The following is a 70,688-nucleotide window of genomic DNA, read 5'->3' as shown; positions in this document are numbered from 1 at the left end:
AGAAAAGATAAATAAATAAGATGGCAAATATATAATAAAAAGAAATCAATAAATAAACAAATAAAAATTAAAGCACTTAAGTAAATAATAATAATGAGCATGTAAATAAATAAATGAATTAACATCAAATGTATATATAAAAATGAAAACGTATATATAGGACATATATAATATAAGGTATAAAATATAATATATATATTAGGGAAGTATATAAATACATAAATATGTACATAAATAATAATGAAGGGATAAATGTATGCCTATATATATATATCCTAAAATATGTATGTATATATTAAGATAATAAAAATGCATGCATATATACATAGATTATAAAATATAGATATGTATATATATATATATATATGTATATGTTTTAAAATATGTATGTAATAACAAAATACATTAATACGTATATAGGATACAACATATAGAATATAAGTATATAATGTACAAATATTTGATTATAATATCAATAATAATATAATAATATTGTATGATGATATTAATAATATTAAAACAAGTAATTTTAAATAAAATAACCTAAACAGCAAAAAAATGGGATTAAATTGAAAACGAAATTAAACTTTGGGCTCGAAATAAAAATAAAAAAGGATTAAATGGTAAGACGCGCAAGAGAGAAGGGACCAATAGTGAAATATTCCCACATCACTGAAACGGTTCGTTCTAGGGGAATACAAGCGCATGGTCTAAGGACCAAATCGAAACAGAAGCAAAATTACGTGGCCAAAATCAAAGATAAGAAGGAGATCTCATTGAACACGCAACAAAGGAGGGGGGACCTATGGCACAAATATCCCCCTAAGGTAAAACGCGCGGACCCTCCGGGTCGGGTCGGGTCGGGTCAAAGCGCGAATCCCCTCACCAAAACGGTGTCGTTTCGCTAATGATATTTAAGCCAAAAAAAAACTAAAACAAACCATTCCTGTAACACCCCTTACCCGAGACCATGGCCGGAGTCGAGCATGAGGCGTTACTTGACTTAACTTAAAAGTTCGGGGCATAAAAATTTACTTTCAAATTTAATTTCATCATTCATAATAAAGCTGTCCTCCTGTACAGCAGTCACTAAAATAATTATAATTCAAGCTACAAAACTCGAAATTTAGATCCGTAAATTTTCCATAAAACTAGACTCATATATCTATTCATCATAAATTTTTCAGAATTTTTTTCTTTAGCCAATTAGTACAGTTTATTAGTTGAAGTCTCCCCTGTTTCACTAATTGACTATCCTAACCACTCATCACTAAAATTTAATTATCTCTTATTAAAGGCTTCATATGGTGATTAAACTTATTTCTACTGAAAATAGACTCATTAAGAAGTCTATACATATAAATTATAACTCAAAATTCCTTCTGTACAATTTTTAATGAATTTCTAAAGTCAGAACAGGGGACTTCAAAAACATTCTTGCCCTGTTTCACTAAAATTCAAATATCTAAAGGTATATAATTCTTTTGCTTACTCCACTTCTTTTATATGAAAGTAGACTCTTTCAGCTTTAATTTCATATCTCACTCAACTTCTAATTCTATTTCCACTATTTTTGGTGATTTTTAAAAGTTACATCAATGCTGCTGTCCAAGAACTGCTCCTATTGCAATTTTAAAAAAAAATTCAATATAACCCCTTTATAATTGTCTAACCTTCCCTGCAAATTTCAAATCACAACCAATTCCAGTATTTCATCTACTTCATTTAAATACTAATGAAGTTCAACCAATCAACCATTTCAAACTAAAAACATGTATATATTTCGATATCTAACGCAACCATAACATTCAAATTTACTTTTCACTTCAATTCCCTATACATGCCATATAAATCCAAAAAGTTGCTTAACATAAACTACCGGAGTATATCTGGATAGTGTGATTCTTGATGTAGATCCGATCCTCCGAATGTATAAATACGTTAATCTACAAAAACAATAAACACACACATGTAAGCTTATAGAAAAGCTTAGTAAGTTCATAGGCATAAAACATAAATCTTACCAAACACTTGTACACTTATACAATATACACCATTACTAAATTTACCTGTCAACCACAATCTTTGGTGAGTTCCTTGGTATAAACTCACTACTACTTATTCTTTTACCATAATTCCTTTGGGCCCATTTGTCACTTACCATCCTTGATCAAAATTAAGGAACGGTTACGGAAAATTGAGTACTTCACTTTCACTTTGACATATGACCTCTTATCACTTGTCCTTGATCAGATAAGTGTAGCTAGGCTACCACTTATCACTTTGTTTCTTGATCAGAAGTACTCAAATCCGGTGTTCCACTTAATTTGATCATTTATTCGATTTTCACATTTTTATTTTATTCTCATTTCAACAATAAATACATTTCATCATACATTGTATAATTCATGAAATTAACATTTAATCATTAAATTTCAGCCATATGAACTTACCTGGATCGATTTGCAGAATTTGTAAAAGTTCAGGGACTAATCGGCTACTTTTTCTTTTCCTCGACTTGTTTCAGGTTCTCGATATGATTCAAAAATATGAAAAACCAGCTTATTCCAGACCTCCTATGGCGTTTTTGCTGATAAATTGTGAAGAGATCTCTAGATTTTTCACTTTTGTCTTTGTTTTAAATGTTTAATTTGTTAAGTTTCCAATTTTGCCCCTGTTTCTCCTTACATTCTGCTGATTTTTCTTACCCAACCGTCCAGCCCATATAATTTGGGTCTAATAGCCTTTTAAATCCCTCCACTTTAGTCACTTAAGCTATTTAATCACAATTTAACAAATTTTACACTATTCCCAATTTAGTCCTTTTTAGTTAATTAACTATCCAAACGTTAAAATTTTCTAACGAAACTTTAATACCAACTCAATGACACTCTATAAATATTTCTAAAAATATTTATGGCTCGGTTTAAAATCTTCGAGGTCTCGATACCTCGTTTTTTTTATTTTAATTATTTTAATATTTATTCCTAGTACACTATTCACTATTTCAAAAATTTTCCTAACTTCACATTTAACTTATACTTACTAAATTTATAATATTTTCTACTCGTTTGTCAGATTTAGTGATCTCGAATCACCATTCCGACACCACTAAAAATTCAGGCTATTACAATTCCAATCCTCATTTTTTTTAAAAACAAAACCCTTCACCCCTTTTTTCTCTCAAAACCTTTCCCCTCCTCCGGTAGAAACCCAGAATCCGGCGAAGGAGATCGCCGTGCCTCCGTCGCTCCGGCGCCATGCCGACCACCGCACGCAGTGGCCGGAAAATTCAAAAAAGGTAAAAGTTTTATTCTTTTTTTTTATTTTGCGCAAATATAAACTATTCTTTATATAAATATATGTATATATATGTATAAATGTAAAAAGAACAGATCTAAAAAAAGGAAAAGATGCGAAAAGAAAAAAGAAAAAGAATCACCTTAAGATTTTTTTGTTATTTATTTATTTATTTTTTGATCTGGTCTCTATTACAAAAGGAAAAATCAAAAGAAAGAAAAGAGCCCCCTGTTACAATTCATATTCGGCTTATATAGTCGATTCTCCCTTCCTATTTTTCATTTGCATTTTTTTATTATTTTGTCTTGGCTGTTGCGTGTTTGGTTTGCTATTTTGCAGGTGTCAGTGGAGCCGGTGGTGATGTGACCGTGACGGTGCAAGTGGCCGACTAGGTAGAGCGGCGGTGACAGAGGGACAGACCTAGGTGCGGTGCACCTAGGGTTTTTTTCTTTCTTTTTTTGTTTAGGCTTTGTGGGCTAGGTTTTCTGATTGGGTTTGGATTGTAATTGGGCAGTTGTTTTTGGTAGGTCTTGGGTTAAGGATTTGTTGGGCCCGGGCATGAAAAAATTGGGCTTGTACAGCTGCCCCTCTTTGCTCGTTGTCGTGTAACGATAACAGAACAAAGACTAAGAAAGACAAATTTTTTCCCGGTCTCGCCGATTCTTGACTTCTCTTGACGCTTCTCTTCAAGTAGCTTTATTTCAATCCACTGTGTCTTGTTGCGTCGATCCACTCCACTGCACTTCAGAAAGATACGACTTGTAGCTTCAATCCACTCTGTTGCAACTTCTGTGGGATGAGATTCGCAGTAAGATTCGTTATTGTTGATCTGCTCCACTACTGCTTAGGGGGACAGAATCTATAGTCTTTGACCTACCCCACTACTGCTTAGGGTGATAGGACTAATGGCTTAAATCTGCTTCTCCACTATATTGGGAAGATAAGATTCACCATCTTCGATCTGCTCCACTACTGCTTAGGGTGACAGAATCTGCAATCTTCAACCTACTCCACTACTGTTTAGGGTGATAGGACTAATGGCTTAAATCTGCTTCTCCACTGTATTGGGAAGATAAGATTCACCATCTTCGATCTGCTCCACTACTGCTTAGGGTGACAGAATCTGCAACCTTCAACCTACTCCACTACTGCTTAAGGTGATAAGACTAATGGCTTAAATCCGCTTCTCCACTGTAATGGGAAGATAAGATTTACCATCTTCGATCTACTCCGCTGCCAAATACAGAAAGATAAGATCTACTATCTTCAATCTCCTCCGTTGCCAAATACAGGAAGACAAGATTTACTATCTTCGATCTCCTCTGCTGCCAAATACAGGAAGACAAGATCTGCTATCTTTAGTCTGCTCCACTATCAGTACAAGAAGGCAAGGTTTGTGTTTTCGACCTACTTCACTGTCAATGCAGGAAGGCAAGATCTATTGTCTTCAACCAGCTCCATCACAACCGAGAGAAGCAAGGTTTGTGTCTTCGACCTGCTTTGCTGACAATGTAGGAAGGCAAGATCTTTTATCTTCAACCAGCTCTATCACAACCGAGAGAGGCAAGGTTTGTGTCTTTGACTTGCTTCGCTGTCAATGCAGGAAGGCAAGATCACTTATCTTCAACCAGCTCCATCACAACTGAGAGAGGCAAGGTTTGTGTCTTCGACCTGCTTTGCTGTCAATGCAGGAAGGCAAGATCTTTTGTCTTCAACTAGCTCCATCACAACCGAGAGAGGCAAGGTTTGTGTCTTCAACCTGCTCCGCTGTCAATACAGGAAGGCAAGATCTTTTGTCTTCAACCAGCTTCATCACAACCGAGAGAGGCAAGGTTTGTGTCTTCGACCTGTTTCGCTGTCAATACAGGAAGGCAAGATCTTTCGTTTTCAACCAGCTCCATCACAACCGAGAGAGGCAAGGTTTGTGTTTTCGACCTACTTCGCTGTCAATACAGGAAGGCAAGATCTTTTGTCTTCAACCAGCTCCATCACAACCGAGAGAGGCAAGGTTTGTGTCTTCGATCTGCTTCGCTATCAATACAGGAAGGCAAGATCTTTTGTCTTCAACCAGCTTCATCACAACCGAGAGAGGCAAGGTCTATGTCTTCGACCTGCTTCGCTGTCAATACAGGAAGGCAAGATCTTTTGTCTTCAACCAGCTCCATCACAACCGAGAGAGGCAAGGTTTGTGTCTTCGATCTGCTTCGCTGTCAATACAGGAAGGTAAGATCTTTTGTCTTCAACCAGCTCCATCACAACCGAGAGAGGCAAGGTTTGTGTCTTCGATCTGCTTCGCTGTCAATACAGGAAGGCAAGATCTTTTGTCTTCAACCAGCTCCATCACAACCGAGAGAGGCAAGGTTTGTGTCTTCGATCTGCTTCGCTATCAATACAGGAAGGCAAGATCTTTTATCTTCAACCAGCTCCATCACAACCGAGAGAGGCAAGGTTTGTGTCTTCGATCTGCTTCGCTATCAATACAGGAAGGTAAGATCTTTTGTCTTCAACCAGCTTCATCACAACCGAGAGAGGCAAGGTCTATGTCTTCGACCTGCTTCGCTGTCAATGCAGGAAGACAAGATCTTCTGTCTTCAACCAGCTCCATCACAATCGAGAGAGGCAAGGTTTTTTTCTTCGACCTGCTTCGCTGTCAATGTAAGAAGGCAAGATCTGTTGTCTTCACTGATCTGTTCTCCGGGGAACATGACCTGTATGTTCTATTTTATGAACCTAATTGTGCCTAGTGATTAGGATGGCATGATCAGAATGAATCAACTGCTCCTAACTAGATGCGTACGAATGACATTTGAATGAATGCATGATGTCATGAAGATGATTCCTTAATGTTTGAGTTGTTATTGCCGATTTTTTTATCACTGATGTATTACAACGCCTTCTTGCTAGGCTGGCATATCCAAAGAAACACTTAATCAGATTGCCCCCATTGTAAACCTCTAAGTTCAATCCACTGTATGCAAAATTTGAACCATCTTTCTCCCGCTGTAACCTAAGGGTAGAAAGATATAGCTTTTCTCAATCTTCTCCTATTGTAATTCAAGGATACAAAACGTGAAACTCTTGGGTCTCCTACACTATTCCCAATGTGTCATACCAAATGTCTATGCACTATGAAGAATTTTCTTCTCCCAGAAGACCTTTTCTTATTGCTTGGTGAACATCACTTGTTGGTTCATTGAAGCTCTGTCACCAACACGACATCTTGTCATATTGTTCAATCAATGTTTTGACGACAAAATCCAAAAGGATGGTCTTAATTTAGACTCTTCCTTCTTAGATATTTCAACCTTTAAACTTGGTGTGTTCTAAACAATAGTCCTGTTTCAGGTTCCTGTGTTATTTAGAAACTTCTAGAGTAATATGCAAAACTTCCATTGTGAAAGTATTATTAGTCCATTAATCATTATTCTAATGCAACTTGCTTGCAAAAATAACATAACGATAGATAAAATAGAATTGATTTGAGAGCATAGCTCGAAATGAATGAATTATCAAGGGTAGCAAGAATAAAAGAGGAATTGATTGGAACACATATCTTGAAAAAGAATGAAGTATTCCAAGAACAATAACAAATTCAACATATAAATAGTATGAAGGTTAGGTGCCCTAGATATCGCAGCTTGAACTTCTCTGTAAAACTTTCTGAAGACTTTCATGAGTTTGACATGTGCTTAGGAGATCTACATGACTCTGTCGATGCCCCAAGACGTCGCCTTACCCTTTCAGGTATAGCAAGATCACCACATGCCCCAATCTAATCACTTCATGCCCCATTCTGATCAATATTTGAGTCGTCCTTCGGGTTTTCAACTCAAATCCCCTTTGGCCTAAGGTGCCCTTTGCGGGTTTTCCCCTTAGCCTCTCCATTTTTACTTTTTCATTTTTTTTCATTTTTCATTTTTTCATTCATTTTTTTAAGTTTTTTTTTGTTTGACTCAAAGTGCCCTTTGTAGGTTCTCACCTTGGTCTTTCCTTCTTATTTAAACGAAGTGTTTCTTAACTGGACCCGAGTTTATAGGATTGACAATCTCACTCAGAATCAGTGCTCCTCTGAAAATGGTCTTCTTTACAACATAGAGACATTCCTGGTTTGGCATTCATTTCCCTTCAGAATCCTTTCATTAAGGAAGAATCTTTTTCAACATCCAGCCCTCTCGTGGAATTCTCTGAGACGAGCCTGTTTATTATGGGCTTATATTATTTATTTATGGTACATCCAACCCTGACGAATAGCTTTTAATCCCTTTTCCTAGGGCCAACTGATCACATCGCGATTGGATCCCTCCAACAAGCAATGAGGGGATTTTAATAGGTAAAACTACCTTAATCCTGTAAACCAAAAAGAGAGTTGTTGCCCTAGTATAGATATTCGACAAACAATGAGGGCAAATGGTAATTTCTCATGCCAATCCTTGTTTACCTCTAGGTAATTTGGTGACAAAACGTGGTGTCTGCTTCTGAATTGATTTTAGACCTCAGTTATCGTGCTATCATTTAAGTTCAATGCATTTTCCAATACCATCCTCTCTGAAATTCTGTATCAGTATAGGATGACCTTGATCCATGAAGTAGCCTCTCAAAATGAAGCAATGCCCATTAGAAGTCATCGATAATGGTGATGTCCATGCCCTATTTTGCTCAAAATTTGAGTATCCCTTTTTCGGGTTTTCAACTCAGATCCACCTTTGGTCAAAGCGCCCTTTGCGGGTTTTCGCCTTGACCTCTCTTTTTTCTTTTTCTCTTCTTTTTTTTTCTTTTTCTCCTATTTTTTACTTTGATTTTTTTTTATTTTTGTCTTTTTTTTTTATTTTTTGATTTTTTTGATTTTTTTTTGATTTTTTTGATTTTTTTTAGTCTAAACTCATGAGACCAGGCCAGTCCTGGTCATGTTTTTCGATCAGAATCAATGTTATTCTAAAGTCTTTCACTTTCATCTTGTATGTGAAAAATCTTCTTTGGTACCAAATTTCTTTCATAGAGCCCTTTTGGGACGCAACTACGACAGAAAACTTTGGATCTTCCACTTTAATCCGGACAAAATCCAACAACATCTTGAAGGGATGGAAACTCGACTTCAAATGGGCAAAGCTATGCTGACTCAATGAGAGAGGCATTGCCCCGGCAAAGAATTACATCGTTTGCACTGTAAATTTCTGACATCGTGCTGTTGTGCAGGCTTTATTATAAGAATCGAGGCATACCCTAGTATGATCATACAAAGACATCTTTGAACTCTAGAGGTAACTCAACAAGGTCTTGCTTCGTTTCTGTGGTCAGGTCAATTCTAGTCTTCACCAAGCTCACAATTTCTAATGATTCCTTAAGAGGTAGGATCTATTTATCCTCTTGTTCTACCATCCTCAACAAGTCCGAGGATAGGCTATAATCTATGTCATCTTCAAAGTCATGAGATCCCTCTAAACACATGTCTCGCTCAAAAGGAGATTCAAAATCTGTAGCAGTGTCATTCATGTCGTTGATATCCATGGACCTATTGTAGGTACAAAAGAATATACAAAGAATATATGAAGTTATGTACAATATGATTATGAATGAATGAATGAATGATTTAGATGAAAGAATAAAAGAATAAAAATAATCATTCAAGAAATGAAATAATATTGGTTCAAAAGATCGCAAAGATGTATTCCATTAAAATAATGACGTTCAGACATGAGCCTATTTCACAAAAGACTTCTTGTTGCCTCTAGGCTGAAAGCAACAAGTGTGTTATGAATATTACTCTAGGTAAGTTCTAAATACTACAAAGATTTTTTATGCAGTCCGATTATTTAGAACACTCCTAAGTTTATAAGGGCGAATATCTAATAAGGTCCATTTTCAGTTGTCTTCATGTATGACATTGATATGAACATTTTTTAACCCCTTCACAAAACTCTATCTTGCTAGACCTTAGCTTACCGCTCTTGTATTTGCAGTTGTAGTTGGTCTTGCCTCCCCCTTTGGAATCGTTCAAGTTTTTTAATCTTTGGTCCATGTTTTTCTTCGAGTACCACAAGAATGTTGATTTTCCAGATTAGCTGAAGTAATTTTACTCAATTAGGGTCTTGTAATGGTTGTTAATGCATATGATGTCATGTAATGCAAATGCATGAATGCAAAAAGAGACGTCGATTCTTGGTTCAATTCTTATTAGAACAACTTTACTAGAAAACAAATCTCTTTACATAAAGTGGATATATATACGTCCTTGCCCTTATATTCCAAGACAACGATCCTTTTCTTCATTCGTGCGTTAAGATGAATTTCACGAACTCTTCAAATGGGATGTCTCTTTTATCTCCTTTTTGCTTGATCCGGGCCACGACTCGTTGCTCGCTTATCCTCATGATGATCGTTGGCTCCTCTTTAAGAAAGTTCAGCGGTTCTTGAATAATCTTCGTCATCTTGAATCCTTGGGCATCAGAGCAATAGTTGTGTTGTCCTCTATCATTTTTCTCTTGTTGTGTTTTCTCGGAACATATTCGGGCAACCGTATTATTTTCCACTTTATCAAAAGACCCATTTCCTTATGACAAGCTCTCTATTTAACAACCGAACATGAATCAACACCTCTTTTAATGATGAAAATGCAATGCAATCAAAACAGAAAAGAAAACAGGTTAGTACAAAGCAAAAGCAAGCAAGAATAATTAGAACACCTATTCGGGTGAATACTAAGGGTTCGAAGTGGTTCTACCTAGGGTGGGCTCCTAAGGTTTGCTACATGAGGTTTGGCTCTAAAGTAAGAGTACCCGAACCAGCAGATTCCTCGATCCTCACCCATTATAGGCTCATATAGACCGAGTTCGGTTCAGAGGAATACATTTCCCTATGGCTGCACGGAGATGAAAATCTCACGAAGACATAGGTATAGATGTATCCCGAAAGTGATCCACTATCCTGCACGGAGGTGAAAACCTCACGAAGGACTAGCTTCTCACTCCCACTTAAGAAGGGTGTGACCAACGGTCATGCAATGCAATGCAGAAAGATATAAAAATTTAAAATACAAAATAAGATGAAAACTATAACTCAAAACAAATGAAATGCAATGAGAGGATCGTATATTTAAATCAAAATTTTCAACTTTTGACAAAAAGACAAGAAATAATCAACTCGTGGCTTGACTCTCTTATTTTGGGTCCCCAGTGGAGTCGCCAAGCTGTTGACGCCATTTTTTGGATGAAAAACGGGGTCGACTTGGGTTTTAAAAAAAAGAAACGGGAGTCGCCACCAATCCTTTTTTTATGAGGTGTGATTGGATCACCTCGAAAATGGGTTGTTTTTAATAAACGGTTTGATTTTATTAAAATAACAAGTTTGGTCCACGAAATTCAGAAAAACGGGTTCGGGAGTCGGTTACGCACGAGGAAGGATTAGCACCCTCGATACGCCCAAAATTGGTACCTAGTTGATTACTTAATGTCTTAGTGTCAAAGAGTGAAAACTTTGAAGAATTTAAAAATACGATCCTTGTATTAAAAAGTTAAAAATTTTTAGGAAAAGGGCATGTTTCACATTATTCGAGAAAGAGAATCATATCCAGTAAGTTAGGACACAATGTCTCGAATTCTCGATACGCGAATGAAAATGCTTGTTCAAAAGACATTTAACTATCTTGGATAAAAAAGGGATCACGACCAGTAAGTTAGGACACGATCATTTTTTAATTCCCGATATCGTTTAAAACTTGAGTTTGAAAAGATTCGTGTAATAAAGTTTAAATGAATATTCAATTGTTTAAATCAAATGAAGAAATCGCAACCCAATATGTTAGGGCACAATTTATCAAAATATTAAACATTGAATATTACATTTATTTCGAAAAATTCTCGTTTCGAGAAAATAACATGTCACATCCAATGCGTTAGGACACAATATATTGAATTCTCGATAACGAACTTTTTATCATTTTTAAAAGAGTAATCTCGATTATTTTGATTCAACAAAGAAAATCGGAACCCAATACGTTAGGGCTCGATTCTCTCAAAGATCTCAAATATCGAGTGTTATTTTTATTTTGAAATTTTCCATTTTTGGATAAATCCGAGTAAAAAATGAATGTAAAATAATAATAATGATGATAATGCAAATAAGATAATACAAGCAAAATAAGAAAAGATAAATAAATAAGATGGCAAATATATAATAAAAAGAAATCAATAAATAAACGAATAAAAATTAAAGCACTTAAGTAAATAATAATAATGAGCATGTAAATAAATAAATGAATTAACATCAAATGTATATATGAAAATGAAAACGTATATATAGGACATATATAATATAAGGTATAAAATATAATATATATATTAGGGAAGTATATAAATACATAAATATGTACATAAATAATAATGAAGGGATAAATGTATGCCTATATATATCCTAAAATATGTATGTATATATTAAGATAATAAAAATGCATGCATATATACGTAGATTATAAAATATAGATATGTATATATATATGTATATGTTTTAAAATATGTATGTAATAACAAAATACATTAATACGTATATAGGATACAACATATAGAATATAAGTATATAATGTACAAATATTTGATTATAATATCAATAATAATATAATAATATTGTATGATGATATTAATAATATTAAAACAAGTAATTTTAAATAAAATAACCTAAACAGCAAAAAAATGGGATTAAATTGAAAACGAAATTAAACTTTGGGCTCGAAATAAAAATAAAAAAGGATTAAATGGTAAGACGCGCAAGAGAGAAGGGACCAATAGTGAAATATTCCCACATCACTGAAACGGTTCGTTCTAGGGGAATACAAGTGCATGGTCTAAGGACCAAATCGAAACAGAAGCAAAATTACGTCGCCAAAATCAAAGATAAGAAGGAGATCTCATCGAACACGCCACAAAGGAGGGGGGACCTATGGCACAAATATCCCCCTAAGGCAAAACGCGTGGACCCTCCGGGTCGGGTCAGGTCAACGCGCAGATCCCCTCACCAAAACGGTGTCGTTTCGCTAATGATATTTAAGCCAAAAAAAACTAAAACAAACCATTCCAATCCTCATTTTTTTTTAAAAACAAAACCCTTCACCCCTTTTTTCTCTCAAAACCTTTCCCCTCCTCCGGCAGAAACCCAGAATCCGGCGAAGGAGATCGCCGTGCCTCCGTCACTCCGGCGCCACGCCGACCACCGCACGCGGTGGCCGAAAAATTCAAAAAAGGTAAAAATTTTATTCTTTTTTTTATTTTGCGCAAATATAAACTATTCTTTATATAAATATATGTATATATATGTATAAATGTAAAAAGAACAGATCTAAAAAAAGGAAAAGATGCGAAAATAAAAAAGAAAAAGAATCACCTTAAGATTTTTTTTTGTTATTTATTTATTTTTTTTGATCTGGTCTCTATTACAAAAGGAAAAATCAAAAGAAAGAAAAGAGCCCCCTGTTACAGTTCATATTCGGCTTATATAGCCGATTCTCCCTTCCTATTTTTCATTTGCATTTTTTTATTATTTTGTCTTGGCTATTGCGTGTTTGGTTTGCTATTTTGCAGGTGTCAGTGGAGCCGGTGGCGATGTGACCGTGACGGTGCAAGTGGCCGACTAGGTAGAGCGGCGGTGATAGAGGGACAGACCTAGGTGCGGCGCACCTAGGGTTTTTTTCTTTCTTTTTTTGTTTAGGCTTTGTGGGCTAGGTTTTCTGATTGGGTTTGGATTGTAATTGGGCAGTTGTTTTGGGTAGGTCTTGGGTTAAGGATTTGTTGGGCCCGGGCATGAAAAAATTGGGCTTGTACAGCATGTATGGTTTTTTTCTTTATTCGTCAAACGTTTTTGAGAAATAGAAAGTTAAACAAATTCAACTGTAATAGCCTATTACAATGAACCAAACATTGTATTGTAGTGGGCCCATTGAATCAAGCCTGATTGAATGGCTCATTCCATTTAACCACACAGGCTATAAGTGGAGTAAGGTGACCTCATATTGTTTGAGTATCATTGAAACAATTAAAAATCAAAAAGATTACAATGAACTTTAAATTTACTAAATGTGTTTCTACCATTTGGGTCAAAAAAAAGTTGGATTTGAATTTGAAAGTTCAAATTCTTTGTTTGGATAACAAATATAAAGTTGGATTTGAATTTGGGCAAATCTAAGTCCAATTTCATAAGAGTTAAATTTTAGATTTTAAAATCTATTTTAAAATTTGGAACTTTCAAAATCATATTAAAATATGAAAACTTTTTGGTTCTCTTCTGTCACAATTCCTTTAAAAATCAAACAATAAATAAGTAATTTTATTTATAATATATCATTAAGAAAACTCAAGGATTTTGGAATTGGATGGGTAGGCGGACTGATTAGACTATCAATTCTCGATTCAATCAGTTTGACAAATCCAATCGGTTCAATTGAATAAATCATTAAAATTAAAAATAGATAAAATAGATTCAACTGGTTTGACCGTCAGTTTTGTTTGTTCGACCAGTTCAACCGGTTCATGAGTCAATCAATTTTATCCCTAATTTTGGATCTGATTCTGAAAACAGTGAAGAAGCTTCATGCATTTAATTTAATAGAATATAAATATTTAAAATTTTCAGTTATATCATAATTTCTAAAATTTTAATTTATAAATCCCCGACTTTTAATTTATAATTTCAATAATCAGGCCACTGGATTGCTGGTCCAACTGGTTCGATCAATTCAACTAATTTGATCGGTTTGACTGGTATGATTGGTTCAACCGGTTCTATTGAATAAATCATTAAAAATTCATAAAAAATTTTAAAAAAATAAAAACATTGGCTCAACCAGTTCAATCGATCAATCATCCAATCTGTACTGGTTCTCGAGTCAACCAGTTTAATGCCTTTCTCCAAACCGATACCCTGACTGATTCCTGATTCGACCAACCAATCCAATTCGGTTCAACCAACAATGTTCAAACTCCTCCTAAATAATTATTTTAAAAAATATATATTTTTAAGCTTAGAATTTGTTGAAATCCTAATCTAAATTTGAATTGTCCAAACAATGAATTTGGATTAATTCGAAATATTGAATTTCAAATATTTTAATTCCCACATAAAGAATTTGAAAATAATGAATTCATAAATCATAAATTTGAAATCCAAATCTAAATTCCAATTCTCCAACACTACCTTATATAATTTCTAATCTCTTAATAATCAATATTATATTAAAATTGATTAGTTCATATATTACTTTTGTGTTTATATTAATTTTACTATTTTGCATATCTTAATTTTGATATAATCGTTATCCAAAATATGATTCTACTTATTTATCATTTGTTTTTTTTTTTTGAGAATTTTGTTATTAATTCTAATACTTTTAAGGCTCATATCTCCGTTTATTAATATAAAATTTAATTTTTGTATACAAAAAGTTTATATATATATAAATAAACATTATGATTAAGGCAAAGCTCGATAAATAGTTTATAAACAGTTTAATTTTTATTTATTTAGAATGAATATTAATTAGATTTTAAAACGGATTTTTTTAGTACTTTAAAACTGGTTTATTAAATGAGTGAAACATAAACAAAGTGTTTTTTAATTCATAAAGTTGATTTATTATTTGATTATTATATTATTAATATTATCATTTGTGAGCTTATTTTATTTATTTATAATATAATTATTTTAATTTATAATGGATTGTTTTTATATCTAAAAAATAAGATATACATTTATTTATTTTTTACTTGATTATTATTATTAATTAACCTTGTTTTTTTATTAATGAAGACGGTTGATGAAGAACAAATTGGGTGAATTACCCAAAAATGCTGATTTTTTTACCAAAATTATCAAATTAAGTCGATTTTTTCAAAAATTACCAGATTAGGCCTATTTTGGAGAGAGAAGGAAAACGCGTCTAGCTGGACGCTCTTTCCTGCTCAGTCAGCAAAGCACGTCTAACTAGACGTGTTTTTCTCTAGCTGAGTCGGCTCGCTTCTCTAAAGTCCACAAGTTTTAGCAGCCACCTTAAATGTAACACCCCCAACCCGTATCCCTCGCTGGAACTGGGTTACGAAGCATTATCAGAAATTACAGATCAAACAGACAGAAATCTCAAACATTTTATATCATCAAAACAAGTCATCAAAGCATCATTTTAATTCAAATTATAAACTCTCCAAAATAGATCTTATAACTTCATTTACAATCAAACCATAAAATAACTAATATTTAGACACTTTAGGTACATGCTGACACAAAGAAATAAACATCACCATATTTGAGTTTGGGATCGTTGTTGGATGCTAAATCAGCGATCAAACTTAAGAACTTAACCTACGCACGGAAAATAAAACCGTACGCTGAGTAAAAACTCAATGGTATTTTTATAATCCAAATATTTAAAAATAAAACAATAAAATATGAATAATAAAATGTTAAGCACAATTGAACATTTAAAATCATACAATACTCGATTTTCATCACTTGCTATATATAATACATTTCCATAATTTATTCACGTATCATTTAAACAATGGCACTACCCATTCCACAATCAATTTATGAGTATATAACTCGTGTATTCCATGTAATTACAACATATTTCACATTCTATTTTCAATTCACTAACTCATATTCTTATTCTTAGCCCAAAGTAGATTTTATAGAACACGACGGATATACGGAATAAATACAGAGGTGCATTATTATGCACTAATGAACAGAGAGCACTAAAGTACTATACAGAGAGCACAGATGTGCTAAACAGAGAGCACTGACGTGCTAGTAATCAGAGAGCACCAACGTGCTAATAATCAGAGAGCACTGATGTGCTACTAATTTGAGAGCACGCTAAAGTTCCTTAATGGCATGCCACTAATATCCCAGTAGTTCTAAATTCCATCTACTTGGGCATCTACTTGGGCATTAATGCTGAATTTTATACATATAAAAAATAATTCAATTATCATATTTGCACAATTTCACATTTACACATATATATTCATAATATATATATTCCAATTTAATTTAACCAATATAATTTCATCACATACCAAAACAATCCATTTCAATTGTAAAACACAATAATTCTCACCTCAATCACCTACTATAACATTTAATTAAAAATGCAACAATTAATAATTAGATTCAGATATAGAAATACAAACCAGGAATTCCGAGCTATTCCTCGTCGACTATATTTTTCCCCTTTTTAGTCGAGAATTCTGGTACGACGCTAGATACGGAATTAAAACAATTAAAAATCATCAATACAACACCATTCAATCTGAGACTAACTTTTTCAATTTTTACTCAATATTTTCCTAAATTCCAATTTAGTCCCTGAACTGAGACTAACTTTTATTCTCAAAACTAATTTCATATTTTCATTCCATTCCCACTTTAAACTAATTTAACTCTCTAATTTCACCATAAATCCCTAATTTTTAAATTCTCTCAATTTAGTCTCTACTATTCAAAACTTATGTTTTATTTTACAAATCAACCCTTTACTAACTTCTAACTTGAAATTCAATCAATTTAATCCCTAATTCTTCAATTAATTCAACATAATCAATGTCTAGAAATATAATAACTTTCAAAATTTCAACATAAACCATGAAATATTTTGTTCTAGAAATCCAAAAACTCAAAAATTACAAAAAAAAAAGATTAAATTGACTTACCAAATTAACTTTGAACATCAAAAACCCTAATTCTCCTTTTTTTTTTCTTTCTCCTTCTCTGTCTCGTTTTTCAATTCTGTTTCTATTCTCTTTTCTCTTTTTTATTTCTTTTATAATATAATATAATATAATATAATATTTATACTTAACTTTTAAGTAATATTATAATAATAATAATATATTTTAACTTTAGATTTTTTTAAAAAAATCTACTTATGCCGCCTCAATTTTAGAAAAAGGCATAATTTCCTATTTGGTCCTTTTAACTTTTCTTTAATCTTTAATTAAACTTTTATCTCTATTGCAATTTAATCCTTTTTAATTAATTAACTATCGAAACGTTAAAATTTTTTAACAAAACTTTAATATTATTCTAATGACACTCCGTAAATATTTATAAAAGTATTGATGACTCAGTTTATAATATCGAGGTCTTGATACCTCGTTTTCAACCCAATTTACCTAATAATTTCTTTTAAATCACAAAATTCACTAATTCAAAAATATTTCTAAAATCACGCTTAACTTATAATTATTAATTAATAAATTTTTATAACTTTTTCATCAAATTTAGTGATCTCAAATCACTGTTCTGACACTACTAAAAATTGGGCTGTTACATTAAATGGACAAGATTTCGTGATTTATCAAGCATTAAGAGACCCTCAATAATCTTAAAGATGTATGCTCAAGCATGTTGTTCTCCAACTTCCCTCGATTTCGCATCAAGCTCAACAAAATTTCTTTTCAACTAATTCATATCTATTCGGGCTCCAAAAATTTAATACAATTTTAATAAAAAAATGAGAGTGAATTGAGAGAATTGAGTAAGAATTAAGAGAGAATTGAAGGAGGATTGAATGAATTGAGAGAGAGCTAAGAGTGAATTGAAAAAGTGGGAAATTTGGGGGTTTAAATAGGGAAAAAATTAGCCTTTGGAATTCAACCCGTTGGAGGGTAGCCATTGCAGGCAAAACGCATACAATTGAATGCGCTTTACTGATTGAGCAGGAAAGCGCATTCAGCTGGAAGCATTTTCATGCCAAATCCGTTGAAAATGCGTCTAGCTAGACAAATTTTCCATTTCTCTCCAAAATTGGCCTAATTTGGTAAGTTTTGAAAAAAACTGGCCTAACTCGATAATTTTTCAAAAGAAAATGACATTTTTGGGTAATTCAACTGAACAATTTTGCTTAATATTAACGAACATACAAATTAGCCTAAAATTAAACAAATGAATGTCGGTACCATCCGTCTTGAAACACACTTGAAAATTAAAAGTTGAAACCAAACCTATAAGTACCCCAACATTGGCATTAATGTCAGTTTCTACCACGATCCAGGCAGCAAGCAAAACTGAGCTCCACCTAAGATAAAGGACTCTGTCAATCCTTTAACACAAACAAACAAAAGGGTTTGTGTTGTTCCTTTCTTCCTCGATAAAAAGGCTTAGATTTTTGGGCACCCAAATTTCAAATCAATAAAGGTTGAAGTTTTTTTTTTTTCCCCTTTTTTGCCAGTAAGAGGCTTAAACTTAAGCTGAAAAAGTCAACATTTTGGGTTCCTGGATTTGGTCTTTTTCTTGTTTTTTCTCAAATTTTGTAGCGATGACGCCAGTGGGAATTCTTGGCATTCTGTTTCTGCTGCTGGCACTATACTGCGGGACAGACCCTTTTAAGCACAGTGCAATCTCTGAATTCCCCGACTTTGAGGCTTACAAGGTGGATATGCCTCCATGGGAAATGGTTCCAATGGTTAGGGACAAGGATAATTTGCTTCAGAAATTAGAGATTAAGTTCCTGAACCAGGTTCAAGGCCCTGAGAGCATGGCATTTGACCCTCTTGGCCGTGGTCCTTACACTGGTGTTGCTGATGGTCGCATTGTCTTCTGGGATGGTGAAAAGTGGAATGATTTTGCTCATACTTCCAGCAATAGGTGAGTTTTCAAGTTCGTTTTTTGATGCAGATTGGTAGAAATTTCTATGAACAAAGTGTCAAGTATCATCAGCCTGGGAATTTTTTAACTTTCCATTTGTTCAGTTAATCGTCATGATTGTTTTCTTTAGTTAAGAGGTTACTTGGGTTTGTAGAAAATGGTTCGACACTGAATTTAAAAAACCAATCAAATGATTTATATCGCTAAAGAAGTGTGCTTCTTCAATATAAAAGAGAAGAAACAGTGATTCTTTGAGCTTTCCAGTCTTTCTTTACTCGATGTCGGTAAAGTATGGGTTTAGAGGCTTAGAAGTGTTAGTCGCATAGCATATATTTTATATCCAATAATGACACTAGAAAGTTAGCCGGGTTATCTGCTTTGCTACGTGTTTTTCTTAAGATCTTGTTGGGGAGTTCTAGGAAAATCATTCACCAGATTTAATTCTGATTTCAGGTCAGAACTTTGTAATCCAAAGCCATCACCTCTGAGTTACCTACCAAATGAGCATATCTGTGGCAGGCCTTTGGGCCTCCGATTTGATAAGAAAACTGGTGATTTGTACATTGCCGATGCATATTTGGGGTTGCTGAAGGTTGGTCCGGAAGGCGGATTAGCGACATCACTTGTAACAGGGGCAAATGGGGTGCCCCTGAGGTTTACCAATGACCTTGACATTGATGATGAAGGAATCGTATATTTTACTGATAGCAGCAGCAAATACCAAAGAAGGTAGGTTTCTGATGATAAGTTTTATTAAATCACAAGGACATTCAATTGCCACTGCCGCCTATTCTCTAGGATATGGTAGAGGATGCATATTTTCTATATTCCAACCATTGCTGGAAAACATCTGTGTAAAGTTTATCTATGCTTATTTTGATTGACATTTGAACTTCTGAGACTCGAGACGTGCAAATTTTCCGTTTGCACCGGTAATGTTGCAATGTATATGTATATATGATGCTTACTCGAAAGACCCCATCATCCGGACTATCCATTAGTACTGACACAATAATATTTCAGGAACTTCAAGCAGCTAATTTTTTCTTCGGAGAATGGTGGGAGGCTTATCAAGTATAATCCACACACAAAGGAAACCACTATCCTTATGACAAATCTTCAATTTCCTAATGGTGTATCCTTAAGCAAAGATGGTACTTTTCTTGTATGTTGTGAAGGATGTCCTGGCAGGTGAGCTTTGCTTCCAAATATACTCGAATATCATCAACTTAGATGTGCTCCAGCCAGTGCAGAAGTTTTTCCTCTAGATGTAAATCACTGCTTTGGGAATATTGGAAAGATCTTTGTTAATCTGATCCCTCATTTTCCCTAAAGTATCCATGTACGACTCGTTTTAAAGATGGGTATGGGGGTATGATTAACAAAAATTAAGCATATTTGTATCAGACACATACTTGCATTTGATGATCGACACTTAAACCCTGAGTTCGATAACATAGGGAAAGATCACATTAAAAACGGAAGTTCTCTTTTGTTTTTTTTTTTTTGTGGAAGTGCCTATCATGGTACATTTGTTTTTGTTGGATTTGCCCTGTTGTTTGCTTTGATCATTGAGTGTGAGGGTATCAAAAGAGATGCAGATTGAGATGTTCTTTAATGGATAACTATCTACTATTCCTATGTAATGGTTTGATATCTGTTAAATACAGATTACTCAGATACTGGTTGAAAGGTGAGAAAGCAGGGACTTGGGAGGTATTCGCCATCTTACCAGGATTTCCCGACAACATCCGCACAAACAAAGATGGCGAATTTTGGGTCGCAATTAACTCTCGAAGGTCCATGTACGCTCATATATTAGGATTACACCCAAAAGTTAGGAAGTTCATTCTGAAGCTCCCCATCTCAACAAAGGTTCAAGTCCTGCTTCATGTTGGGGGTAAGCTGCATGCACAAGTCGTCAAATACAGCCCGGAGGGAAAGCTTTTACGGATTTTGGAGGATAGTGAAGGGAAGGTCGTGAAAGCGGTTAGTGAAGTCGATGAGAGGGACGGAAAACTTTGGCTAGGGAGTGTCCTAATGCCCTTTATTGCAGTTTATGATTTGAATTGAGTTTGGCAAGTCTTTTGACCTACAAAACAGGAGCTTTGGCATTATGAATGTTTGACATTGAAATGTTTTGAAGATTTGAACTCAGCAAACTGTGGTATTTGTTACTGGTATGGGACTGTATAATAAATAATAGACTTGGAATTTTTATTTTTATTTTTTCCTTTTTAAAGGATGGACTTGCAAATTTTGAATGCATGAGTGAAATACTATACCAAAAATTATGATACAAATATATAGCTCGTAACTTTTGATTAATTAGTCAATTTAATCATTATTCTTTTTTTAAGCACTTTAGTTTCTCCATCGTTCTATTTTGGTAAAATTAATTAAATTTGGATTAACAATTAATAACACTCACTATTTTATTTTATATGCCATGTGATCATGTAATGTTAAAATTATAAAAAATTTAAAAAACTAAGAAGATAAAGAAAATTTTATAAATATTGATTTCTTTAAAAAATAAAAAGTAATAAACGCTTTTAAAAACTCAAAAAAAAATATTAAAAAATTATAATAATAATAAAAACTAAGAAAAATTAAGAACTTTTTTAGAAATAAAATAATTATTAAAATTTTAATTCGTAAGAAAATTTTAACAACAATCTTTTAAAGAATCTATAAAAATTTCAAAATAATGTTTCCAAATCTGAGAAACCCTCTCCTTTCTCTAACCATCACTACGATTCTCCCATTCTCTATTCTCTACCTCCTTCCCATTTTCCTCTCCTTGAACTTTTTCCAGAAAAGAATAGTCATCGCCGCCTGCCTGCTTGTTATGCTTGAACCCGGAGCTTGATTTTAACGTTGGTTTCTCTAATAGCTTTCTTAAAAACCGCAGATATGAGCCAAAAGATTGAAGCTTTCGACTCTTCGATTTCGTTTCCAGCCATGGGATTGGTAATATCATCAATGATTCTTTGTATTTGTTTGAGGGTACATTTTGATGTTGCAAATAACCATTATCCAATTAATATCATCAAAGTTCCACACATTCACTGCAATCGAAACGTTTAAAGTGTCAACCCCAATCACAAATCTTTTACATCCATTTCTTCATTAAAAATATGCTGAGGATAAAAAAAAAATTCTGATTTTTTTTAATGTATTATTAAAATTACATGCTAACATATATGATAAAATAGCGTTACGCATGTGAAATGCCCCATTTTGTTGCTTCAAAATCTTCCGTAGGTTTTTGGTAAGTTGGATGTTTCATTGGCTCATTTTGTTGTTTCTTAGTGTTAAAATCGTAGTGCAGGTTTTTTAGTTCTTTGTCTACAATATTTGGTAGACTTCTTCTAATAAAGTTAGACCGATGAGCGTTCAGTTCATCAAAAATAAAAATTATAAATATAAACAGAATTAAATTTCGTAGTAGAGACAAAGATTGGTTTGCTTAATTTTGTGATTTCTTACAACCAAAACGTTTTGTGGGTGAAAAACAAAGTGGAGGTTTAAAGTATAACTTAATTAAATAATAAAAAAATCTAAATAAAATAAAAATAAGATAGAATAATAAAATTTCTAATTCAAAATAAATTTAACCAATAAGCTAAGAACAATATTGGTTTAGGTTCTAAACTGATCACAGATCTTAAATCTCATTTCATTTTATGATAAGTCGGTTATAGAGATTGAGGAGTAGCCTCAAACTTTAAATTTTTCCGTAGTGGTAAATTAACTACAAAAATAGCCCAACAACGAACTCTTGCCAAATGAACAACTCTGAGATCAACTCTCACAGTTTAATTCTTCAAGAACCTTACGAATGAGAAGAATTCGGCTCAAGTCAACAACTATACAAGCCGTTTAAACTAAATCACTAATTCTTTTGATGTCACCCAACTGTACCCAATCAAATCATGCCAACTTGTTCTTCGATAAAATAAAATGGATTGAATTATTTTACCAACAGTGTACTGCTCTAAGCATCGAACCAGAGGCCATCTCAAAACAATACTAACGAGGCAATCCTATTTTTCTCATAAATGGGAGAAATAGCGAATATCAAAATGAAAAGCAAAGAACAACGTACGAAATTGCTAAAGGAAATTTTACTAAAAAGAAAAAAAATAATAAAATACTTAAAACAATGATACATTTTTTTATACAATGCCTAAAATTATCTATAATTATTCCTCAACACTTAAATAGAAGTATAAAACACACTTGAGCACACTCGAATTCACATTCACTTACACCGGCTACAATCTTGATGCCAATTGAGCTAATGTCGTATAACATTGATAATGGGTAGTTGTGTGTCCCCCTTTTTATGCCAATGTCATAAATTAGTCCATATAGGTTAGATTAAAGAGCAAATTATATCCTACTAAAAATTACATCTATTTCTACTTTTAAGTGATGTTGTGACTAATAGAGCAACCAAATAGTGATACATGATGTGCCATATGTACCTCATATTGATGTGGCACATTTTACTACATCATAAAATATTTAAAAATTAAAAAACTCAAAAATAAATAAATTTTTAAAAATTATTTAAAATACCACGTCCAAGATAAACCTAGACAAACTGGTTGACTACGTTAAAACGAACTTAGACAAATAATTGTACGGGTTTATCCTGGACATGGTTTTTAACAACATTATAGAAAATTGTTTAAAAATAATTAAAATTTATAAGAAATGATTAAAAACATTATAGAAAATTATTTAAAAAACTAAAATTTATAAGAATTATTATTTTTGAAATTATTGAAGATTATTAGTAACAGAATCAAACTCAAATGAGCCTAGACAACTATTTTGTTTAAATTCATTCTAGAGTTGTTTCTTAAATAATTATTAAATAATTATAAAAATTATACAAAATTATAGATAATTATTTAAAATTTATTAAGAATTATAAGAAATTAATAAAATTGAGCTCAACTTAATTAACTAAAAATATCAACTTGATTAAGAAAATACATGTGTATATGGGTATAATTGAATTCTTTAAACATGTTATATGTGGGTATACATATAGTTTTTATAAATTTTAAAATTTTCTATTATTATTTATAATTTCTTATAATTCTTAATAATTTTTATACAATTTTTTGTAATTTTTTTGATAATTATTTAAGAAATCACTCTAGACTAAACTTGAACAAATGATTCCTAGTTTTATTTGAGTTTGGACAACCATTTGTCCATAATCATGTTCGATGTTATTTTTAATAATTTTAAATTTTTTATAACTCTAAATAATTTTTAAATAATTCTCTTATGTTTTGTTTTTTTTTTGAAAAATCATGTCTCGGATGAAATGAACCAAGACAACCATTTATCTAGGTTCATCCTGATGATATTTTAAATAATTATAAAACTTATTTACTTTTACGACTCTAATTTTTTTTAAATATTATCATGTCAACATGAGGTACACGCGGCATGCCATGTGTTAGTGTTTGGTTCTTCTATCAGTCACATTAGCATTTAACAGTAGAAATGGATGAAATCTTTAACAAAAAGACCAGTTTGCTCTTTTATTTAATGTATAGAGGCTAATTTGCCTATTTATTTGGTAGAAGGGTAAAATGTAACCCGACTCTTAACACAGGACATATGAATGGACCTATATAAAAAAAATTTGAAAAAAGTCAGACAATTACTTAGCAACACATATGAATGGAACTTTTAATGGAAAGGTCAATTTGCAGTTTTCCTAACGTATAAGGGTTAATTTGCCCATTTATTTTAGTAAAATGGGCAAAATACAATCTACTAAAGGGGCTTTCGTAGTACTTTTACCAACAATTGAAATTTTAATTGAAATGGTGAAGTTAAAGCTTTATAAACTTAACTTTTTAGGTTCAAATCAATAATGTATGATTTTTTTGTAGAGTTTTTGTAATAATATTTGTTACTTTATAAATAGGCTTAATTCACGATTTAGCTCTTGAAGTATATTCATTTTTCCATTTTGGTATCTAAATTTTTTTTATCCCCAATTTGGTACCTAAAGTACCAATTTCCTATTTTTGGTCCATTTTGTAATGGACGTTAAAAAACTGTTAGGCAACTTTGGCCAATGAAAAAGCGCCACATGGCATGTTTTTGGCCAATGAAAAAATGCCATATGGCAATTAGGTTTATTTAAAATAAAAACATTAAATTTAAATTAAAAATAGAAAATTATAATATTAAATATTTAAATATTGAAAAATACATTTGACTTTGACCGAGCGTTGATTGGTGTTGAACGATGTTAATTAGCATTGATTGTCCACGTAACGCTATTAAAACACGCCACGTGCCCCCTTTTTTTTAGTATTGTACATAGAATATTTATTAAAAATATAAAAAAAAACCCGTATATAATATATAAAAATTTTAAACTAAAGTTTGAAAATGAAATTTTGTATCTAAGAGGCAAACCTCAATAAAAGGTTCTCAGCTTAGCAATAAAAGATACAACTCAATACATGACTAAAAAATTCTCTGGAGTAAAGTTTCTCTCCAAAAGTTTTCCTCCAAAAACTTTCAAAAATTTAAATTTTAGTGTTAAAAATTTTAAATTCAAAACAGATCAAATAAGTTTTTAAAAACTTTAAAATTTAAATTTAAATCATATTTTTACTTCCATCCATCCTCCGATCCTCAAGCCAAACAATTGCAAAAAAAAATTTCAAGCCAAATTGGTTGCCAGCGCATTGTTGGCTTAGGCCAAAACTAAAAAAAAAATACAAAAAGCTTATTGCTGAAATGCTCAACTCAATGGATTCTAACACAGAAGATGAGAAATCCTCAACATCTTTAATTAAAATTGTGGATCTTGCATATGACACCATAATAGTGATAATCACCAAAACTAAAAAGAAAGAAATTTAATAAAAGAAGAAGAAGAAGAAGAAGAAGAAAATAATTATTTTGAAATAATTGTCTACAACCTTCCAAGATTCTCTGCATACCTGAAGAAATTGTTCCAAAAGAAGACAAGAAAGCCAAATAGTAATGATCCCCTAGAAGACTAAAAATGGAGATGAATTGTAACAGCTCGTCTAACGAAATTCTAATATTCGGTTACTGTTTATTGAGATATGGTGCTTCGAGTGAATTACAAGGGAGTAAGATATTAGATATGACAAGTATAAGATTCTGTGAATGCGCTAATCAGCAAATTCTGTGTTTTGACGAGCTCGGTGGTTTAGCGAACTCTCTTGTGAAGTATACGCCACGCCACTGGGTTAGATGTTTTTGTTAAAGTTTGTAGTTTAATAGAACTGGTACCATTTGGTGAGACTATTTAGTTAGTCAAACAAGATCTGGTTAGAACGGAACTAAGTTACTGTAGTTGATAAGACTAGAATTTATTATGAGAGTACTTATTACGAGAAACAAGGAAGGGTTAGTCTGATGATTTGACTTTTCCACTAAACCTAGTTTTCGTGTTAAGATGTATAAGTAGTGACTTCTTGAATAATCTTGTCATCTTCTTGGCATTCATCCTCTTTCAAAATTTTCTCTACACTCGCTCTTTCTGAAAACCTAAGATCGAAAATCTACTTGAATTGGGTTCGCTGTACTCAGTCAACTCCTTCGCTTATTTTAGCTCCTTGGTAATTATCGATGAACCCTAGGTTATTTTCATGGTTATTTACATAATATTAGCACTATATATGTTAGTGTAAGGAAAAAAACTTCCTGGTTCTAGGTTTTATGGAAACGTTTCTTGCAAACATGTTTAGTGAAAGCTCGATAAAGCAAATCGAAAAAGCCAAGAGGGGGTGAACTGGCCTTTAAAAAATTTGGTGGAAGCAAAGGCATGAATGAAACAAAGAACATAAAGAATTTAGAATAGTTTGGCCCCAATTGCCTACTCCACTACCTTAGCTTTCCACAACTAAAGATTTTTCCCAAATTCACTAATTTGTTCAACCTTTGAGGACAATGTTTAACCTTACAACTCCTTAAGATTTCTACCCCAAGTCTTAAGTTTTAAAACCTCTCAAAGAGATACAAATGAGCAAACAAAAAAACAATCCTTACAAAATAAAGTTGTTTGCAAATTGAAGCACAAATACAATGAAGTGCACTTGAGCAAAATAAAAGAGATAAGGCTCACAAGTGTATGTAAGAAGAATATGAAAATTTAAGTTCTAAGATTGTTTGATTGATGATTTTTGCTTAAAAGTACTTTCTTGGATGTTGTAGGACTTTAAAAAGATGGTATTTATACCCCCTAATAGATTTCCAACCATTGAGGATGTTGGAGAAGTTAATATGGCCGTTAGAGATGTAAAACCAAAGCATTTATTTCACCTGCAACTTCGAGTATCGATACCTACAAAAAGGGTATCGATATTTTTTGTTATAAATGCTAATTCAGTGACCGTTGGAATGAAATAATCGATACTTTAAAAAAATTTTATCGATACTTCTTGAAATAGGTATCGATACGGATTGATACCTTGTAGGGTTTATGAGAAACAAAATACAATTGTGGTATCGTTTTTTAAAAGGTATCGATTATTTTCAAAAAGTATCGATATCAAAAATATGGTATCGATAATTTTTAAGATTTTGACAAAATGCCTTTTTGGTCCCGATTTTATTAAGGGTATTGATTATTTTCAAAAATTATCGATACTTCTTGACCTGGAGCAATTCTGACTTGTTTGAAAATCATTTTGATGTGCTAAAATGATTTTAACTTAATTGAGATCATTCTACTTGGTTAAAAACATTTTCACTTGATTTTAAAATTGTTTCAAAATTTTCTAAGAGTTTATTGTAAGTATTAAAAAAATTCATTTCTTAGAATTCAAATTTAAAAATTAATTTCTCAAATTTACCTTATATTCAAAAACACTTTTAATTTGTTATATCAAAATCTTTTATCAAATAAAGTTTAGTTTAACATTTAGTTTCTGGAATAGTGATCTGATAAGTTTAACTATCCATATTTTAGCTCAAAACAATCTTGAAGATCCCCGTGATAAGGGCAAAGGTCCTATTGTTTAAACTTGCTGCATTTTCTAGTGAGTTCCTTTTTTCTTCCATGTGTGTGTGTAATACTTTTGTTTATACCTTGTGTGAGGTAAGTATTCATACTCTGAAGGGATGAAATGTCTGTACATGAAAGGTGGTCGTTCGGAGTTGTGAGTCTAGTGCTGGTAGGTCGGTATTAAAGAGTAAGAACTAAAGGTGATCATGGGTCGGGCTGGGTCAGGTTTGGATTGGGCCCAAGTAAAAAATTTAGGCCCATTTTCTAGGCACGGGCTTGGCTCGGCCCAAAAAATGGGCCTAAAAATTTTCCCTAACACGGCCTAGATAAAAATACTAAAACCCGGGCCTGACCCAGCTCGCCCATATTAAATTTTTTTATATTATATTATATTATTTTTACATAATTTTTAAATATATAATACATCAAAAATACTAAAAACATTAAAATAAATATTTCCGAACAAACTGAAATTAAATTTTAAAAATTATGTATACTTAAATAATATTAAAATAGATGCAACTTAACAAGAAAATTTCTCTAAAATAAAAAAATTAACAATAAAATAAGTTTTATACAAAATCTAAAAAATAACAACATAATAGTGAAATGGTAGCAAAATAGGAAAAAAAACAAGAAAATATCATTAATATAATAATAATAATAATAATAAAATAGCAAATTTTTTTGTCATTTAGTGAATTTGGGCTGCGCCGGGCTCGGGCCAAAAATGTCTTACCAGAGGCTCGACCTGTTTTTAAAGCGGGCCTTATATTTTTGCCTAAGCCCATTTTTTGAGCCTATATTTTTGCCCAAACCCTCTCATTTTTCCGGCAGGCCTTCAGGTCGGGCCGAGTGGCCTATCCTATGAGCAAGTCTAATAAGAACCCTCCTTCGTGCTTAAGCCACTACCCACTCTTCTAACAAGGATGATATGGCCTAAAAAAATGGAAATAAACTCATGGCGATTTCTTCAATGGAATAAGTATTGAACTAACAGATCGCGATACATGAAAATGGTCATGTAGCCTCTAGTAGGGCAAGAGTCTGTTGCAAACCAGATTGACAAAACATGACAAAGGAATATGAATGAAGTAAATGAAATTACTACGAAAAAGGACCTGGGTACATGGCTAACATGAAGAGGGTGGTCTGTAAGGTCAAATGGGCGCAATGTATACGCTAAAGGAATAGTAAATTGGCATATAATATATCTATGATTGGTACTCGTCAACTGGCGAACTATGTGACTGTGTTTGAGTTCAAAGAAATTGCTTGAATTGTTAATGATTATTGGAATGTTTTCTTTTGAAACTCCTAGTTACCTTTCCTTCTCAAGCTTGCTACCGAAGTAAAGGAAGTGCTTGGACTACGCCAGAGGACGATTGTTATCATGAGATTTCTAATGTTTTATATTATGCATGACATAGAGGTGATTTCAAGGTGTTTAATTTTGAAGAATGAAGTTATATTCAAACTTATGATTGCGAAACTGAAATTTAATGAAAATATATTCAAGTATTTATTATTTTAAAGTGTACTATTTTATTTAGTCTTGAACGGCAAATGATTTTTTTTTGCACCAAAAATATTCTAAAATTAATGATTTTAACATAGTGATACGCCATTCTTGAATCCTCCTTAATAATCGGGTTTGGAAGTTACATGAATAATAATGATTCTCTACAAAGAAAATATGAAGATGAATAGTAAAAATTTTATGCAAAGAAAAGACCAAAATGAATGGTAAGGATTATCTACAAATATTCTCTCAAAAAAAATATACAATACGAAGATACATAATAAAAATTTCCTGAAAAATTTTTGTGTTATGATAATAATCAGAAAAAATAGCAATTGTATAGGCAAAAAGAAAATATTTGTAATAATGTAAAGGATCAAATTTTCCAATAAAAACATTGTAAAAAAGTAAAAGTCCCTATAAAAAGACAATAAAAGATCAGAGATTCTCTTGAACGCCCAAAATTTTCTAAAATTCAAGTTTTTTTCCTAGAAATTTAAATTTTCAAAATATTAAAATTTTAAATTTAAATAAAATATTACCTCCATCCATCCTTTAATTTTTTTTTACTTACATCCACCCTTAGATCTTTGAGACTCATTTGGGAGCAAAAAATACAAAACCAAGGCTCAATTTGTTTTTTTTTTTTTAATATTTCATCTTTTACTTCCATTTTTAAAAAATTAATTTTCTAGTTGTTGATTTTTTTTAAAATGAAAACAATCTCTTTTTTTTTGTTTTGTTTTAAAATTTTAAACCCTTTGTACGGAGCCTAATTTTCCAAAAGAAAAAAACGAACGCCCATGTATTAGGCAAATAAAAATTTCAAATTAACGTACCGGTTTATATATGCATAAGTTTATAGAGTAGGAATGATGTTGAAAATAATCAGAATGCACCATTTATTTAACAGAATACCTAAAATTCGTATGTGCTTGTTAAAATTACGATCCTCATGAGGTTCCTCACATCTTCAACACTTGGGTGCCTAGCTAATATACAGGGCTTCAAATCATAAATAAAGTTAAAGACATAAGCTGATTTACATACTCTCCTCCTCCACTTTTGAATATATTAACTTTTCTGCTTTTTCAGTATCTTTTCTTCTCAATCATAAATAAAGGATATTGAAAATGGCTTCAGAAGGGGCAAAACATCCAACACAAACGTATATGGAAACACTACATTTGACCCCACATTAGACATTCATGAATTACATCTACTACAGTTGCCAGGTTACTGAGAACATCCAACATCAAATGTAGATAATGGAACCATGCAAAAAATTCTCAACCTCTTGGTTTACCTTCGACACAAAACCACTTTCACTTGATGCATAGCCGGTACTTATTTGGAAGCAGAACTTGCAGCACATGAAGCTTGGGCACTGGTCTCAGTCAAAGGAGTTTCTACACCAGCATCTACAATCTGGTGGTTATTTGATTCTGGATTAGACCCATCTTCCAAAATGCTTGATACAGTAGGACTGGCAATATTATCTCTGGTTTCAACAGGCTCTATCGTGCGCAAGACTGTTGCATTGCTGCCATCATTAACCTCTCTCCTAATTTCAAAACCCAGACCTGCCATGGAAGTGTTGCGAGAGAAAAATCTCTCCTTCCAACCCCTTGTACTCTTTGAAATTGACTCTCTGTACCTTAAAATGATCCATATTTCAAAAGACAAGTGCAAGTCTATAATAAATTATGTAAAATTAAAACATCAAAATATCACCCATGTTAAAACCTCAAATATTTCCTACAGCCAGTACCTCATTGAAACAGCATTAAACCGTGATTTCAATGATTCTGAAAATGACTGGAAATCCGAAGGTCCAGCTCGATCTTGACTATTAGGAGAAGACTGATTAGGAGACCTCCTGCAACAAAAGAATATAGTATTGTGATTGACATGACGGTAGGTTGAAAATTGTGTTGTTTACCTAAGAGAACTACCTAATAACAGATATATAAGGATAATCAAGGTAGAAAAAAGTAATTACCTATTGTTAACGGGAACGGAATTCCCTAGACCATTGACAAAAATTACATTGGAGCGAGATGCAGAGGCAGACTGCTGATCAGCTTGGGCAGAAGTTTCAGGAGTAATTGATACCAAAGATTCTTCCCCCACAGTTCTTGAAGGCGAGGATGGAGTGCCAACAGTGATTGTAGGGGCTGGTTGAACTTCTCCTTGAGTTGCAACTAGTGAAGATATAGGACCAGTAGAAGGTGCATTTGGATGTGTTGAAAATACCAAGAATTGTGGACGACCTTGAATTGATGACCTATTCCTCATACCTTCCCTCCTTGCAATGTGACGTGCTCGCCCCATTGCAGCAGCAGCAGCCAAGTGCTGGATTATGCGCTCATCAAGTTCAGCATCATTTGTCCCCATTGGCAACTGCATAGAATGCAAGTGTACGAGTAAGGTTATTTCTTTAGAAATTGGGCTTAACAGTCAATGAGAATGCTAGACGTCTAACTAGCAGAGGACAAATACAAACATGCTGCAGTTCAAAATCCCCCAGCGTTGGATGATGAAATATGGCTGCATTTCTAGAAGGATTAAACCTAAAACTCCTTTCACGTTCAACAGCCTCAAGCAACTCCTGGCTGCCAAAGCAAGAGAAATGATTAGAATGTAATATAAATGGGGAAGAAGAATCTGGATCCAGTAATAAAACATAGATAAACTACCAACCTGGTTGGATCTTTCAGGCTAATTGGCTGCCAGCACATTGGGCACTGAGAACTCCTCTGACACCTACAAGATTAAAATAGAAAAAATAAGAAATAAGATAATAATACTTTCTTGCTCTTTCCATCTTTTAGCAAGTAGCATGAACTCCAATCATATCTCATATATGATACGAACATCAATAGAACATTCAACAAATAAATTCACATCAGATTCTTTTATCACATGGAATGATTGGAGCTGAAGAGGGTCACATAGTTCTTGCAGTGGTAATTCTAAAACTACACTGTGGGAAAATAGATATTTCTCCTACATTACCCATGATATGCAGCAGTATCAACGTAATTTCATAGTCATTCTGTCTGACTGCTACATAAAGAACATAAGCCAAATGCAGGAAGACCTAGGATGTAGAAGCTCATGAGTGGTTCCACTGATTTGGATTCCTATATATCCAGTCATGTGGTACTTCTTGTAATATATATGTAAGAACTATACTATAAAAATTATAGCTCCGAGATTATGGCAATATGGAAGAAGCTAGCAATTTAACCTGGAGATCATGTGTTCATACATCAGAAACATATCCTCCCTAATACTCTCTTACATTCCAGTATTCTGTACTTCTGTAAGTATCAATCAGAACATAGACTTCTTAAAAGATATTATACAAACACAACATAACCCCAACAATAACCCCACTTCGTTCAACCTACATAACTCTTATAAATGCCTAAGTTGCTATTTACTTCACATATTTTATAGAATTTTCTAAAATCTCTTGTAGAAATCCATGCTGATATCAAGCATCACATAAACATAGCAGACATAAAGCAATTTGTCATGCATATTCTCACATCATAATTTATGTAAGTCTAGACAAAAGAAAATTGCCATGATCTTAGTAATAACGAAGTGTATAAGAATGCACCAGTTTGCATAGTAAATATAACGACATAAATGAAGCACAACATTAGCCAGGAAATATGGAGGCAGAAGGAGTAAAGGAATCTTGAGCTACTAGCACTGGACCAGCCATTATATCCACCCTTTAGGGGGTAGAACCTGCAGACCCTATCTTGAACTCAAACCAAAAACCTAGGGGTTATCCTCATTTCCATAGGGGGAGAAAAGAAAAAGGGCTATCCAGAAGTACATGAAGACTAGAAAAATGAAGAGGCAAGTGAAACTAGGTGAAACTTAGAGCCACATAAAATAACAAACAAAAGACAACATGGTGATCTATCAACATCAGTGTTCCTCCATTAAAGTTGCACAACTAATGAGATTCAAACCAAAGATATAACAAGGTTATGAAGAAAAACAAATGTCCTGGATTACTACAAAAAAGCAATAACTCAAATAAAAAAAGTAAAATGAGGAAAAGATGAGAGGAAATTGGCAGCAGTAATTAGAATTAAATAGTACGTAAATGAATAATTTTGCACCAAGCCACCACTTCATCATCAAAGAAATATGCATAGAAGCCAAATGCAAAGCGTTTTATAATATCTGCCATCTAACCAAAATACTTGCTGTACTCCGGCCTTATATCACCACACATATGTGGTAATCTCAAGCCTCAAAGGCCAATCTCCGACACACAAAAAACTTTAAGCATATGTGGTAACCTTAGATTTGAATACTTCACTCTTTGGCTTTTTTGGAGAGAAATAAATAGACCCTGCTTTTGAAGGAGAAAAGATAACCATATAAAGCTCCTGCTTTCATGGTTCTCATCCCTTTCGAACACAAGCTTCCATGGTCTAAATAAATAGTCCATCTCTTTTAATATTAACAATAGATGGTCCATTCATATATTATGAAGGTACATGATGTTATTGGTTTATTCTACCTCTATCTTTATAATCTAGCATTCCACATGCATTGTTGTCCCCTTGGTCCCCAACTGCATAGCAAAGTTTTCATTCTTTTAACTCGTCCAAAAAAAAAAAAGGTATTTTCAAATTGAAACATTTTTGGAACATAAATGATATAATGACAATTACGGATTTACCAATTCATTGTTCCTAAGAATGACAAATAATAAGACAAAATCCAAACCTTTCCTAATTAAGGAGAAAAATGTGAAGTGATAATACTGATAAATTTCACAAAGTGTGGCCCAATAATGTCTAATTTACAGCTTTAATTTGTTAATCTGTTTCCTAGAATCCTCACTTTCAGATTCCTCAACCAGTCTCTAACATCAACATAAGCATCCAAAGAACAACAACTTCCTTTCCTAATAGAAAGTATTTATCTTCAAGAAACTTTCTTTTAGAATTTAAAAGATTTGGGAATGTTTGATAGCTAATTTTTTATTCCATGGACAAAAAAAAGTACACATCAGGCCTCATCCATAGTTTGCAATGCTCCCTTATCACAAACATGATGTTATACCAACAATATTGATGGAGGTTTTACCTCTTTTCTGGTGATACAAAAATGAAATGAATAATGTCCCTTCCATGCTATAAAGTTTATAGTGATGCTGTAGTACTGCTTCAGATCTGACGGCTCGCTAGAGTAGAATGCAGCTTGATTCCACTTAAGCATCATAAGTACATATCTATATTATTCTGTTATAATTTGTGAATCTCCCTATTTTAAGAATAGGGAAGAGAAGCCAAAAGTTCTAAACAATAAGAGAAGAACAGAAGCTACATTAATCCCCACTGACAAAGGACTGATTTTATGAGTCTAATCAATTAGAGAATTTTCCTAGCCCTGACTGATTTATAAAAGTATAGTCAAGTTCAAGTTCGCTTGAAAGTAGACCAGCAAGGCATCTACGATGACTCTTATAAAATGGATATAGATTACCATTCAAGAATGCACTGAAGATGAAACTCGTGCTTGCAGCAGGTCACCTGCAAGGGATGCAACGAATAAGTATCAAAGAAATGTCCATTCACATATAAAAAATATAGGAATAAAAAATTTAAGACATACATACCGTGGATGGATCACTTTCACAGAATGCTTCAAGGCATATACTGCAGGCATCATCACAAGCATCCTGAATTCCCCCTTCCACAAAAGCTGCAGCTGAGGTTATATGCGCCTCAGATTTGGAATCTTCCATCTCCTGCAAGGCCAAACACCAAAGTTTCCCTTTTTTTATAATGAACATAAGTCTTAGGTACAAAATGGAGCCAACAGTGACCAGAAGAGAAATTAGCATCTTGATAAAGACTAAACCATGGAAACATATATAGTCAACACTGATGCAAGACACTGATACTACACCGATGAGATGCATAAATCAGTTCACTTAGACAAAAGATCAACAAAAGTTAAGCCCTAAAAATATATAATAATTTGAATTTTTAAAAAAAATACAAGAACAGAATCTCCAAAATCCACAATAAATATTAACCAACTAGTAAAACTCTGACCAACCAAACTCCCCCAGAAAACAAAATCAAAGAAACACATATCATTTACTTTACCTCCACTTGAGGGTTGAGAGTTTATAAGTAAAGAAAACCTGCTAATTATCAACCAATATCTTGATCAACAAAACAAAGAAGCCTTTTAGAAGAAAACCCTAGACTTTAAGGTTTTTGGATGGTAACAGAGCGTGGTGGTAAAGAAGGAGATGGAGTTGGGCACAAGGTAAAGGTAAAGGTAAAGGTAAAGGTAAAGAACGGAAAGGCGAAAGCTGGGTCGGTGATCGTATTTTGTTGTTTTCCATTATTTTTTATATTTTTATGCCACAATTCCTACTTATTTTTTCTCCTTTAATATTGTCGTGTTCTATATTTTAGACACGTGGAAATTATACTATAATATCTTTGACTTATTTCTGATTTTACTATTTCATACATATCACTGCCCATAGCTATTCTTGTGACGCATGGCATGTATATGTTTAGAAGTGCAGTGTTACGACTTCAAGAATTTTGTAAATTGCATTATTATGAAAGTAAATTTAAATGTAATCAAATTAATTTTTGCAAATTTTGATTAACACAATTTTGGGATTCATTTTGTTATAAAAGTTAAATCTACTCTACTCTCAAAATTTCTTCGATTGTTACATTCATTCTCCCAAAACCAAAATAATTAACTCTACATAAAATGCCAAAAGCACACTCATTGTGTAAATAGAGCAGGCTCCAAATAACTTTATCTCAATTCAAAAATGAGATAAAATTAAAATATCTCAAAATATTATCTCTTTAATTCTTGAAAGGCTTCTCGTTTGATCAGCTTCAAATATTTTAAATCACAAGATAGAGTTCATGCAATTTTGAACTCTTTCATTTTCTTTAAAATTACCGTCAACCAATAAGGTTTACTCCACCTTATATCTAGTTCCTTTTATGTATAAAATGTCCTACATTTACTGCCTAATTAAGACATTAATTACGTACACAAATCAAAGACAGTCAACCACAAATATAATGTTGCGGTTTCAGGGTGATGAGAAATTGGTTTAATTTTTTTACACTTGGGTTAAATAATATGTCTTATCCCATAATACAAATATTCTCAAGCTCTAAATTCTGCCTTTGTTCGGGAATTGGATGTAATTGAATATTGATGGTGCAATAAAGGAGGATTCAGGGTTAGCTACGATTGGGGGTGTCATGCGAGACAAGAACGGGAGATGGATTCTTGGCTACAATCAATTTTTGGGGAGTTATTCTATCTTGGACGTTGAATTATGGGGTATTCTGAATGGTTTGGTGATTGCACTTGATCGGGGATTTGACAGTTTGATTTTTCTTTCAAACAATTTGGAGGCGGTACAAGCTATACAAGGCAGTTATTTAAGGGTATTGAATTCTGCTTTGGTTAGAAGAATTTGACAATTATTGGCTAAACCAATGCAATGGTCAATCCATCACGTATCTAGAGAAGACAACAAAGAGATAGATGAACTTACAAGAATGACTATTGATAAAAAAAAGGAGGCCTGTAATTATTTGGAATGCCCCCAATACGGGCTTGGCCATAATCTAAAGTAGGTTTATTGTAATGGTTTTTTTTAAAGGTAAATTTTTAATTCATTCAATGAATGGAACCATACAATTCAAAGGAAAAAAAATAACAAACACTCATTATAGATGGTAAAGGACAAGTTCTATCAACAGAACAAAGGTTTTAGCCTCTACATCAATAGTACATCATTACATGTTGATAATTGGCTTTGCCACAACTCATGCTCGACATAGTTGGAGTGATTCCAAGCACTTAATACGATAAGAAAATCAGCCTCGGATGATCCAAAGCAACAAGCAAAAATCAACAAAAGAATCGAAGATTCACCAAACTAGAGAAGATGGCAACAAAAACATCCCTAAAACCACTTTTAAAACTAAGGCTACATGCATAAGCAAAACTAAAAAATGTGCTAGAAGGGTAGGCAAAAACTTTTAAAATTGAAAACTCATTAAACAATGGAAAAACAAACAAAAAAAAATATAAAACTTAAAACAATACAAGTCCCAATTGACTCATGAAATCATTTATTATTCTGAAATACTCTCAAAATAGAAATAGATTAAGAAGTTGACGAAGAGCCACCCATTTTCCAAGAAAAAACTACTGGTTGTCGATGGAGTTTTAGTTTGTCCATCACAACTTGTGAAGACAACAAAGATATACACAAAATAGATCTGCAAACTAAAAAGAGAGAAACATGTGAAGTGAATGAGAAGAATGAAAAAAAAAGATTGATGGGAGGGAGAAAAAGGTGAGTGATAGCCAGCCCGGAGGTTGGCACCGCTGAGCAAAACAAAATATAAAGAGCATATGCTTAGAAATTTTTTTATTGTAATGTTTTTTTGTTCACCAAAAATGAATAAATAAATAATGAGTTGAACAAGGAACTTCAATATTTAAATTTTTTAATAAATATGATGAATTTGACAAACAATAAAAAAAATGAAAATTAAATAAAGTGTTAAAATTTTTTAATATAATTTGAGTTACAATAAATTATTTCTGCCTATTCACGTAATCCTTTCATTGTGAATAAGATAATTTCATGATTTATATTTGATTTTCTCTTTGATTGTCTTTCTAAATAATTTCAACAAGATCCTATTATCGTATTACTTGGCAAGAACATGAAACTTTTTCAATTGCCAAAAATCACCTTGAAATCTAATAATCAAATTAGATGGTAGATCTGGATATCATTTGCATAAATTTCGACGTCATTTAGTCATGGAAAAAGGAATCATATTTGATTTAGTCATCAAATAATAAATACGAATTTAAACTTTTTATATTTTTTTTTCAAGGAAAAGGTTAAAAGAAAAAAAAGTTCTGTCAAAAATTTAAAAAAAAAAAACACATTTTCAAAATTCATAACTGATTTAAATGCATGCTTCCACATCTTTTCAATTATTTATTAGTATTTCCAAAATCATAAATCCGAATACTTTTTAATTTGAAAATAAAATATCTCTATAGACTATAATCATAACTGATTTGGGAAATTTAATTTCTCTTACCAAAACTCGTTCAGTTATGCAGCTATAAATTAATTCTTTTTCCGATGATTTTTATCAGCATAACAAATACACAAAGTGAAAAGATAGAAGAAAAACAATGAAGTCAATTGCCATTTGCCTTGTTCTTTTACTAGCTTTCCTCTCCCCTTCTCTTTCCCAAGGTACTACTAAAACATAATAAACACCCGAATTCAATTAATTCATATTATCACCTTTAAAATTTTATTCTAATGTCCAAATGTGTTAATGTTTGTAGGTACCCAATTTTGCCCGATTGAGCTAACGATGGATGGGTCACCATGTGGGGAAAATGGGAAGTATGATTGTGTTGAAGTGATGATTGCCAGGTATGGGGCTTCAGCAATGCCCAATACCTGTTCTTGTACTACTTTGCCAGATATGCAACGTACCTGCAATTGCCTTATTGTTTGTCAAAACTCAAAACTACTAGATTAGTGCTTCTACTCTTACTCTTAAGCTTTCACCTACTTTGCTTAATTTCTAATCATGGTTATAGTTTATATGCATTTTCTCTCAAATTATCATCTCAAATAATACTTGTATATGATATGACTCCACATCAAAGCCATCTAACTTATTGAAACAAAAGATAATCACAATAGAAATTTACAACTTTTGTTAATAAAATCCAGAGTTAGATATATAGAACTGCATGCTTAGTTGATAGAGGACACAAAATAAAAAGGAAAAAGTGATTGGGATGAATGAATTAAAAGCACTGGTAATTGGTAAATTAGCCTTAGGGAAGCAAAAATATATTGTGATCATTGGAAGTAGAACCCACAGCTTATAAACGTTTTGAATATCCAGAACCTCTGCATTTCTTGCAAAGTATCAATCCTACAACAATACCAGCAATGGGGTTAACAAATAAGAGCAAGGAGGTTCAGTCCAACAGATTGAAACATTATTTCAACAATGAATGATTAAACAGGATGTCACACAAGAAATGGGGCCTATACTAGGAGTTGGATTGCATTTTGCCCCACTACTCAATAAATGGACAAACTAGTCCCTGTACATTAGATTAATGAGCAAATTGGTCATTTCTGTTAAAAATTTCATCCATTTGTATTGTTAAAAATTGATTCATGTACGTCAACAAAAGAAATGAATGATTTTTTAATAGAAGGACCAGTTCGCTCTTTGATTTAACGTACAGAGACTAATTTGTCTATTTTTTAGTAGAGGGGGTAAAATACATTCTGAATCCTAGTATTACTGCCTCCATGGTACTTTTATCCACAATAACTCATATACACAATAACTTCCAAGTTAATGCACATTCTGGTGATGTAAAGTCTATTGAGAAACAGCCACTGTAATGGTAGCAAAAATAAGGTCTAGGACATGTATCAAGTAAAATTAAACAATCAATAAAGCATCCTTCGGTATTTTTGGTGCAAAGGAGATCATAGGTGGAGGGTAGGAGAAAGTGTTCCAATGCAGGGATTGGAGTGCCAGACCTGCTAGGATGTCACCTTTTAAGGATAGGTTGGGTACGAGAACCAATTGAGCTAAGCCTGAGTTCTGACCTTTAAGTAAATCTTACCTGCACCTTTACACACCCGACAATCGATCAAGCCTGTTTCTTGCTTCATCTTACCATCTTCGCAAAAGACACATTTTGTACCTCCTGCATCCATCACAATAACACATACATTTATCAACACGCTGCATTTCCTCGACAAATCACATGTTTTTTCACAAGAAGATGCAAGGGTTCTATGGAGGAAGCCAGGAAGGAACTTGATTTAATCATTGCCAAATAAGAACCAAAACTTAAAAGAAACAAATTATAGTTTCTTCTAAACTATTCTTTAAACACAAGGATTCAATTTAGTAAAGTTCTTGACACCACCAAAGATTATGATTTGCCAATTCTAATTGGAACACAGGCTATTTTAAGCTATGCTACTTTGCTTCATTATCATCATTCCAAAAACAGTGGAAAAGAAAAAAGTAACCAAAAAGTGAAAAAAAAATACCATTTCCAGCACAACGATCACATGGGACGGGATCACCCTGAAAAACCCACCAAGAGAAAGTGGAAAAAGATAATTTTTAATCCATCAAATTCCAACATATATAAGTACCAAATTTGTTTTTTAAATGAAGGGTATTTGATAGAAGGGAAATACCTTGAGGCCAAGAAAGAGAGAGAGTGCAATGGCAGCCAAAACACTGATAGTGGCAAGAAAATTTTGGGTATCTAAGGGCTTATCAAAACCGGTGAGCAACAAAACAGGGTGGAGAATGAGCCTTGTGGGGTGATATAGAAGCTTCCTACGTTTAGAATTGTTGGTACGGGACAGTGTGGAAATATCTTGCTTTGTTAGGGATAGTTGAGGGAGGAAATGATTAGTTGAAGAGGAGGAAGAAGAAGAAAAAGGAGAGGATAGAGGATTGAGGGATGAAAAACATAGCGTGGCCATGGATAGCAAATACAAGGATCTTGTGGAGCTGAGTTCGGTACTTTGATTCCTACATTTGCCTTTTTTTTTTCCTGGCCTGACAGATTTGCCCTTTTATGTTGGTGAAGTTAAACAATTCATTTTAATAAATCATAAATGCAAAAATATTTTTTAATCGTTTTTTAAATATCAAGTTTGTTACTTTGATTCAATCCATAAAATGTAAGAATTGTTATTTTATATTATTTTTCATGTTTCTATCATAGAACGATAGTATTAAACATGGTTTCATTATTAAAAACAAAATTTTATTTCTATTTCTCAAATGTGCTTTTCAATTTTTAAAAATAGAAAATAAATATTATTCTTAAAAATAAAAATATGAAAAATACTTTTGTTGTTTTATAAATTTCACTTTTGTTTCCAAAAACTATTTTTAAAATTTTAAACATGTTTTGTTTAGAAATAACCTCTGTTTTCTGAAACTAAATGGAGTATTAATCTTTATAGACCTTAAAATTGTTATTAGTATATTAAATAAATTAAACTCAAACTGTGTTCAAGAAGAAAGTTGTTTAGGAATTTTTATAAAATATTTAAAACTTGTTTAACATTCATTTATTATTGGATTACAATACAATTATTATGAACCTCAAGTTTGGTATATTGGTTTGGGTGTTTACCGTTCTCTAGGATAACTTGGGTTGACTCATAACAATGAGTTGTCTCTCCTTCTAGGAGCTTCTTTACTGCCTTGTGCCGACATCAAGCGTTGCTTCACCAAAGTTTGTCACAGTTTCTTTCATGTGTTTACCCCTATCTTTCCATTTTTATCCACTCCCTTGTCTCAATATTTTGTTTCCTTAGCTATTTTCTCTCTCCTTGCCTCTCCTTTTCTTTTCATCATTGGTTCTTTAACAGGTTTTCTTCTTTTAGTCATTTTTGTTGTGAATTTAAGGGGTATTACTAATCAAAATTTTGTAGACATAAAGAATGCAATACATAGTGATAATGTACAAATTTTCTTATTTAAAGAAATCAAATTGTACATCGTATATTTTAATTTTAAGCGGTGATAACTAATGTATGTTGTAAGTTTAGGTCAATTATTTTTCAATTTTCATTTTCTTTCATCTTTCATTAACATAGTGGTAAATTTTTTCATTAAAAAAAGAAAAAGGAGGTTTTTAAAAACTCTTAATCTTTGAGTTTCCCATATATGACAACCAAAGGGATTAATTGCAACATAAACACTTTGGTGTTTTTCGTTTTTTATAGGGCTTCCGCTATTTGAAATTTCCTCATTAATCCCCATCATTTGAAATCAATTCATAATTCACAAATTTTTATGTTACTATCATTTTTAGTAATCACAAGACACCTAATTGGAATTAATCCACAAACCTTAAAAAATCTCCCTCCTTTCATCGCGACTGGTAAAAAAGGGGCGGCAATTCCCTTCTTATTATTTGGAAATGAAAAGCTTCCATTATTTTGGTAACTTAAAATCTGTATTTTTCAAAAATTAATAAATTAGTCCTTGTACTTTTATTTTATACTTTACTTTTTAAACCACGTTGAGCTGAGTCTTCGGTCGAGTGGCTCACTCACATTGTTGACTCACTTAGAATCTTTTAAGGCTAAGATCAATAGTTCAACCTTCCTCTCATAAATTATAATAATCTTAATGGAAGGTTGGAACAACCCATCGCGGAGAGACTACTAGTCCCTTAAAAAGTCTCACACAGATAATACTGTCAATATCGCAACGATTTGAATGATCCAATGCCCAACCTAACATATTGTGAGTTAACTCGTAATTTTCTTTTCCAGGAAAATCTGGGGTGGGTAAAAGGATTAGTTTAATATGGAATGATTGCCTGCTTCTTTTTCCTTGATAGAGCCTAGTAGTTATTAGACCGGTAAAAGTACAAAGATGTTCACAACTTGAGATCTGTCCATAGCTAAAATAAGCAAACATCCCCCTACATTCATGCCAACACTCATATGCCCATGTTCTTGGTGGGTTAGGCATCGGAGATTGAAAATCCAGACGCACCGAAACCAATTTCGAAATCGAACGAAATGCAAGTTAATTGTGGAATTCCATCACCCGTTAATGTCATCTTAAGCGTGTAGGAACCCTGCAAAAGCAATACATAGAAAATATCAGCTAATTGCCTCTTGTGTTAACTACCCCGTAATATATAACTCGAATTAAGAGTTCTAGATCACTTTTGGTCATACTTCCCTCCTAAGAAAGAGTAAATCTGGGTTCTGGACCTGACTGATAGTTAAGAACCAGATTGGTTTAAATATGCAACCAAATGGTGCATTAACACTTTCATGACATACGAAAAGCTAGAATATCAGATTGTCAAAATGATCTAAGAGTTCAAAACAATGACAATTCAAGCCAAGTTGTAAAGAAACAAATAAAAAACAAAACTTCGAAAGCAAAACAGGTTAAATGCAGACAAGAGAAAAAGATAAGCAAAGATCAGTGTTGTCAAGTGTGCAAGGCACACTGAGGTAATAGAACCCTCATATCGGATTGAAGTGAAGTGCAATATCTATATGCGCTAGTTTTGGTTTTTGCCTACAAATATATATACACAAACATCCATATCAAGTTTAAGATATATAATAAACTCTGAAGTGCAGTCTAGTTTTTCTACAAAACATGCATATTGTTCTATTGTTCAGTATGCATGATTTCCTTATGGGTCATGTCTATTGTTGAATATTCAAATACTGAGATGTATAGAATATGATACTATCTCTTTCTTGCTACTAAAGGTATATCTAACAAAATAATAATAATAAGAAAAAAATATTAAAAGAGCAATGAGGCCTTGGGACCTTGAATTCACAAGTTCAAGTTCCACCATGTGCAAAATAATGTGTGGACTTGTTAGTTAACTTGAATTAAGTTATTTAGTTTATTATTTCTAAAGATTGATCCTGTTTAGACCTATTGATATAATTAGTCATAATTTCAAAAAACTAAAATAAAAGAGGACTTCAATGAGGTGGGGTTTCTTTTATTCCTATCGCCTTACAGTAAGGCGTGCCTAGGCACACCAAGCATGCACCCTGATCAAATGGGCCTCACTTGAAAGGGTCTGAAGCACTCCTGCACCTAGGCGCACGCCTTGACAACAATGGTGAAAACAAGGTCTTGGATTTGAACAAAACCATTGGAGTTTTACCTTTAATTGCCTAAAGAGAAGTGAAAATTTACAAGGGCTATTGGTAGTTCTACTCTATGTTACTTGCACTCAAAAATGGGTATCTTCAATTTTTCTAAGTTTTTTCCATGCATTTGGAGGGTTTCTAGAGGGCCATATTTCCATACCCATGTCCGAAAATGTAAAGTACATGGGTGTCAGACAGGGGTACTTTAAGGAATGTGAAGAGTTGGAACAAAATGGGTTCTATCCACTAAAATCCCTTGAAACGTCCATTACAGATTAACCAAACATGGGGTGAAAATAACAGTGAACGTCATCATGAATAATAAATTGAATATTTCAAAGCACATCAGGCATGGATGAGTTTCGGATTTCCCATCCCAGGCTAACATATTGAAACATAGTGCAGGTCAGTTTTAACAGATGAGCAGCAGGTCAAAGGCAAAGTGTCAAGCAACTTCTAAACCTAGTTGGAAATTAACCATAGAAATGGAATTAAATGAAGCAAACATCCATTTGATGACAACATGTAAAATGGTTAGGAATTAACAAAGGAAGTCACATATAAGGTCAAACAAAGGTGTCTATGAGATTTCTTATTGTTCCTGCATGAGACTTGAGGACAATGAGTCGTTACTAGATATAACTTTGAAGACCGGTTTGCATTCTGTCTTAAACATATGCTGTTTTCAGCGTTTCTTTTCCTTTTTCTATTTCAAAAAGCTAAGGGCGACGTGGGACCTTAGAAATGTGAGATACTAGATCAATCATGAAGCATTCAACCAAGCATATTGCTTTACCTAACTGAATGGCTAGTTAAACATCTCAAAGTTCAAGTGAGTGTATAAAGGCACCTCACAGGTAGTATAACCTTAAAAAAAAAGTTATGGCCATATGTGGAACTTACCGGTGGAGTAAATCCAGGTAAAACTTGATTGTGAGAGAGTACAAAGTTGCCAACTGCAATAGGACAGGATGTTTCCTCACAAAGTGGATGCGTTTCTTGATGGATATGAAACCCAAAGTAGGAAACATCAATCACTGCTTTGCCTCCAGAGATTGCTTGACCAGTAGAAGCTGAGATGGAAAAGGTGGCTGGCTTGCCACTAACCACTGGATTAGGTGATATATCGATTCCATTGACTTTCACAACATAATTACCTCCATTATCTGCATTGCTTTCAATCCAGAAATAGATCATGCATATATTAAGATCAAAAGGCGAAGTAAATTAACACAGATAAAAAGGGGAAAAGAAATTAAGAATGTAACTAACATATATGAGTTCCCTAGTAGATATTTCAAGTAAAGGACAAGAACCCAACAACAATGTAGCAGAAAGAAGAAAACAGACCGCAATATTTGAAATCAGTGGCTTGAAGAAAAGGCAAGAAAAGCAAAGATACGGCTAAAAGGGCGAGCTTCAATTGAGTTGCTACAGTGTCCATTGCAGGATTGCTTACGAGAGTTTTCTTCGCTTCAGTCTCGAAATGCCAATTTACTCGGGAATAAATAATTGCTCTGTAAATATATTATCTATTCACATTGGAAAACTATCTTCTTTTTTTCGGTTGAAAGGGAACCAACACTGCAAAACTATCAGTCTCTTTTGTCTTGATGTCATTTCCATATTGAACATGGAAAGAGGCCAGAATCTGTTCCATGTTCATTGAATAATAATTGAAGAGGTGGGAAACCAGTTACATGGGCTCATAGCCTGTCTCTGGGGTATACATAAACCCAATGGGCCTCAACCTGGTATCCAAGATTAAAGAATTCGCATAAACAAAAAGATAACCATTAAATTGATTGTCATTATCTAATCTTTGGTGCCCCCAAGGACCAACTTGTCATAGTGCTGCTCCTTTTTACTGTTTTAACTTTAGTTCTTAGTCTAATTAACATTTTGGTATCCAGAGTTGTTACATCTCTCAATTTGCTATTGATATTTTTTTAATCAGTGGTTTAGGATTCGATTCTCACTTTGAGTATGAAACAGTTTTAAAATTCGTTGTCAGCGTCTAATCTTAATGAACCTAAAAATACAAAAGATTAGTCACTAAATTCACTCCAATAGTTACATTGAGAAACCAAAAAAAAAAAAATTCACTTCCCTCGCGCATATTAATCCAAAAATTGTAAGCTAGTGTTTTTTTTTGGTGTGTGTGAATTTGGTATCTTTAGTCAATCAAAATGCATGTCACCTCCTGCTCTTCAGTTGTTTCTCTTCTTTTTGAGCTGCTAAATATTCTTTTAAAAAAAAATTGGCGGCATGATGTAATGATTTAAATAAAATTTTTTAAATAGTTTAATAATTAAATTGTAAAAATTTTTAATTAAGCGATCAAAATAAAAATTTATCCATAATTTAATAACTAAAAGTATAATTTACCCATAAAAGGGTTATGTAAAAAATGGTGTTACCTTCTTTTATTTTCCTTTCCTTCCATTTCCCTTATTCTAGTGCAATCCAAGTGAAATAGGGTTTTCAATTGTTGCAGATGTGAAGAGATGGAGCTTTGGGAGCTTTGGGTTTCTTCTTCAGCCCAAATGAAAATTAAAGGAAATTTAAAAATTTAGGACAAATTAAATAGGTTTTTAAAATATATAAATATATATATTGATATAAAAATCCATAGAGGGATTGATGTGAATTGTTTTTTTTTAATTTAAGGTATATTTCATTTTTGTTTTATGGTTGATAAAGGTTTGACAATTTATTTTTTACAGACGAAGTTAGAATTTATTTTAGGGGTTAGGTTAAATTATAAAATTTTAAAGAGATTAAAATATAATTATACTATGTCACATGCTTATTATTTTAAAAAAGAATAAACTTGTGTATTTTTATAATTTTAAAAAATTAAAAGAAGTGAAATAATATTTTGTGATTTGAATTTTGAAGGGAGGCAAAGTCCCTGGGAACTCCTGGCGCCGTCGTATAGATGTAATTTGGTTAACCTGGGAGAACTAATCAGTCCCAACTTCATGGGCTAAAATGTAAATTAACCCCCTTTTATTTGCTAAACTAAAAGAAGAGGAGGAGTTGATGGTTGGGTTTAGGTTGTCAATGTCTGATGTTAGAGCATTATTTATTAATTAAATAAAGTAAAACCAATATTAATTATAAAAATCTGTATCCAAATCTTAAGTAGAAAGTGAGTTGTTTGGAATCTTAAATTGCTCTTGGAACAAGTTAATGAGCTCCAAAACACCACCCAAAGGATTCCCTTTCAACAAGCTAGGAATAATCACAAACAATTTTGTTGAGTCTAGTCTTACATTATAAACTAAAATAACATAGTTGGAAAATTTATATACTCCGCCTAATTAAATTGTTGAACCCATTTTTTTTGTTTTAAAAAAATGAAGCCACAATGTTTAAAATTGGATATATTGAGATATTGATGTTGCCCCTTGCACATCACACAATAATTTTGCCATTATTCAATTTCTATCTTTTGTAAGAAAAAATAAAAATTAAATTAAAAGAGTTATATCTGTTAAATCTTTAAAAGGAGTTCAATGATTAAAGATTTTATCAGACACCCTTAATTCTTGTCTTAATATTATATCAAAAGAAAACCATTTGTTTAAAGTTACCAGATCACTTGTTTGATGTGTGTGACAAACTTGAATGAATAATTTAAGTACAATTGATGTAAGTATAAATATATAAATATTAAAAGTTTAATAATATATTTTTTTATTCAACTACTTGTAGAGAAAATGTATGTATGTGAGGTAGTTAAGAAACTAATTTGGAGAAATAAGTCCTAAGAAAAACTTTGTATGGGAAATAATAAATAAATTGGTATATTGAAGTCACTAACACACCCATAAATACCCTACCAAGTCCCAAAAAAACTGTCAAAATTGGCATTAAAATAACCGATCTACAATTTAATTAATGAAACCCACTAAAACTGATCCAACGACATTAACAGATTTTGACACTTCATTTAGGAGTCCCCAAAACTTTTAATTGCCCCCAGTGAAGGGTTGAACTGATTCAAACGACCACTCACTCATCATAACTCTCACTTGCTTCCCAAGTTTGTGAATTATGAGATGGAATCTCAGTGTTTTTTTTATTATTTAATTACCGAAAATCGGATTCTTGGGTAATACAAAGACATGACAATTAGTAATTAAGTATTTGACTGCCGCAGAGCCAGGCTCATATAAGTTAACCCAAGAGAACAAAAGAAAAGAAGTGTTTCAGAAAGAAACAGAGTGTTGTTTTGGGAATGGATCCTATGATCCGGAAACTCAGATTTCGTCTTCTTGCATGGCTTCACCGATCTCGCTCCGGTAATCCCCCCCCCTTTTCCTTTAATTGTTTATTGCAAAAAAATAAAACATAACCGTTGGGCTCAAACTCACTGTCTTTGTCTGTTAAGACTGTTATGTTTTTTAGATTAACTGTTGTTTTCGTTTTATGGGGAACTTATACTTATTTTCAGGTGGGAATTTACTAAGGGTTAATGGGTTTTTTTTTTTTTGTAATTGTTCATGAATCATGATCCTAGAGAAAATTTTTGATGGAAATTGGTGGATTTTTAGCTTTGATCATGCTGGTTTAAAATTGGGTTTAATAATTTCTGGTGAATTTGGTTTTGGAGGTTTTGAAGGACTGTAATGAGATTGAACTTGGTCAAGTTGAAATCTTGAAGAATGATATTGCCAGCTCTGAAGATTCTTAGCTAATCTATTTACTTTTTATCAGTTTCAATAGTGCTTAGGATGGTAAACCAATTAGGTTTCAATCTATACATCTCCGTGTATGTGTTGGACAAGACGTCTTTGTGTCTGCATATATGTAATAAATCTTGATCATATGCTGTCCCATTGTTCTGTAATTAGATCAGAAAAGAAACATTATAAGAACTTGTTAAATATATTGGTATCAGCAAATGCAATGGATAAAATTTTGAAAACTTGGCAGTGCATTTGGTTTAAGAAGGTTACTATTATGAGTTTGTCCATGATGTGTTGCATTGTCAATTATGATCATACATCATCCCCTTTCTTTTGTTATTTTTCAGGACCAATCTTGTTTGTGAAGAAGTTCTCATACAAAGATGTAAAGAGGGCAACCGATGGCTTCCACAGGATAGTATACAGCAATTCCCATGGGGCTGCTTATAAGGCCAACTTTGAAGGAGGTGAAGTTGCTTTGGTAAAAGAAGCAAGAGCTTTTGATGAAGGGAAAGAGAGTTTCTATCGAGAAGTGCAATTCTTGGGGCGATTGCATCACCGCCATCTTCTTGCGCTTAGGGGGTTTTCCACAGGGCAGAAGAGGTTGATGTCTAACTTTCATGTTCCTTCCCTTTTCTGATTTGCTTGCTTTTAGACAAAATTGTTGAGGCTTGATTTCGAAAAAAGAAAAAAAGTGCGCAGCAGTTGACACTTGACAACATCAAATGAAAGATTCATGTGTGTTTCCGTAGCTTCTACAATCAAGACATCATGCATAAAGATTCATCATAGTTTTGCTTTATCTTTGCAGGTTATTAGTGTTTGACAATATTGAAAATGGAAGCTTGAAGGAGCATTTTAATGGTAAATCTATAAAGCATGATTTATGTGTACTTGCAAAAACTTCATTTTGTGTTTTTAAACACTGGCTCTTGACAGATCCTCTCAGGACTCCTTTGAATTGGAAAGCAAGGCTACAAATAGCTGTAGGTGTGGCAGCAGCATTGGTAAGTCGCAAACTCATGTATCTAGAGTCTGTGGGTGAGGGAGGAGATTACCGATACAGGGTTTCAAACCCGAAATATACTCAACGTTACTTTGTAAAATTTCTTCTCTGCATATTAGTTTGATCGCTGTATAACATAATGCATACACTATACCGCAGGAATACTTGCTTCTTTTCAGTAACCCACCTGTTTATCATGTCTCCATCAGCTCAAGCAATATCATGCTAGATGAAAACTTTACAGCAAAGGTCAACTTTCATTCCCTTTTGATGTTAGCATTTGTATAGTTAACACTGACATCATAAGAAGCTAATAAAAAGTAATGACCATTATTCTTTCTTTAAAACAGCTATCAGACGTCGGCCTTCTCAGTTCAATTGGAACTTATGTTCAAATGCCTCATTCCTCGTGTTCGGAAGGTGAGTTGATACTATAGCAAGAGTTGCTTTCCATTCCAATGTGTGTTGATAGAATATGATATTCATTGTTTGATTGCAGAATGCATGGATCAGGAATGTGGCAACATAGTTTATCAGCTTGGGGTTCTGATATTGGAGCTAATAACAGGGCAGTCATCGGAGCAAGGGGGCACTGATTTAATCCAATGGGTCCAAGGATCTCGGCTAAGCAGTTCCATCCATATGATGATAGATCCAGATCTTGGGAACAATTATGATGCTAGGGAGCTTAAGAAGCTTTTAGTTGTAGCAAGATTATGTATAAAATCCAAGAGTAACCCTAAGTTTCCGGTCTCACAGGTATTTCGTTTTCTGCAGAAAAAGGTACACATTCCCCGAGATTAAGTGTCGGTAAGCAGAGTTTAGTTTAGTTTTGTACACAAAATTTCATTTATTTTATTTATAGGAAGGAAGTTGGAGTTCATTCATTTATGGAGATTTTGCAAGACTAGAACAAATCCAATAAATAAAGAATTGTTTCATTCTGTTTTCAATCATAATGGAATAGAAATGCATGCAAATATGGTACTAGTCTTATTGTTAAAGAAGATTTGGCGCACATGTAGCTAAAATCAAGAGTGGTGGATCCTAGACTGAAAGTGTGGAAATCTTAAGTGAGAAAACATTAATTAAAAATAAATAAATAGCCTACAGAGAAATCGACATTTTCTATAAAAATGTCTGGTAAACAAAGAACACTTCCGGACTGCAACAGAGCAGACTTGCAAAAAAAACCATACAGTCCCAGTTATGTTACTATGAAGATCAGCTTCCATAAACCTAGGAATATGAATACTACTCAAACTCAGCTTCAATTCATTACTGTTGAGCACATTGCACCCTCTGGGCACCACCATGCGTATCCTCATCTTCATCATAGGCTTCCTGAGCTGCCTGCTGCTTCCTCCTCATCTCCTCTTCAATGTTCACATCGTGTAGCGTGGTCTCCTCGCACTCATCGAGCTCCATATCAGTCAAATGAGATGTTGGTTTTGGCGGCAGAATAGCCTCAAGTGCCATAATCTGATCAGGGTTCAGAGAATCAGGGAATTCAACGGTGAAGTGAATGTACATTTTGCCCTTGATGAATGGCCTCTGGTACAGGGGCATCCCCTCATCATTGATTGCCTTAAATGAATCTGGGATAAAATGTTACACAAGTTAAAAACCAGGCAATGCAAAATAAGAAAGCCTTAAATGTCCCCGACTACTTACCAGGCTTAACAACCTCCCCAGGAATCGACTTGATTAGAAGTTGTCGACCATCAAGATGGGTAACCACAAACTGGAAGCCACACAAAGCTTCAGTTAGAGCCAATGTATGTTCCACAAACAGGTCTTCTCCCTTTCTCTTGAATTTTGGATGGTCTTTCTGCTGAAGGACAAAGACTATGTCCCCTGTAATGGTATCAGGCTGCAGAGCACACCAAACATCAATAAAAAATCAGTTAGGCCCCATGTTACGGTGCATATACTAGACTAATTATTGAATAAAACATACAGCCTCATCAGCTTCGCCTGGGAACGTAATCTTCTGTCCGTTCTGCATACCCTTTTCTACAATGACTTCCAGCACTTTCTTCTCCTGAACAACCTTCTCACCTTTACACTGAGGGCAGCGGTCCTTGTCATTTATCGTCTCACCCGTACCCTTGCATTCATTGCAAGGATGTTGCATTTGCTGAATCATGGAAGGACCAAGGTGCCTGACCGAAATCTTCATACCAGAACCCTGGCAACCAGGGCATTGCATTGAAGCTCCAGATTTCGAACCCTTGCTGTCATAAATAACACGATTACATGTAAGCAAATACTACCAACAGTTCCAAACATAGGAGAAAAAAGGAAAGAAGAGAACTATTAACTTACCCACTGCACTTGGAGCATATCACATTGCGGGAAAGTGAAAGCTTCTTTGAGGTCCCAAGGTAAAGATCCTCCAGAGACACCTTCAGGGGATGAACTACATCCTCTCCCCGTCTCTGTCTCCTTCCTCGACTGCTAGCACCTGGTTATCCACAATAACACCATGATTCAATCATCCAAATCTCCATAAAATTCTATCCCACAAAAACCATAGAATTACCAAATTTCTCAACCATTTATCAGTATAGCACTAATGGTTTTACTAAGTCATCGAACAAGCCGATATTCAAGTGTTAAATTTAGAACGAAAGTGATTATGCTCCGAAAAGACAATCCAACATTAAACAACATAACGATGGTTTCAAATACCGGAGCCTATTCTTCAGTCAGAATCCTGTAAATAAAAAAAAGTTCGAGTATATCCTTAAACCCAAGAAGACATTCCAGAACGGAAGGAAAGTAATACTCAAATAACCATATTTTAAACTAAACCTCACCTCCAAAGGGACTACCACCGAAGAAGGATGAAAATATATCAAAGGGGTCATGAGCCGCGGCTCCACCACCCATTCCTTCCTTGAGAGCATCCTCACCGTACTGATCATATATCTCACGTTTCTCAGGATCACTCAAAACCTCATAAGCTTGAGCTAACTCTTTAAACTGCCAATCAACAAAAAAAAAAAAACCCAGCAAGCAAAATTAGCGATAAAACGATTACACCCACAATTAATCAGAAAAAAACAATAAGCAAAGATTGTACCTTTTCAGGATCACCACCTTTGTCTGGATGGTTTTTAATGGCGGCTTTTTTATAGGCTTTCTTTAAATCATCGTGGGAAGCATTCTTGGAAACACCCAGAATCTCATAGTACCTCGTATTATCACTCTTCTTGGGTGCTCTTCCAAACATCTTTTTTTATCTTTTTTTTTTTTTTTGGTTTTCAGCAGTGTAGTGTATCAAAACAGCTTTCTTATTCACTTTATTTCGGGGGAGAGAGCGAATATAACACAACAGAAAGCCCTGAACCAGGAAACGAAGGAAAGAATAAATCAAAATGGCGTGGTTCCGACGTAATTGGGATGGACTCCCTTTTATACGACCAGATTGTTTAATGTGGAGTATTGAGATTTGGTATCCCTTTTCTTGTTTCCAAGTCTCTACAACCTTTACCATTTCTTTAACAAATATTTTAAATTTTATTCATAGATGGAGTGATAAGGAATTTAAATTTTAATGTTATTAAACAGTCATTAAATTTTTTTATTTTTTATTTAAATATAATATAAAATATTAAAAGTAAAATTGTCATCATAATAATATTAATTATATATATTTTTAAAATATTTCTACAATTTTATAATTAGGTTGGTGACCCGAGTGAACCCAACTCAATAAAATATTTTAATAATAATTTTGGTAAAAAAATTTATAATACTTAATATTTATCACACCTGTAATTTAACTTTTATAGAAAAATAATTCTTTCTTTTTAAATACAATATTATTTAGAAATAGAAACAAATTAGAATAAAGTAATAAATTTTATCAAATATCAAAATTGAGCAATCCTCCATCCATTCAAGTCACGATCAGAGCACGCATACAAGGACTTGGTATGCAGGATCCTAGGCGAAGCCAGCAAACATTTGGAATCGTTTCTACCACCCAACAGATGGGGATCAACCCCATGCTGGTCACTACAAGATGGCAACCTGGTACCACAAGTCATCGAAGCATGCATCCATTACCCTGTGTGTCAGATTATAGGCTTTGGCAGGCAAGAGCCTGCTGGAAACCAATGAGAGTCTGATGTTAGAGTATACGAGGCATGGGTTAGTTCCGGATATTTTATGAATGCATGAAATTATCCCATAGGTATAGCGCTGATCTATGATTTCTATGTGTTTCCAAATGTATCGAGGTGGCCGGAAAGCTAGGTTTTGACTACTGTGAGGATATAGATAGCACTGGGAAAGGAGCGGGCTTAGTAATTATGTGGAAAGCTTTGCTTATGTCGAGGATTCGCCCAATCATTTTTGGGTTTTAAAATTAAAAAAAAATATTTTAAAAGTATTTTAAAATTAAAAATAAAAAAATAAAAATATTTATTATTCGGGCCGGGCTGGGCCAAAAAAGTGGTGCCCAAGGCCCGGCCCATTTTTTAATCGGGCCTCGTTTTTTTGCCCAAGCCCATATTTCGGGCCTATATTTTTACCCAAACCCTCCCATATTTCGGGCGGACCGTCAGGCCGGGCCGGGCTGCCCGGCCCATGAGCACCTCTAGCCATGACTTTCCTTTTCTAGATGTGAAGTCAAATTGGTATTAATTTAATTTTGAAAGTGGAACGGAAATAGGGGCAAATGACAAAAAAGTCCATTTTTTTCAAAAATTACCGAAATGGGCCAATTATTTAATTATTTACCGGAATGGTTCATTTTCTGCGAAATCGCGTCCACGTCAGCGCGATGTCAGGGTATGTGCCAGGAAATCGCGTCCATGTCAGCGCGATTTGCTTACGTGGACACAAATCGCGCCCTCTAGGACGCGATTTGCTGACGTGGATGAACAGTTTCTCATTTTTAGCTTAGAAAACTTTGAAAGGCCATAACTTTTCACTCGGTTGTCCGATTGAGACGAATTTTTTTTATTTCGAATAACTTTTCGAGATCTACGTGCTGACAAACTGTCGAAGGCGGTTTGCCGCACTTTTCGTCGAAAAATATCCCTTTTTGCCCCTAAATTTTGATTTTTTCGGTTTAAAATTAAATTTTCAAACATTCAAATCATTATTTTCCTTATTTATTTGAAGTAAACATCGGATTTCTTTTACAGAATTGTTGTATTATTTCTTCTGATTTGACACGTGTATGGAATAGGTCCAATAAATGGTTAGAACGTAAGTAATATAATTAAGATAATAACAGTATTTTTATAATATATCAATTAATTAGTTTAGCTTAGTTGGTTAAGATGCTTGCTCTTTTCCCTTAGTACCTTGGTTTGAATCTTGTTGGTAACAATTTTGAATCTTTTTTGAATCAATAACAACAAGTACAAAAAAGATTCAAATGGCACATCACATTCCTCAACAGTCAACTCTTTTAGCATAGAAAAGGAATCCTTATGAAATTTGTTGTGCCATATCCTCTTTGCGTTCCTCAAATGGCAGATTGTGATTTTCTCCAAGTTAAGAAAAGCAACCTGCATAATGATAGAAAGTGCTAATTACAATTAGAAATAACTTATATAAAATGTTAGCTCATCGATGCTTAGGCAAAGGCATCGGTAACTCATATAATTAAGACAGTTAGAATCATTGGCCGTTTGAGAAGAACTTAAATGAATTTAATATAAAATTATATTCAGTTGACTTTTTTGTACGTAACTATTAACATATACACACACTACAAATAATGATTTGAATGTTTCAAAATTTAATTTTAAATCGAAAAAATCAAAATTTAGGGACAAAAATGGATATTTTTCGACGAAAAGTGAGGCAAACCACAATCTGCCATTGAAAAGTTTTGCAAAAGTGCGACATTTTGTTAGCGCGTAGATCTCGAAAAGTTATTCGAAATAAAAAAATCGTCTAAATCGGACAACCGAGCGAAAAGTTATGGCCTTTCAAAGTTTTCCAAGCTACAAATGAGAAACTGTTCATCCACGTCAGCAAATCGCGTCCTAGAGGGCGCGATTTGTGTCCACGTAAGCAAATCGCACTGATGTGGACGCGATTTCCTGGCACGTACCCTGACATCGCGCTGACGTGGACGCGATTTCGCGGAAAATGGACCATTCCGGTAAATAATTAAATAATTGGCCAATTTCGGTAATTTTTGAAAAAAGGGCTTTTTTTGGTCATTTGCCCCGGAAATAGGGCCTTTTTCCATCTTAAATTAGATTTTGTTTAATTTTTCTTTAATTAACTTAAAATCAATTTTAAATACTTTTTAAAATTTTAACATGAACTAGAATTGATATTTTGATATCCACTTATGTTTGTTGTTTGAAAAAATGAATTTATTTTAAATAAAATTATATTTTTAGAGTGAGAACCTAGTTTCATAAGATATGGTATTTCTAGATTTGAAAAACCGAAGAGACCAAACTAAAGAAAAAGAAATTTCATTTTCTTCGATTTTTCTGCTTTAGAAATATAAATAATAATAAAAAGTAAAAACTTAGAAAAATAAATAAATAAATAAAAGTATTGGTTGAGTGGTAAGGTTTTATTGATGCAAATATTATAAGTTCAAATATCACGTATACAAATTATTTATTATTTTTAAATTAAACCAATAAACTACACTCGAATAATATAAATTATTTTAATTACAAAAAGATATTTTTGTAATTTTTCTAATTGAATTAAATAAATTAAATTGCTTTATTTTATTTTTATAGAAACTAAATTACTTCTAATCATTTGGCAAAAAATAAATATTTCTTATGAAGCAATTACAGTGAGAGCTTTTAAAATGAGAACCAAATTGTTTTTAACCCTTCGATCAAAATGAATAAATCTAAACCTTAGATTCAAGATTTAATCTACTTCACTAAAATAAAGAGTGTCGAAACTATTTTTTTGAAAACGGGGTCGACTTTAATTTTGAAAACAAAAACGAACATGGGAGTCGCCACCAATCTTTTTTTATTTAAGTGTGATCGGATCACCTCGTGATGTAACTATTTTAATAAAAGTTTAAATTTACTAAAACAATCATTTTTGGTCTACAAAATCTAGAAAATGGGTTCGGGAGTCGGTTACGCACGATGAAGGGTTAGCACTCTCGACGCGCCCAAAATTGGTACCTAGTTGATTACTTAATGTCTTAATGCCGAAAGTTGAAAATTTGAAAGGAAATTTAAGATACAATCCCTTTTTTTATTAATGTTATTAAAAACGCTTGAATAAATTGAAAAGGAAGTTAAAGACCTACTCGTCTCGAGGTAACGAAATGTCACGTCCCGTAAGTTAGGACATGATATTTGGGAACCTTCGAGAATAAGCTTGCTTTTGATTTTTTATTGAAATTTCGTATATTTTGAAATTTAAAAGGATATTTTGCTATTTAGGTTTAACGAGAAAATTGAAACCCCATAAATTATGGTACAATTTCTCGAATCTCCCAAAACGCGAAACATTGCCTTATTTTAAAACTTTTCCCTTTTTTGAATAATAGCGAATACAATACTTGAATGAGATTGCATTTATTTTATTTGTGATAAAATAAAACGGTTTATTATGGGTATGTACAAATCAAACGTAACTTTTGAAGTGATGAAATGAAATGAAACGATAATATAGAACATGAAACGACAATTTTTCAATAAAGTATCACGTTAATGAATGACAATAATGCGAAAACAAATAAACTAATTGCAACGTACATAATGATAATAATCACATCACATGCAACAATTTAACATGCCAATATTAACAATCCAAGTACGAAACGAAATAATAGAGAACAATTTTATATAGCTAATAGTATAAATCAAGTGATTTATAAGATTAATTTGGAATGAATGGTAAAATATCTCAAACAAACAATATATAAAACTTAAAATGAAAGTGAAAACTAAGATAGTTTAAAATACAAAACAATACTCTTTCTTTATTAAAAATATATGTGTAAAAATTTAAAAGACAATGTATATATTTATGGTAATTTAAAACAAATAATATAAATATTAAATAAGGTATAAAATATTAATATATGTAAAACTTAAAATAAATAATAAAAGAAGAGCCCCCTTTTTTTTTAAAAAAATTAATTAATTAATTTTTAAAAACAAAGAATAATAAATTAATTAAATGGAATAAGGATGAAATTAAAATTGGGCCCAAAATCAGGAGTTTAATTCGCAAATAAATAAAAATAGGGTTGCTAGGGGACTGAAATGAAATGCGCCTAAAGCGCGAGGGACTTTCAGGGAAATATTTCCCAGTCCTAAAGTGCGGTGTTTTAACCAAGGGACTGCACATGGCCTAAGGACCAGATTGAAGCAAAAATAAAATTCCGTGGCCAAAATAAAAAAAACTAACAAAGGATTAGATTGCTCTATGTTGTAATAGTGGAGGGACCGCATGCGCAAATAGCCCATCAAATCAGAAAACATGCAGATCCTATCAAGGCGAGTCGGGTCTTTGGGTCCTAGGTAAAACGGTGTCGTTTTGGCCACTGATGCTAAGGTCCAAAATTGCGTCGTATTGACCCCATATAAATAGCAAGAAAAACACACACAAAAAAAAACATTTCACCCTTTATTTTCAAAAAAAAAATTGAGAGTCTCAAACTCTCTCAATCCTCCCCTCTCACATTCGACCGGTGGCCTTCTTCAGCCTTCGTCGCACCACCTCGTGGCCGACAGTCGGCACTGGGAAAGAAAGGCCTTTTAGCCCTCGTTGCGGCGTCCTTGAGAGCCAAATTCTCTCAACCTGTGAGAAATAAACGAAGGGGAGACCATCGACCCTTTTTGACTCGAATCGGGTGACGGAGAAGAGACCCTCTGACGGTGAAGCCACGACCATCTCCGGTGAGTTCCCTTTTCCCCCTTTTTGTTCTTTAATACTTAGTACGTAAAAAAATAAAATAAAAGATAAAAAAAAGAATCGAACCAGTAAGAAAAAAAGTCACCTTTTAAATCTGTTTTGATTTTGTTGTTTATATTAATGTCTGTAAAAAAATACAAGTCACAGATTAGGACTTTTATAGCCGGATTGCAAACTCCTTAATCATTATTTTTTGTCGTATTGCTATTTGTTTGTTGTTTTTGTTTTTTTGTTGCGTGTGGTTTTCTTTTGCAGGTGGTCTCATGTACGTGGAAGAGGCTATGGTGGCTGTGGCGTGCGATATGCGGATGGGACGTGCGACGAACGGTGGCAGCAGCAAAGCCAGAAGACCTAGGTGCTGCGCACCTAGGGTTTTTTTTTGTTTACTGACTTTTGTTGGGGTAGGGTTAAATCTGATTTGGGCTAGGACTTAAGGCTTGATTGGGTTCAATTTGGGCTGCTAATTTTGGACTATTGAATTGTTAATGGACTGTTATATTTTTTTAATTTGGTTTGGTTTATTTAGTACGGACCTGGGCTAATTGGGCCTGCTATAGCTGTCCCTCTTTGCTCGTTGTCGTGCAACGAGAATGGAGCAAAGACATTTAATAAAGACCAATTTGCTCGGTCTTAAAGAATTTTAACTCCTTTGAGTGCTTCTCTTCTTCGAGTAGCTTTCTTCTAGTCCACTGCGTCCTATTGCTTTGATTAACTCCACTGTAACTTTAGAAAGAGATACGACTCGTAGCTCCAATCCACTCTGCCGCAACTTTAAGAGGCTGAGATTTGTGGTTTTAGTTTGCTCCACTGCAATGTCAATGAGATAAAACTTGTTGCTTCAACCTACTCCATTGTATCTTCAGGGAGATAAGGTTTGATATGATAAGATCTGCTATCTACAGTCTGCTCCACTACAACTTTAGGGAGGTAAGACTTGTTATGGTAGATTTAATCTGACCTACTACAACTTCAGAGGTATAGGATTCAGCTTCAGTCAACTCCACTGCAACTTCAGGGAGATAAGACTTGTATCCTGCCCTCAATCTATTTTACTGCAACTTCAGGGAGATAAGATTGGTTTAAACTGCTCCACTGCAACTTCAAGGAGATAAGGTTTGCTATAATATGCTCTACTATAACTTCAGCGAGATAAGATCGGTAATTTATAGCTTGAAATTGTTCCACTGCAACTTCAGAGAAATAAGATTCGCTATCTTCAGTCTACTCCACTGCAACTTCAGAGAGAGAAGATTGGTTTAAACTGCTCCACTACAACTTCAGAGAGATAAGGTTTGCTATGATTTGCTCTACTGCAACTTCAGTGAGATAAGATCGGTAATTTATAGTTTTAATCTGTTCTATTGCAACTTCAGGGAAATAAGATTCGCTATCTTCAGTCTGCTCCACTGTAACTTTAGAGAGATAAGACTTGGTTTCAACTTACCCCACTACAACTTTAGGGGGATATGTTTAGTGACTTCAATCTACTCCACTGCAACTTCAGGGAGATAAGATTTGATATCTTTAGTTTGCTCCACTGCAACTTCAGGGAGGTAAGACTAGTGGCTTCAATCTGCTCCACTGCAACTTCAGGGAGATAATATTCACTATGATGACTTCAATCCATCCCACTGCAACTTTAAAGGTATAGGATTTGTGGTTTCACTGATTTGTCCTCTGAGGAACATAACCTGTAGAATCCATTTTATGGACTTATTTATGCCTAGTGATTAGAATGTCATGATCAGAATGAATCAAATACTTCTAACTATATGTGTATGAACGATATTTGCATGAATACAGGATGACATGAGAATGATCCCTTTTTTAATGTTTAGGTTGTTATTGCTCGTTGTTCATCAAAGTTATATCATTGAAATGTTACCATGCCTTATTGATTAGCTAGTATCTTCTAAAGAAATAGTCACAATTTAGACTATGCTTCCTCAAATGTTTCTAACCCGTGAGTTTGGTTAGTTTTGAATAATAGTCCTGCTTCAGGTCCTTGTACTATTTAGAAACCTTTTAGAGTAATATGTAAAACTCCTTTCGCTTGAACATTATCAGTCCATTAATCGTTATTTCAATGAAAAATGCTTAAAAAAGATTATCACAAGATGAAATTTTGTTAAGAGCAAAGCTCGAGATGAATTAATCAAGATAGCAAGTTTTGCCAGAATACAAAATGAGAATTAATCAAGATGGCGCATTTCGCCAAAATATAAAAAATGAATAAAATAGAAATAGGTGCCCCAGATATTGTAGCATGAACTTCTCTACTTAAACTTCTTGAGGACCCTTTTGAACTTGATATGGGTTTAGAAGTCCTAAAAGACTTTGTTAATGCCCCAAGATGTAGCATCCTTCTTTCTTGCTAATTCAAGCATAGTAAGACTACCGCATGCTCCACCTTTGATCAAAATTTGAATTGCCCTTTTCCCAGGTTTTCAATTCAAAGCCTTTTTGGTCTCAAAGCTCCCTTTGTGGGTTTTCGCCTTGGCCTCTCCCTCTTTTTTATTTTTTATTTTTAAGGTGAAGTACTTCTTGACTGAATCTAAATTCACAGGATTAGGCAGGTTCTTGCCGTCCATCTCGGTCAAAATCAACGTTCCTCCAGAAAAGGCCTTCTTTACTACATAAGGTCCTTCCTAGTTTGGCATCCACTTTCCTCTGAAGTTCTTTTGTATGGGAAGGATCTTCTTCAGTACCAAGTCCCCCTCATAGAATTTCCTAGGACAAACCTTTTTGTTGTAAGCTCTCATCATTCTCTTCTGGTACATTTGACCATATGAATAGCTCTTAACCTCTTTTCCTCGATCAAGTTTAACTGATCATATTGGGATTGGATCCATTCTGCTTCATCCAACTTTAGCTCTAACGAGACTCGAAGGGAAGGGATTTCAACTTCGATGGGTAAAACTACCTCCATCCCATAGATTAATGAGAAAAGAGTTACCCCAGTAGAGGTTCTGACAGACATTCTATAAGTATAAAGGGAAAATGGTAATTTCTCATGCCAATCATTATAAGTCTCAGTCATCTTCCTCACAATCTTCTTGATGTTCTTATTGGCTGCTTCCACTGCGTCATTCATTTTTGGGCAGTATGGCGATGAGTTGTGGTGCTTGATCTTAAATTGGCTACAGACCTCCACTATTGTGCTGTTGTTCAAATTCAATGCATTGTCAGATATAATCCTCTCTGGCATTCCATACTGACATATGATTTCCTTATTTAAGAACCTACTGATTGTTGCCTTTGTGACATTAGTATAAGAAGTAGCCTCTACCCATTTAGTGAAGTAGTCGATAACTACAAAGATGAACCGATGCCCATTTGAAGCTTTTAGCGTTATTGGTCCAATAACGTCCATGCCCCACATGGAAAAAGTCTATAGAGAAGTCATGACATGGAAAGATGAGAAAGGCACATGAATTTTGTCTCCATAAATTTGGCACTTGTGGCATTTCTTGGCGTACTTGACGCAGTCTCCTTCTATGGTGGACCAATAATATTCGAATCTCATGATTTGCCTTGCCATTGTGAAACCATTGGCATGCGTTCTGCAAACACCATCATGGACCCCTTCCAAGATTTGCTTGGCCTCAACAACGTCTACGCATCTTAGCAGCCCCTGATCTCTTCCTCTTTTATACAGAATCTCTCCATCTAAAACGTAGCCACTAGCCTACCTCCTTAACGTTCTCTTATCATTCTTAGTTGCTTGGTTTAGATAATCGTGATTTTTCACGTATCGCAATATATCTTGATACAATGGGTGATCGTCTTTTTCTTCTTCTTCTTCGTCAATGTTGCAACAGTGGGCTGGAGCCTTATAAATGCTCATTTGGATAGGCTTCACATTCTCTTGTTTATTTACTTTGATCATAGAAGCCAATGTAGCCAATGCGTCGGCCATCTGGTTTTTATCTCGCGGGAGATAACAAAAGGTGATGTCATCAAACTCCTCAATCAATTCAAGAATTAGCTTTCGATAATTGATCAACTTGAGGTCTCTTGCCTCCCATTGAGCTGATAGATTACTAGTGTAGAATCTCCGTATACCTCTAACACTTTGTTTTTGTGTTCAATGGCTGGACGGATACCCAGGATGCACACTTCGTACTCTGCCAAGTTGTTTGTGCAATCAAAATCTAATTTACTAGTAAATGGATAATGATCTCTGTTTAGGGATACCAAAATTGCCCCAATTTCGTTGCCTACATCATTTGAAGCTCGGTCAAAGTTTAGTTTCCAAGCATTGCCTTCTTGAGTGTCCTCTTCAGCGGTTACCACATACATCAGATCTTCATTTGGGAAGTCAAAGTTTAAAGGCTCATAATCTTCTAGAGCTCTGCTAGCTAGAAAAATGCTATTGCACTCCCTTTTACATCCTTCTAATTCATGTAGAGTATGTCAAATTTAGAGAGTAGAATTTGCCATCGGGCCATTCTTCCATTTAGAGCAGTCTATTCCATCATGTATTTCAGTGGGTCTAGTTTTAAGATTAACCAGGTTATATGGTATAACATGTACTGTCTCAACCTCCGAGTCGTCCAGATTAAGGCGCAACATAACTTCTCAATTGGCAAATATCTTGTCTCACACTTGGTGAACTTCTTGTTGAGATAGTATATCACTCTTTCTTTTCTTCCCGACTCATCATGTTAGCCAAGCACGCATCCCATGGAATTTTTGAATACTGCCAAGTACAGTATCAGTGGCTTGTCTGGGCAAGGCGGCATCAGCACTGGGGCATTAGACAAATAACACTTGATCTTGTCAAAAGTTTTCTGGCACTCCTCATCCCATACACCCGGATTGTGTACCTTAAGAAGACAGAAAATGAGGTCACATTTATCAGTTAACTGTGAAATGATCGAGTGATGTAATTTAGTCTTCCTAGAAAACCTCGAACTTCTTTTTGGGTGCGTGGCGGAGGCAATTCTTGTATAGCCTTGATTTACCTGGCTCAATCTCAATCCCCTTTTCACTGACTACGAATCCTAACAGCTTTCCTGATCTGGCCTCGAAAGCGCATTTTATCGGGTTGAGCTTTAGCTGGAACTTCCTTAACCTTAGAAACGTTTTTCTCAAAACTTGCACATGCTCTTTTTCTGTTCTAAATTTTGCAATCATGTCATCGACATAGACTTCGATCTCTTTATGCATCATATCATGGAATAGGGTTACCATGGCTCTTTGATATGTTGCCCCTGCATTTTTCAGTCCAAATGGCATTACTTTATAACAAAACATTCCCCACATGGTTACGAATGTGGTCTTTCCCATGTCTTCAAGATGCATCTTTATCTGGTTATATCCCAAGAAGCCATCCATGAATGAAGAAAGTGAGTAACCTGCCGTATTATCCACCAAGGTGTCCATATGGAGCAGTGGGAAATTATCCTTTGGACTGGCTTTGTTCAAATCTCTGTAGTCCACACACATTTGCACCTTCCCATCTTTCTTTGGAACGGGGACTATGTTGGCTACCCATTTTGAGTATTTGACCACCTGTAAGAATCCAGCATCGAACTGCTTCTTAACCTCTTCTTTTATTTTCAACAAAACATCAGGCCTCATCCTTCGGAGCTTCAGTTGAACCGGTTTACATTCTTCCTTTATGGGTAGTCAGTGTACCACGATATCAGTACTTAACCTAGGCATATCTTGATAAGACCACGCGAAGACATCTTTGAACTCTTTGAGCAATTCGATGAGGTCTTGTTTCGTCTCTACGACAATACAGGCGCCGATTTTCACCTCTTTTCCTTCCACTAGGCTTACAACGTCCACTGACTCTTTATAGGGTAAAATATGTTTTTCCTCTTGCTCTACCATTCTTAACAAATCAGGAGAGAGGTTACAGCTTTGGTCATCTTTAAAATCCTGAGAATCCTTTATACTCATGCCTCGCTCAAAAGGGAACTCTGAGTCAGTAGCGGTATCATTCACATCATTAATATCTGGGGGTCTGTTATTGGAGTGAAAAAAATTCCAAAGAAAAATAATCTAAGAATAATTATATGCATAGTATGATTATTAATGGAATGAAAAGAATAAAAGAATATTTGCTCAAAATGAGACTGAACGATGCATTTTCATTGAAATAAATTTTTTGGATATATGCCTTTTTACAAAAGATTCTTATTGCTCCCAGGCATAGGGCAACGAGTTTGTTCTGAATATTACTCTGAATTGGCTATAAAAGTTACAAGGATCTCTTCTTTAGAACAGTTGTTCAGAACATTTCCAGGCTCATAAGGGCGGATGCCTGATAAGTTATCTTCAACCATTCCCTTTTCAGATATGGCGTTGATGCTTAAATTTCCTGCCATTTCTTCGATAATTTCTTTCCTCCACTCGGGGTAAATGATTCCCCCTAAAATGAATGTTTTGGATATGTGGGGAAAGGTCATTGATTCCCATTTAACCTCTATCCCACTCAATCACGCTCTTCTTCTCTTTCGCTTCTTTTCCAATTCATTCTTTCTTTCCCTTGCGTCTAGCTTATACCCCAAACCACAACGATCCTGTTTTTCAGTCAAGAATGGTACTTCGACCCGTCCCTAGAGGTTTTTTCCAAGTCTTCTTCCAGGTAATGCCCCCTTTCCAATTGTCAGTCGCAAACTCATCATTGTGGCTTTGGATATTTTGAGCATTGGAATTTTACTTCCCTCGACTACGAAAGTTGTGTTCACGAATTCCAATGATCGAAATAAACATTTCATTGCCTCACTATCAGCCTCTATATATGGTGTGTCATTGGTAATCGATGCAATGATGTCCTCTTTTACACTTATAGTTATCAATCGGCCCTCCATTATCAACTTTAGCTTTTGGTGAAGCGATGACGGTACAACCCCTGCCGACTGGATTCAAGGCCTCCCCAATAGGCAATTATAAGACGGTTTAATGTCCATTACTAAGAAATCCACCTCATGCGTGTTTGGACCGATCGAGAGAGGTATCTTAATCATTCCCATAACTTCCCTCTCGGTACCATCAAATGCTCTTACTATATTTTGGCACGATTTCATATGAGAAATGTCCACAGGCAGCCTTTTTAATGTGGATAGGGGCAAAACATTCAGTGTCGATCCATTGTCAATGAGTACTCCTAGTACTGTGTACCCCTTACAACGGGTAGTGATATGCAGAGCCTTGGTGGATCCCATGCCCTCCGATAGAATTTCATCGTCATTAAAAAAGATAAAATTATCAACACTGATGTTGTTGACAAGACAGTTTAATTTGTTTACTGAAATGTCGTCAGCGACATAAGTCTCGTTTAACACCTTCATAAGTGCGTTATGGTGTGTCTCTGAATTTAAGAGTAGAACCAATACTGATATGCGAGCGGCTGATTGTGTAGTTGTTCCACGACACTGTACTCACTGTGTTTTAGGAATTTCAAAAATTCTTTAGCTTCTCTCCCCGTTACCAGCTCAGTAGCAAGTAGTTCTAGCTTCTCTTTCCTTTGCTCGACCGCCAAAGACTTCCCATTAATAGGTTCAATTCTTGAGTTTTGGGTATCATAGTGCTTACCACTACGTGTATAGAAACCCACATCTTTATCTTCCTCTGATGTGCAGACTGGGCCTTCCTCTTTCAGGAATGTCACATTGTAGTCATAATTCCAAGGTACCCTTTTGCTATCTTTATAAGGAAAAGCAACATGTTTTTGAATTTTGACCTTCGGTGTACCTTGCGCTCCAGTTTCGCTGGCCTTTGGTCGTGAAATAATTATTATCGGGCTATTAGCCCTATAGACCCTCTCTGACGACCCTCCTTATGAGGTGCAAACATCGTTTTCTTCGGCGTACTCAAAGAATTCCACTTCCTTGTTGTCCATTAAACCTTGTGCTAAGGCTCTAAATTCAGCGCATTCTTGAATTACATGCCCTTCTTCATCATGGAATATACAATAGTCTATTGCTTCTTGGGATTTGTCTTCCAAATCTGACGCGATTAATCCTCTTTTTACCATTTCTTTCCAAACCTCTTTCAACGGGGTTTTCACTTTAGCGGTATTCTCCTTGATTTTCCTCGCCTCATTATTGGCTATTGCGTTTACTCCCTTATCAACATGGTTAGGTAATGAATTTTCTGCACCAGACAGATCGTCATATTTGACAATGCCCATATCGATGAGCCTTTCATCCAAAATTTTGAAAGCAGTGCAATTTTCTATCGAATACCCCGTGATTCCTGCATAGTATTCGTATTGGGCGTTTGCGTAATACCATTTAGGGTATGGGGGTTGTATTGTCTTTAGGTAGAAAGGGGAAACAACGTGTGCATCAAATAAATTCTGGTATAACTCTCTGTATGTCATTGGGATAGACGTAAAATAGGGTTTTTCCGTTCTTTGCCTAGCATTGGACTCTTGTCTTGGTGGCCCCTGATGACTAGTGGTTATTGTTCTTGTTTGGCTCATAGTAACTGGCTTCGAATAACTGTTGTTATGCACGATTACATTACTCACGTCATTTTCTCTTTTCCTTGGGTTCGACCTTTTGGCGCTTTCACCAACCTCTATCTTTCCCCATCTTATCGTATTTTCTATCATCTCCCCGGTCATTACTACATCCGAGAAACTCTTAGTCACACTTTCTAGCATGAGATTAATAAAAGGCGCATTCAAGGTATTGATGAAGAGTATGGTCGTTTCTTTTTCTAGCAGTGGCGGGTAGACTTGTGTTGCGATTTCCCTCCACTTTTGCGCGTATTGCCTGAAGCTTTCATTTGGCTTTTTCTCCATGTTCTGTAGTGTGATTCTATCAGGCGTCATGTCTATCACATGGCTATATTATTTCATGAAAGCTTGCGCTAGGTCTTTTCACGAGCTAATTTGGTCACGATTTAGCTGGTTATACTATTGGCCGCAGCTCCAGTCAAGCTATCTTGAAAACAGTGAATCAATAGCTGATCGTTATTGACATATCCTATCATCCTTCGACAAAACATGGTGATGTGAGCCTCGGGATAGCTGGTCCCATTATATTTTTTAAATTCTGGTACTTTAAACTTTGGAGGGAGCACTAAATCTGGCACTAGGCTCAACTTCTTAGCATCGATCCCACTATAGTAATCAACAGTTTCCAATGCTTTAAACTTTTCTTCTAACTACTTGCATCGGTCCTCTAGTTGTTTTGGGAGCTTCACTCACGCCCTCCCTATTTCAACTATGTCATCAAGGTCAAGGACAACCGGATTTACCGGGTTATCTCCACGGTTGGAGCTTGAACCCATGTGAAAATTTATCGGTGCCGAAGTGCCGGTCTGATATTGAGGCCTGATATTAGCGGACACCCTTTGTGGTTGTACTTGGGCATCGGTTGGGGTAAAGCCTGGAGGATAAATAGGATCCTTGTTGTCATCTCCAGTATTGATCATAGGGATCTTCCCTTTTCCTAACCCTCCGGCCGGTAATTGTGTTAACTGGTTCATCATGTTCTTCTGGGATTCTAACATTTGTTCCCTTATATCCATCTGGATCTTGGTTAATTGTTGTTGCAACTGATCCTGCCCCTCCTTTTGCATCTGTTCCAACCTTTCCAACCTTTCGTCCATGGCTTTTGTTTTCTTTCGTGTAACGTAAGTATGTTCCAGGGTAACTGCCACAATTTTAGGGTCCTTTTGTGAGTTTGAATGCACATGATATAATGAAATGCAAATGCATGAATGCAAATGAATGTAAAAATGTGTTGATTCTGATCCAATTTCATTAGAATAACTTTCCTAAAAAACAAATTTCTTTACACAAAATGGATTACATATATGGCCTAGCCCTAATGCCTAAGGCCTTGATTTGTCTAAGAAGCCAATCTAACTCCCGACCTCGATCTGACTCTAACTCATATTTTACACTTAGTACATCAGCTTGGGCTGCCAAAGTTTGTAAATGATCAGCCACCTCTCGCACTTGGGTCAAAGCTTCGCCCATGACATAATCCATTTCTCTGACATGGTCTTGAGATCGATGAAGCTGCTTTTTCCAACGCTCATTATTTGCTTCTAGCAGTTCAACCCGGAGCTCACAGTTTTGCAACGCAGTTTCCAGTTCTTCTATCCTTCCTTGTAGCTATTCAATCTCGCTTAAACTAGCCCTTAATTCGATTGTGGAATTGCGACTATGACATTACTGCAGTGACCTCTCTAATTCTGCCACTCGAGCTCTTAACCTCTCCTTTCCACTTTGGCTTTCCAACAAGTTCTTTTTTACAACATCCTCTCATACTCGAGTATCATGGAACTTCTTTTCCCATTGATCGATTTTTGTCTTTTTTTCTTGGATTTCCCACCGCCATTGCTCAGACATTTTTCCCAAACCAGCAGTTCTCATTGACGTGCGCAGTTTCTTGTAATCTGCTTTCAAACTGTCCAACTCTTCTTCGACTTTATTCTTTCCTTTTCTTAACTTTTCAACCTCCAGCTTTTAGACATCAACATCTAATCTCAAATGCATTTTTTCTTCCTCTAACTGTTCTATCCTTTTTTTAGCTCCGAATGTCTTTTTTTTTTAAAATCCTGTTTTATGATCTCTAGCTCGGACGGGACTACTCACAGGTTTTCCTCTATCGATCGACTTCCTTCTTGGTTCGACCTAGGAATATTATCATTAATTCTTTTACTTCACTACTCGTTGTACTCGGGGGTCGTCATTGGTCCTATGGCCAATCTTTTTGTCCGACGAGTCTGGTTCCAGGCGTTGAAAATTTCTCGGATCTTCTTCTTGTAATTATCACCCTTATATGAAAACTCGCACTGAGCCAGCCCTTGTGTTGTAGGTATGAACTGTCTTGACCTGTACTGTCAAAGCTCCCTTAATTCCAAGTAGAGGGACCCAATCAAAGCTTCCACATCGATATAAGATCTCATTCGGGAGCATCCAAGGGGCTTTCCATTCAACATCTTCGTCTCGGAGATTTTGGAGGATTGCTATCCAATTTTCTTTTGAAATAACATCCCGCCTTGGTGTTGCCACTAATTCTTTCAAAGAAGAGTAATCTTTGGAGAAAATTCGATACGAGACCTTTTCTACCTTCCAAAAGTTGCTATAGAACCAAGCTAATAAGATTTGCGCGCACCTAATGAACCTTTCTTCACCCGCTCTGCGACATGCACTCAATGATCTGAAAGTTTCGGACAAGATTGCTGGGACAGGTGTGACCCTTTTATCGAGCCGATCGAACAAGTCAGAAACTGCCTCGTCTACATACCCTAGGGCCTTGAGGAAGACAACCAAGCTGTAAACACTTAAGGTGAAAATGTCAGCCCTTTTCTTCGTATCAGGATGGCTAGGATCAAATCCCTCAAATTTCTCCAAAGGATACACTTGCAATCTCCTATTTGCTTGATCTGGGCTATAATCCATTACTCACTCATCCCTGTAATTTCATTAGCTTTTTTAAGAATGTCGGCACATTAGCAGCTCTCAAATAAATCTTGTTAGTTTGAGTCCTTGGACAATGGAGCAAGGCTGTGTACTCTTCTATGGTGGGTACCAAATCTACTTTTTTGAAAGTAAAGGAACTATAAGCAGGATTCCAATATTGGGCAAGGGCTTGGAATAAGTGCTCGTCCACCTTGATATCTAGCAAATAGGGCAAATCACCATAATGGCAGTAGAATAGTTGCTTAATCTCGTCATCCCACTGACCCCATATTTCTCTCAATTCTTGGAGATAATTCTAGTCACGCTGATGCGAGTGAAGTCTCATAATTCTGATACGTACCCCTTCGTCAGACTGTCACTTTTCTCTAATTGTGTTTTCTCTGACCATATTCGGACAGCCGCATTATCT

General features: G+C 34.3%; 7 protein-coding genes across 8 annotated transcripts; 2 read left to right on the top strand and 5 right to left on the bottom strand.

Moving 5' to 3' along the window:
- The first annotated feature begins 18,317 nt into the window (after window positions 1-18,317).
- On the top strand, window positions 18,318-21,150 carry LOC107953142 (protein STRICTOSIDINE SYNTHASE-LIKE 3). The gene is made up of 4 exons (XM_016888377.2): window positions 18,318-18,924; window positions 19,378-19,653; window positions 19,948-20,115; window positions 20,595-21,150. The coding sequence occupies exons 1-4, from the start codon at window positions 18,596-18,598 to the stop codon at window positions 20,995-20,997; spliced, it is 1,176 nt and encodes a 391-aa protein (XP_016743866.2). The 5' UTR covers window positions 18,318-18,595; the 3' UTR covers window positions 20,998-21,150.
- A 9,365-nt stretch (window positions 21,151-30,515) lies between these two features.
- LOC107954231 (E3 ubiquitin-protein ligase RHF2A) lies at window positions 30,516-35,893 on the bottom strand. Of its 2 annotated transcripts, none has more exons than XM_016889729.2 (8): window positions 35,633-35,893; window positions 35,137-35,268; window positions 35,004-35,050; window positions 32,181-32,243; window positions 31,984-32,092; window positions 31,480-31,880; window positions 31,249-31,356; window positions 30,516-31,134 (listed from the first exon to the last, which is right to left on the bottom strand). In XM_016889729.2, exons 2-8 carry the CDS (start codon window positions 35,263-35,265, stop codon window positions 30,825-30,827), a joined length of 1,167 nt encoding a protein of 388 aa, XP_016745218.2. In that variant the 5' UTR covers window positions 35,266-35,268; window positions 35,633-35,893; the 3' UTR covers window positions 30,516-30,824. The 2 variants fall into 2 exon arrangements, with proteins under 2 accessions (XP_016745218.2, XP_016745219.2); XM_016889730.2 differs by having other exon boundaries at window positions 30,516-31,128.
- Window positions 35,894-39,261: 3,368 nt separating this feature from the next.
- LOC107954230 (protein BUNDLE SHEATH DEFECTIVE 2, chloroplastic) lies at window positions 39,262-41,198 on the bottom strand. Its single transcript, XM_016889727.2, has 4 exons — window positions 40,813-41,198; window positions 40,660-40,696; window positions 40,224-40,307; window positions 39,262-39,511 (listed from the first exon to the last, which is right to left on the bottom strand). Exons 1-4 carry the CDS (start codon window positions 41,104-41,106, stop codon window positions 39,459-39,461), a joined length of 468 nt encoding a protein of 155 aa, XP_016745216.2. The 5' UTR covers window positions 41,107-41,198; the 3' UTR covers window positions 39,262-39,458.
- A 1,748-nt stretch (window positions 41,199-42,946) lies between these two features.
- On the bottom strand, window positions 42,947-45,942 carry LOC107954229 (putative phosphatidylglycerol/phosphatidylinositol transfer protein DDB_G0282179). The gene is made up of 3 exons (XM_016889725.2): window positions 45,634-45,942; window positions 45,187-45,449; window positions 42,947-43,229 (listed from the first exon to the last, which is right to left on the bottom strand). Exons 1-3 carry the CDS (start codon window positions 45,725-45,727, stop codon window positions 43,113-43,115), a joined length of 474 nt encoding a protein of 157 aa, XP_016745214.1. The 5' UTR covers window positions 45,728-45,942; the 3' UTR covers window positions 42,947-43,112.
- A 2,335-nt stretch (window positions 45,943-48,277) lies between these two features.
- LOC107954228 (probable receptor-like protein kinase At1g49730) lies at window positions 48,278-50,939 on the top strand. Its single transcript, XM_016889724.2, has 7 exons — window positions 48,278-48,593; window positions 49,328-49,583; window positions 49,792-49,844; window positions 49,920-49,987; window positions 50,146-50,235; window positions 50,337-50,406; window positions 50,486-50,939. The coding sequence occupies exons 1-7, from the start codon at window positions 48,530-48,532 to the stop codon at window positions 50,788-50,790; spliced, it is 906 nt and encodes a 301-aa protein (XP_016745213.1). The 5' UTR covers window positions 48,278-48,529; the 3' UTR covers window positions 50,791-50,939.
- Window positions 50,940-51,045: 106 nt separating this feature from the next.
- On the bottom strand, window positions 51,046-53,460 carry LOC107954227 (dnaJ protein homolog). The gene is made up of 6 exons (XM_016889723.2): window positions 53,075-53,460; window positions 52,809-52,974; window positions 52,315-52,453; window positions 51,947-52,223; window positions 51,661-51,859; window positions 51,046-51,584 (listed from the first exon to the last, which is right to left on the bottom strand). The coding sequence occupies exons 1-6, from the start codon at window positions 53,222-53,224 to the stop codon at window positions 51,265-51,267; spliced, it is 1,251 nt and encodes a 416-aa protein (XP_016745212.1). The 5' UTR covers window positions 53,225-53,460; the 3' UTR covers window positions 51,046-51,264.
- A 12,748-nt stretch (window positions 53,461-66,208) lies between these two features.
- On the bottom strand, window positions 66,209-67,672 carry LOC121219143 (uncharacterized). Its single transcript, XM_041096821.1, has 2 exons — window positions 66,686-67,672; window positions 66,209-66,607 (listed from the first exon to the last, which is right to left on the bottom strand). Exons 1-2 carry the CDS (start codon window positions 67,670-67,672, stop codon window positions 66,209-66,211), a joined length of 1,386 nt encoding a protein of 461 aa, XP_040952755.1.
- Window positions 67,673-70,688: the final 3,016 nt, after the last annotated feature.

This window comes from Gossypium hirsutum, chromosome D07 (assembly GCF_007990345.1).
Source record: "Gossypium hirsutum isolate 1008001.06 chromosome D07, Gossypium_hirsutum_v2.1, whole genome shotgun sequence".
Classification (NCBI taxonomy): domain Eukaryota; kingdom Viridiplantae; phylum Streptophyta; class Magnoliopsida; order Malvales; family Malvaceae; genus Gossypium; species Gossypium hirsutum.
This window is presented reverse-complemented; position numbering and strand designations above follow the sequence as displayed.

Excerpts from the sequence above, each read along its gene's own strand:
- LOC107954229 (XM_016889725.2), bottom strand. The coding sequence starts at position 45,727 with ATGGACACTGTAGCAACTCAATTGAAGCTCGCCCTTTTAGCCGTATCT. Across the intron at positions 45,450-45,633 it reads CACTGATTTCAAATATTGCG|ATAATGGAGGTAATTATGTT; the intron begins GTCTGTTTTCTT and ends AAAGCAATGCAG. Across the intron at positions 43,230-45,186 it reads TACCTGGATTTACTCCACCG|GGTTCCTACACGCTTAAGAT; the intron begins GTAAGTTCCACA and ends TTGCTTTTGCAG.
- LOC107954228 (XM_016889724.2), top strand. The coding sequence starts at position 48,530 with ATGGATCCTATGATCCGGAAACTCAGATTTCGTCTTCTTGCATGGCTT. Across the intron at positions 49,584-49,791 it reads TTTTCCACAGGGCAGAAGAG|GTTATTAGTGTTTGACAATA; the intron begins GTTGATGTCTAA and ends TTATCTTTGCAG. Across the intron at positions 50,407-50,485 it reads TCATTCCTCGTGTTCGGAAG|AATGCATGGATCAGGAATGT; the intron begins GTGAGTTGATAC and ends GTTTGATTGCAG.
- LOC107954230 (XM_016889727.2), bottom strand. The coding sequence starts at position 41,106 with ATGGCCACGCTATGTTTTTCATCCCTCAATCCTCTATCCTCTCCTTTT. Across the intron at positions 40,308-40,659 it reads TGATCGTTGTGCTGGAAATG|GAGGTACAAAATGTGTCTTT; the intron begins GTATTTTTTTTT and ends TGATGGATGCAG. Across the intron at positions 39,512-40,223 it reads TCGGGTGTGTAAAGGTGCAG|GATTGATACTTTGCAAGAAA; the intron begins GTAAGATTTACT and ends GTATTGTTGTAG.
- LOC107954231 (XM_016889729.2), bottom strand. The coding sequence starts at position 35,265 with ATGGAAGATTCCAAATCTGAGGCGCATATAACCTCAGCTGCAGCTTTT. Across the intron at positions 32,244-35,003 it reads CTTCAGTGCATTCTTGAATG|GTGTCAGAGGAGTTCTCAGT; the intron begins GTAATCTATATC and ends TTAATCTTGTAG. Across the intron at positions 32,093-32,180 it reads AGCCTGAAAGATCCAACCAG|CCAGGAGTTGCTTGAGGCTG; the intron begins GTTGGTAGTTTA and ends TTGCTTTGGCAG.
- LOC107953142 (XM_016888377.2), top strand. The coding sequence starts at position 18,596 with ATGACGCCAGTGGGAATTCTTGGCATTCTGTTTCTGCTGCTGGCACTA. Across the intron at positions 19,654-19,947 it reads AGCAGCAAATACCAAAGAAG|GAACTTCAAGCAGCTAATTT; the intron begins GTAGGTTTCTGA and ends ATAATATTTCAG. Across the intron at positions 20,116-20,594 it reads TGTGAAGGATGTCCTGGCAG|ATTACTCAGATACTGGTTGA; the intron begins GTGAGCTTTGCT and ends TGTTAAATACAG.
- LOC121219143 (XM_041096821.1), bottom strand. The coding sequence starts at position 67,672 with ATGACGCCTGATAGAATCACACTACAGAACATGGAGAAAAAGCCAAAT. Across the intron at positions 66,608-66,685 it reads AGTACGCCGAAGAAAACGAT|GCCAGCGAAACTGGAGCGCA; the intron begins GTTTGCACCTCA and ends TCACGACCAAAG.
- LOC107954227 (XM_016889723.2), bottom strand. The coding sequence starts at position 53,224 with ATGTTTGGAAGAGCACCCAAGAAGAGTGATAATACGAGGTACTATGAG. Across the intron at positions 52,224-52,314 it reads ATATGCTCCAAGTGCAGTGG|CAAGGGTTCGAAATCTGGAG; the intron begins GTAAGTTAATAG and ends TATTTATGACAG. Across the intron at positions 51,585-51,660 it reads TGGGGAGGTTGTTAAGCCTG|ATTCATTTAAGGCAATCAAT; the intron begins GTAAGTAGTCGG and ends ATTTTATCCCAG.